General features: G+C 42.3%; 1 long non-coding RNA gene across 1 annotated transcript; it reads right to left on the reverse strand.

Annotated features, from left to right (window-relative positions):
• Window positions 1–35,503: 35,503 nt before the first annotated feature.
• On the reverse strand, window positions 35,504–46,316 carry LOC125428436. Its single transcript, XR_007243832.1, has 3 exons — window positions 46,226–46,316; window positions 45,392–45,636; window positions 35,504–35,632 (listed from the first exon to the last, which is right to left on the reverse strand). It is a non-coding gene; the product is annotated as an uncharacterized LOC125428436 (long non-coding RNA).
• Between the last annotated feature and the right edge of the window lie 25,773 nt (window positions 46,317–72,089).

The raw sequence follows: 72,089 nt of genomic DNA on the forward strand, positions 1-72,089 counted from the left end.
CAATAGGAGGAATCTAAAGATTACTTGTGCAGGACCTCAACTATTGGTTCACTGTCATGCAAATTTTCTGATGCACCCCCAAGTAGGTTTACAAAATGGGTTTGATTCACCTACATAAAATATTCTAATCCACATCCCCAACTCAAAAGTGTACACCACTAGGAGGAGGGGATCATTCTTATAGAATCAGACAGACAAAGCATCTGTTTATGATCCTGGTTTTACCAAGAAAGCTTCCTTCTCCTTCATCTTCCCAAACCTGGGCTTTCCAAGCTGAAGAAAACTTTTACTAAAAAAAGAAACAAATGAGGAGGCTCATTTTTCTGAGGAGGAGGGGGGGGCAAATGCAGCCACACACACATACACTGAAAAGGTAGGAAAGCAAAGGAGGAGGAGTGGTTTCTGGGATCAGTGAATCAGTTTTCCTGCACTGACCAAGCAGGAGAGCTGGGAGCTGTTCCTTTGGAGATAAATCACCCCATTCAGGGAAAGGAGGAGCCAGAGGAGATGAGGGAGTCCCGAATACTGAAGCATTTTATAAAGCAGAAATTGCACACAGGGGGAGGGTTTTCTCTGCTACACAGTCAGTGAATGCTTGCTCTGAAAAAAACTTGCCTTGGCAGTGCGGAGGAGGAACAGGCTGCTGCAGCTCCCCCTGCCAGCTCCTGACCCTACACTGGCACCCTCCACCCTCAGCAACACACACACACACGGGTCAACATGGGCCCTATACTCCTGCTGACTCTTCTTTTAAAACTCAGTACCCCGTGGCAAGGAACAAGCGCTGGGTACTACTAGGGAAAACAATGTGCAAGCAAATAGTCTTAAAATCTTCTCATCATAAAGGTGCACAGATACATGGTTCATAAGGGCCCCAGGTTCTGCAGGGCTTTAGCACAGACCTTACCAAAGTTGGTACAAGGCCTACACTGACTATGTAGCTCCATACACATAATTATTATTATTACATGAAGAAGAAGAAGAAGAAGAAGAAGAAGAAGAAGAAGAAGAAGAAGAAGAAGAAGAAGAAGAAGAAGAAGAAGAAGATCTGATTTTACCTAATTTTAATTTTACCTAATTTTAATGATGAAGACGACGCACACTTAATTGAAGACGAGTTTGAATTTATACCCTGCTTTTCTAAATGGTAAGGCATCTCAAAGCAACTTACAAACTCCTTTCCCTTCCTCTCCTCACAACAGACACCTTGTGAAATAGAGTACTGAGAGAGTACTGAGAGAATTAAGAGAGTACTGAGAGAACTGTGACTAGCCCAAGGTCTTCCAGCAGGCTACATGTGGAAGAATCTAATTTGGTTTTCCAGATCAGTCTGCCACTCATGTAGAGGAGAGAGAAATCAAATCCAGTTCTACAGATTCTTAACCGCTACCCCATGCTGACTCTTAAACCAGTAAGATACTTACCAAGTTTGTTTTTTTAATTTAATGAGAGGAATTGAAACTTAAGTAATAATAAAGCCACATATTCCTACAGATTTTGGGAAGAATCCAAAGAAATTGTAAAGAGCCTTATCCAAGGAATAATAACCCTTTAACAAGTGGAACAAAGAATGCACATTGTGCTATCTATCATTTTTGATGACTATTGATATAATATTCATTAATATTATTTGGCCCAGTTTTATGTATTTATTTATTAATGCATTTTGATAATAAATGGATCACTTTCTATGAAATATATGAGGAAAGATATAGAACCAATAAAAAATCTCAAAACAAAGGTGAATGTACAAAGAAATTGATAATAATGTCAGCAGTGGCAAAATTACACAGTATGCCCAACATGATCTTAAAATGCTTAAAAGAAGAAAAACATTTTCACAAGCCATTTAAAGATCTAGGGAGACATTACATGGGAAATGCATGATTAGGAGTGCTGTATTTTTTTTAAATAACTAACTGGGGCTTCTCCAACTTTCACAGGAAGTTTCATTCAGTGGTGGGATTCAAAAATTTTAGTAACAGGTTCCGATGGTGGTGGGATTCAAACAGTGGCGTAGTGCCAATGGGGCTGGGCGGGGCACGGCAGGGGCGTGGCCAGGCATTCCAGGGGTGGGGCATACCTGGGTGGGGCTGTGGCAAGGATGCAGGGCGCGCGCACCCCAGGTGCAGTTCCCCTTCGACCTGCCTCTAGATTCAAATAATGACTGTTTAAAGTATTTAAAAAGCAATATACCGAAAGGTAGTGTATTATTTTTTTATATATAATTATATTGATTGATTTTAAATAATAACATAAGTAAGGAGAGAAACCAAAAACTATTTACAATTGTTAACATATTACAAACATATCTAATTGTCTCTCTCTCTCAACCCCCCCAACTAAAACATCCTATATTGCCTCCCTCCTTCCCATATTTCCCTCCCTCCCTACTTTCTACTTCCCCTTCAGATTCCTATAACTACTTTATCTATTCCACTTGAAAGAAAACTAACAGAGGGAGAGATCCAAAATCCTTAATCTAAAAGAGTATTTTAAACTTCTCTCTTTCCAATATAAATTTCAAGGGGAAAAAAGAAAATGAAAAATCTTTACCTATAATACTTTCCCAACCTTTATACTAATGAACAAAAAAATAGAATTTCTATATATTGTATTATTTCATACAGTTCATACACATGTTCGGGTGGCCATGGGGGGCAGGGGGGCCACAGGGGGCCATGGGGGCAATTTTGCATTCCCCCCCTTGACGAGATTTGTTGTATTTAGGGACAGAGATTACCCCTTTGTCCCTAGTGGAGTTAATCATTAATAACTGGTTCTCAGAACTGAGAAAATTTTAGTAAACAGTTCTACCGAATAGGTGCGAATAGTCTGCATCCCACCTCTGGTTTCATTGTATCCACATGGCAGAGTGGGGCATGCCACAGATTACGATTCCTCTCAGCTGGCCATCAACTGACCACTCAGATGAGATGCTTGCCTGGTCATCAGGGGAGGCTGCTTGACCTTTTATTCCCACATCACCAAGTAAGCCATGCTGTAGCAAAAGAAGATGTAATTTGCCAATAGATCCAACTGTTGATACAGTAGGAGGGAGGGGGTTGTGAAATAACTATTTAATCTTTTGTATCCAAAATGCTGCTTTAAAAGTGTTTTCTACTGTCACTTCTCCGAAATCATAAAAATGTGGTGGGGGGGCTCTTAGTCTCCCAGAAGACTTCTACTGGCTTTCTCATTTCTATGGTGCTCATTTGACTATAGCAGAACAAAAGATAGCAATAAAACTTTTTTACTTTGCACTGGATTTCTGCCATATGCTCCCCTAGAAAAGAAAAAAGACTCAAATTCCAACATAAAATTCTGTAACAAAAAAGGTCATTCAAAATACAGAAGAGAAAATGTTGGAACATAAGTTACAAGTTTTTAAATATATATATATATAATGATGTCATGTTTTAATAATGCTATTTAAATTTTCTCCTGAGAGAAAAGCCAAAAGAGAAAAGCAAAAGAAAAGACCTTTTAAAGATGTTCCTTGTAGGGTTTTTTTCCAGCGAGGGAGCAATAAATGTTAACACTAAACCTTCAAGGTAAAATATATAAGGTGAATACCAGAGGTTCAAGCAAAAATAATCTGGATAATATATCTTCTTTGGGAAACAAGAAAAGTTGACAAATCCACCAACTTGATGGCCTTTATATCCTTTTCTACAACCTCTGTTGTGAGGTCGATTTTTGAAATGTGTTTTGAGAAGGTTATTAATAGAGAAAAACCTTAAGCCCCCACTTTCTATACAAATGACAAACATCTAATGAAAAAAATGATTCAAAATTATTTCATGTGTGGAAGCTGGCTTCTTCCCTAATCCCTAGCTACATGGAAAGTCACAGGGACAACAGAGTGCTATGGCATAGTTTTCTTCACATATCTAACAGCTGGGGCTGCACTCACAGACACCTTTTTTTTAAAAGAAGTTTAATATTCTGTCTATCAGTTGTTTATGATAGAGAGCAGGCTATTGGATTCATTCCCCCCCCCCCCCCAATCCTTTCTTTGCTGCCAAACAGCTAACTACTTTCTTTATTTGTTATATCATGCTTTCCCACAAATGTTGGGAATTAAATCAATTAGATTTTAGCTAATCAAAGCTAAATTCCAAATTGGTAGTCATGTTAGTCTATTGTAGCAAAATAAAATAAAATCGATTGCAGTGGTACCTTAAAAATTAACAACATTTATTGTTAAAACAAGTTTTAAAATTATTTATTTTGTTTCATGATGTTGCGTTTTATGGAAACTGGAATCTGATCTGAGTCTGGATGGGAAGAGTAGTATAAAAGTCTCATAATAAAATGTTTCCATACTGTGCTCTCATTTGAGTTTAGTGTATATCGCATATAATTTCAGTTACTTTTACAGGTGATGTACACATGATTACTATTTCATAAAGTATGTGCCAACATATATAGCTGATTGTATTTTGTAGTACACACGATTGCAAGGACTATAGAATTCTTTAATGCTATAGAACAAAGAAATATATAAACACAAGAAATCATGCCTTGACCTAGAGCATCAAATTCAATTGCACTAGCTAAGAAGCATGAAAGAAATTACAGGGGTAAACTTGATGAAACTATTACAAAATGATCATACATTGTAACACAGTGCCCCATGCTTTGTCATTTATATGCCAATGTAAAGGGAGGAAAGAACAGAAAGCTACTGATAGCCACACAAATAACTACTCTTTTTAGGAAAATTGCCATATAAAGGTAATATTCAATTTAAACAGTCATTGTTTAAAATTCTTGAAATTCAGTCTAATCTTTTTTTACAGCATGGGATCATTATCATAATAATGGAGTAATGAAATACTGAAAAAATAAATCCAAGACTGTAACCCTCTGAAAGGAGCTGGTGCTGGGAGATAGCTCGCATTTACCTTGACGTTGTTCTCATCAGTACAATCCTAAGCAGAGTTACCCTATTCTAAACCCATAAACTTCAGTGTATGATTACAATGGCATTTCCTGGTACAGACCACATAAGACTAGCTGAAGTCTTCAAAGAACTGCCATGTAATCTACTGAAAACTTCCACAATTGTCAGCATACCATATCAAAGAGGCCAAAGGACTCATCAAAAAACTACTAAGGAATTACAAACAGCAAATCTCTAAGGTGCTACTCCTTTAAAATCCCCCATATAGTAAAATCAGAGCTTGTACAACCAGTATAGCTAATACAGAGTATCAAGAAAACAGAAACTCATCTGAGCAGTTGCCTGCTATTGGGAGCTGTCCTTGGTTCTGATGATTTTGACCTTATATTTTTCAGTTTTCTGACATTACTGTGGTGTCCACCCTCTAATAAATTATCTCCATCCCCATGGATGGAGACGATGCTTAAGGAATGCACAAAGCCATTTGAAATAAAAACCTTTGCATGTCTTTTTTAAAAAAAAAACCAGCAAGTGATGGTGCCTTCGGTAGTTCAAACTTACTGGTCCAAAACAGTGGTCTTGCCACTGAAAATGCCCTTGCCTGAGATGATGCAGAGCATATCAGTTTTAGAGAAGGTGCTGCAAGGAAAAAACCAGCTAAAGAATGTAACTAGAAGATGCAGACTGTAAGGGTCTGATGTTATTAACATAATTCTATATCTAATGCCATCAACACCATTCAAAAGTTTGAACATTAATTTTGTCAGTACTTGTTATCACAGTATTGAGCCTGAAGTGAATTACCACTAATGGTTCATAGCACATTTAATGTGCAAACTGATTTGTCATTTTTTTTCTTCATCAGTCTGTAAAAATTATGAGTGAGTTCCAGAATAAAAATGCATATGATTCATGTTGAAAATGAGATTCATTGCAAAATCAAATCTTGTTGTGTTTAAATAAATATTAAATGTGAAATAGCATTTGACTCTTCACATAAAATGTAAAAAGAATATTCTGAACACCAGCAGTGAAGAAAAACAAAACTATTTTAAAATCAGTGGCACAAAAATAATGTAAATCATTGCTTTGAAGCAATCTGAATTCAGTGTTTATTATATAGTTTATTTGTTGTATGTGTGGCTTTAAATAGGAAAAACCATGTTGATCATTAAATTTATGTATTGTAGAAGAGTTTCATAGTTGGAATTAACTGGCTGTTTTTATTTTCTGGGCTGTCTGGCCATGGAATGGTAGTTTTTGCTTGTAATGGTTCACCCATATCTTTGGCTGGCATTTTCAGAGGCATCTCATGGTGAGATATGTTTCTCTCTGATGCCAGCAAAAGATGCAGGCGAAATGTTAGCAGCAAAGACTACCAGATCACGGCCACACAGCCCAAAAAAAACCCCACAATAGGCAGATCATTAAATCACTTTCCTAAATCTATTGCAATAAGAAGCATTTATAACATTACAGTCATCTAAGCAATCCCATCTTCATATTAAGTATGTGTTTTGAAATTCAGTTGTTTTGCAAGGACCTGCAAAGTGTGGTGTAATGGTTAAGAGCCAGTGCACTCTAATCTGGGGAACTGGGATTGATTCCCCATTCTGTCACTTGAGCTGTTGAACTAGATTAGCCTGTGCACTCCAACACATGCCAGCTGGGTGACCTTGGGCTAGTCGCAGTTCTTTGGAGCTCTCTCAGCCCCACCTATCTCACAGGGTGTTTGTTGTGAGGGCAGAAGGGAAAGGAGACTGTAAGCCTCTTTGAGTCTCCTTATAGGACAGAAAGGGGGGATGTAAATCCAAACTCTTCTTTTTCCTCTCCCACTATTTCTTCTTTCTCTTTTCTGAAAGCCCCTATAGCATCTCTCCTTTTCCTGCTTCCATCTCTCCTTTCCATTTGCTAACCATCCATCCTTTATCTGCCCCTTTGTCATCAGCTTTTCTTCTTTCTCTCCTCATGGCATCTTCTCCCTATGAAAACCATGTGGTTCAAGCCACCAGAATGAGCCATGCCCAGTTGTGTGGTGCCAGCTGCAAAGCTGGGTGCACTTGTGTAGTAGAGAACCTTGTGAGGAACACCTCACTTTCCCCTGTACCATTCCCACACTTTCCTGTTTTTCTCTTCCTAGCAGCTTCCATATCTTTACCTTTCCCTAATTCCCTTTCACCTTCGTACCACCCACCTACCTATATTAGTTAGTTGTTTGCTTAATTTATATTCTGACTTTTTCCACAATGGAGACCCAAAGCAGCTTATACCATTCTTCCATTTTATCCTGCAACAACTATATGAGGTAGATACGGCTATGAATGCATGGCTGCCAAAGCTCTACTTCTTGAAAATACACAGACCTGGATAGCCCAGGCAAGTCTCATCTCATCAGATCTCAGAAGCTAAAAAGGGTTCAGTTCTGACTAGTATTTGGATGGGAGACTCCCACGGAATACCAGGATCACTATGCAGAGGAAGGCACTGTCTAACCACCTCTGTTAGTCTCTTGCCTTGAAAACCCTACAGGATCATTATAGGTCAGCTGTGACTGATGGAATTTTATACACACAACATGGAGAGGTGGGGAAGGTGGCATGATACTGCCTGATCTCATTGGATTTAAGAAGCTAAGCAGGGTCAGTACTTGGATAAGAAACTGCCAAGGAAGACTCTGCAGATGAATTCACCTCTGCTTCTCACTTGGTTAGAAAGTTCTTTGCTGAGGTTGCCATAAGTCAGTTGCAACTTGACAGAGCTTGTGTACATAATATACAGAGGGGAAGCACATTTTCAAACAAACCTTTCTCAAAGACTTTTTAAATATATTTGGTAGTAAGTGTTCACTAGATATTTAATGTTCTATACCATTATATGCCATCTGCATTTGGCAGGACATTTACAGAATTTAGTACAGTTCATATCAGTTGCATTAATACATGAAATTTAGCAAAGGAGGCGGACTTTATACTTCAATGTCTAATTTTAATTCTGAAAGTCAAATTCCATACTTTGAAGTCAACCTCTAGAACCAAAATTTGAATGTCAGTTTTCAGTCATTAATCATTATAAGTGCAATCACAAGGCATATCAGGCTTAGGATGGTGACTCTCTACCAGAACATTTCAAAGATATGCTGTTTCCAATTTCAACAAAAATGAAACCAGTACAGGGATGAAACCAGTCCCTGTACAATTGTGTGATGAGTAAGGTTTAATTGGCATCCTCAGCCTCTACAGACATGCCTGCAAAGCTGGCATAGTATGCTGCCAAAAACCCTGATCTAGCATTAAAGTTCCCATTGAACACATAAATAGTGAAAATTAGATTTGTGCATTTATTTCTTTATAAATTATTATAATTATGAAAATGTGGTGTTTTATTAATATTGTAATTAAAATGAAAACAAAACTAACTTCCCATCTAAACAGCCTAAAATAAAAAAAATATTTCATTACATTTTGCTATTACAGTCTTGCAGAGAGACTCTGGGCTTTCTTGACTAACTGCAAGCTGTAGCACTAGGATTACATACATGGGAGATATTCTGTCCTGAAGGACGTCTTCTACTCTCCTCCCAATGCCCCCCTGCTTTGCCAAATTTCACCTTGCATTCTGCATTCCCCTGCTTGCATGCAGCTCTCTAAACCCTATTCTTTGTTTAAGCATATCTACCTCAAGGTTCTGCTGCTACTTGCCTGCCCAGATGCCTTGCCCTCATGATGCCGAATGCCTTTACCTTGCCATTCTGCATCTTCCTCTTGCTAATGTCCTTTAAGCTAAGTTGTTGAAATGCCTGGCTCCCTCACTGCATTCTGCTGTCTGTGTTACTGTGTGTTTGGAATCTTTTCTCTCAATTCTCCCGCAGTCTTTAATGCTAAGCAAGGTAGCCTTTCATTGCCTCAAAAAGGGGGACCATTTTATTCTATTTTTCTGAAAATTGGAAGTAGGTTCTAGGAAAGCACTACAACCCTCTTGACATTATCTACTTAAGATGGGGAAACATGACTTCTGGTCTAGCAATGGCATAGGATAGTTGAGCTCAGTCTTGTTCTGGGCTACAAAGCTCAAGGCCCTTTCCACACTGCAACAGTGCAAGGGTACGTTGGCATAAACAATGCTGATTCACCCCCCGGGACTGTTTGCACTGATGGGGAAGGCAGCGCAGTCTTCGCGCAGGCTGCGCTGTTGCTGAACGCTTACCTTCCAGCTCTTCGCTGAGGCCAGGGGACATGCCCCTGCAGGCTGGAGCAACGGCTCTGGAATCGCAGGCCAGGGGGGCATGTCCCCTGGCCTCTGTGACAAGCCGGAAGCCAGGAGACAAGGTAAGCATTCAGGGATGGTGCAGGGAAAATGGCACCTTCCAGCCACTGCTGTTCGCACGGCAGCGGTTGGAAGCTGCTGCTTCTGAAAAACCTTGCTTAGGGAGCGAGGTTTGGAAGCAGCATCTTCACGCCGCTCGGGGTTTGCGAGGCTGGTTTCTGCTGCGATGCAGCAGCGGCCGTGCGAACCCCTCCCCAGGGATGCTGTTTTTAGCATCCCTGTGGCGCTCTTTACCGCCCGTGCAGAAAGGGCCCAAGTTTGGGGTCCTAAAGGGAGTTGCATGCCTCTCCAGATGAAGGAAGAAACCAAAGGAAGCTGTCCATACTCCTGAAGCTATCTCCTCTGGTGGAAATCACATAGCAATTCTGACTGTAGTGATCCACTGGGGTCAAAAAGCTACAGTTAGTGGTGCCGCCATTATTTCCCAGCTTGAGCTACTGAACTTCCATGGGGGAAAACAGATGTGCACCTCTTGTTGATGGAATGAAGAAATAAAGAGATCTAGAAAAGAAACCCAGATCCTGCTGCTGATAAGCTTGACAAGAACCAAAATATCTTCCTAAAGATATGGAATGATGAATAAAATGTAGAATCCAGAAGAGTTAAAAAATAAATCTGTTTAAAAGAGAATCTCCAATGAGAAGACTCCAGAGTGGGATAGTTGTTCAAAGACTGTAAAAAAAATCCAGAGCTTATCAGTTCTTTAGTTGGTGGGTTGCCAGAATAACACTGGAAAAGACAGAAACACTACTTAGAAAACATTTCTAAACCAGACAGAGGGGAAAGAGCAGTTCCTGTTTAGAAATATTGGAGACTCCATTAAACAGTGAGAGCTCATGACAATTTGGCAATACAATGGCTGCAACCAGAAAGGTGTCAGTCTCAATGGAGATTGGAGAGATGTCTAGCAACGTGAAAATAATGTTTACCAGTGTAATGACTCTTAAGTCTGAATTAGACTCTTTCAAAGATAGTGTTAAAAAATCCCAAAAATGATGTCTGAGATTATGAAAGCATATAAAGAAGTAAAGACTGATCTTTAAAAGTTTGTTCAAATAGAAGACATGAAAAGAACAAAAAGGCAAAGGCAAAACTTTAACAAAAGGAGTGGACTCTCTTCAATGGGAGCTTAAAGCACATGATCAGGCCATTTTTTGAATACCAAATTGAGGTTGAGTAGGGTACCACAGGACCAAAATCCTTCAAAGGAGAATGTTAAAAAGAAAATTTCCTTGGCTTTGGTCAAATTTTTGAAAATGGAAGAAGAAGAAATGGAACTAAATTTAAAAATTTAGAGAGTCAACTCAAAAAAATATAAAATCAAAAGAACTGTCCAGAGACATTGTTATATTCTTTTATACAAAAGGAATGACAGATAAAATTTTGGAAGCTCACAGAAAATTAATGTTTAATATGGAAGACAAGGAACTCGGGATAACAGAAATACCATTAAAAGTCTCACAGAAAAGAAAGGACTATGCATTTCTGGTTGTCATTTGGAAGCAGATAAAGTTTACATGGCTCAAATGGGAAAGACTTTGCTTCACTTATAAAGGTCAACAGTAGAGGATAATTTTAATAACAAGTGCTAAGGAGTTTCTCAAGAAGAACAATAAGGATCTTATTTAAGAACATTTAGGTATATAACTGAGTGAGCTAATAAAAATGGTGAAGTGAATTAGATTTGTAGATACTAAAGTACTAACATACTAAGGAGAACAAAATGATACTAGATGGTAAGTTTGGATAAAATGATATCAGAGGAGGTGAGGGATGGATTGTGTAAAGTTAGATAAATTTTCAAAAATGATAAATTGAAATATGAGTTTTCTAAGTTAGGAAGTAAATGATCAAAGAAGCTATATTTTTGGGCTTGAAATTAATTTTCTTAAGTATAGATAGTATGGATAAGATCAACAGTCGGATCTGGGTGGGAAGTCAAATATGTATGTAGTATATACCATTGTTATGTACGTAGGTTAGAGACAATTGTTCACCTGTGTCTTTTCCCTTCCATGTTAGTTTTGTTGTAGTTAAATTATTTTTTTAAGGATGGAAAAACATGAAGGTACAGACCAAGAAGGGCAGTGGTCCAGTGGAAAATAATAACAAATAACTGAAAATGTAGTAACAATAATGAAGGAAACAATGACAAAACAAATGTATATGAAACAACCCAAAAATGAAACAGTCTCTTTTTCCCTTCAACCTACTAAATATGGACATGACATAGGATGTTGGGCTAAGTCTGAAGTCACAACCATCCTAAATACTATATAATTCCCACAAATATATGGTGTGCAGCATGATTCCGTATCTCTCTGACTTCCTGTTATGCTACTCAACACAGAGGATTTTACTGGTGAGAACGTCACAGGAGGAGCACATGCACAATTGAACATTTTGCACAACAAACAGGAAAGAAGTGAAACAAATACAATTCTAGCATATTGTTAAAACTGTTCTTCTCAGATCCATTGCCAGTTATCTAATTTTGCATTACCTTAACAATCCTCCCTCCCTTAATAGTTCCTAAGAGTAAGTATAAACAGTGCACTAACTGAAACTGTGCATCAGAATTGAGTTATGATGCCATAGTGGCATAACATCCTACTTTGCAAATAAAATATACAAGCAGAACTACAGTCCTGGATGACTCTCAGTCATTCTTCTCTAATCTATGTTATTGCTAACCTATTCATTGTGCCAGCATCAGCTCCAGCAGACAGTGCAGACACAGTTGTCTTAGGTGGGAGTGACCATGTTCTGGAGTTTGTTATACAGCGGAAAGGAGACTCTAAGTGTAGTCCGACACACATTCTAGACTTTAAGAAAGCAGACTTCAGTAAGCTTAGGAAACTACTGGGTGTGATCCCATGGTTAAAAATACTAAAAGAGAAGGGAGTGCATGATGGATGGGAATTTCTTGAAAATAAGATCTTGAAAGCACAATTTGAAATAGTTCCAATGAAAAGGAAAAATGGGAAGTGTCTAAGTAAACCAGGATGGATGTCTAAAGAACTTTCAACTAAGCTAAGATTTACACAGGACATGTATAACAAATGGAAAGGGGGGGGGGATCACCAAAGAGGAATTCAAACAAATATTGAGGACATAAAGGGAGAAAGTCAGAAAAGCTAAAGTTCACAATGAGCTCAAGCTTGCCAGAGATGTTAAAAACAAAAAAAGGCTTTTGGGGATATGTCCATAGAAAAAGGGGGGGGGGGGGATAGGATAGAGTCACTAAATGGAGAAAATGGCAAAATGCTAACAGGCGATGGAGAAAAAGTAGAACTACTTCTTTGTCTTGGCCTTTTCTCAAAAAAGAAAACAATGCTCATCCAGGCGAAAATGGAACAGAAGATACAGTAGGGGAAACTCAGCACAGTATAAATAAATATACATAGAGAGCACAATATAAATAGTGGTGTAGTGGTTAAGAACAGGTGCATTCTAATCTGAAGGAACCGGGTTTGATTCTTCACTCTGCCAGTTGAGCTGCAGAGGCTTGTCTGGGGAATTCAGATTAGCCTTTGCACTCCAACACACACCAGCTGAGTGACCTTGGGCTAGTCACATTTCTTCTGAGCTCTATCAGCCCTACCTACCTCACAGGGTGTTTGTTGTTGGGAGGGGGAAAGGAGATTGTCAGCCCCTTTGAGTCTCCTTACAGGAGAGCAGAGATGCCAAATGGCGCCCGGTGCACAGTCTATATTTTCCGCTCCCCATGGGCCCCCCTGCGGTGCCCCCTTTACCCCCCTTCCCACACTTACCTTAGTAAGGGGGTGACGCGGGGTGCTGCGGGGAAAAAGGGGAGGGGCCTGGGGAGGAGGAGGGGGAATTTTGTGCCCCCCACATGACCCAAAACCATGCGCCCAGTGCGTGGTGCACCCCCCTGCCCCTGGTAGCCCCGCCTCTGCAGGAGAGAAAGAGGGGATATAAAATACAACTCTTCTTCTTCTAAAGAGGTGCTACAGGAATATCTGGATACCTTAAATGAATTTGAATCTTCAGGTCCTGATGAGTTACATTCCAGGGTATTAAAAGAACTGACCGAAGTAATCTCAGAACCACTTGCTATAATCTTTGAGAAAAAGAGAGCAGGAGACCTCCCAGTGGACTGGAGGAAGGCTAATGTTATTCCCATCTTCAAAAAAGGGAAAAAAAGAGGATCCAGACAATTACCATCCAGTCAGTCTGACATCAATACCAGGAAAGATTCTGGAGAAGATCATTAGACAGACAGTGTGCAAGCACTTAGAAGGGAACAGTGTGATCACTAAAAGTCATCATGGGTTTCTCAACATGCCAGACTAATCTCATCTCTTTTTTTGATAAAGTGACTCGCTTGGTAGATGAAGGGAATGCTGTTGATGTAGTATACCTATATTTTAGTAAAACCTTTGATAAGGTGCCCTATGACATTCTTGCAAGTAAGCTAGTAAAATGTGGACTGGACAATGCTATTGTTAGATGGATGTGCAATTGGTTGACTGATTGAACCAAAAGAGTGCTCACCAATGGCTCATCTTCATCCTGGAGAGAAGTGACTAGTGGGGTGCCATAGAGTTCTGTCCTGGGTCCAGTGCTATTCAATATTTTTGTCAATGACTTGGATGATGAATTAGAGGACATGCTAATCAAATTTGCAGATGACACCAAATTAGGAGGAGTAGCTAATACCCATAAGACAGAATCAGGATTCAAAATGACCTGGACAGGTTAAAGAGATGGGTCAAAGCTAACAAATGAACTTCAACAGAGATAAATGGAAGATCCTCCACTTAGGCAGAAAAAAATGAAATGCACAGATATAGGATGGGTGACACTTGGCTTGACAACACTACATGTGAAAGGGATCTGGGAATCTTAGCAGATCAGAAGCTGAACATGAGTCAGCACTGTGATTTGGCAGCCAAGAAAGCCAATGTGATTCTGGGATACATCAATAAGAGTATGGTGTCTAGATCAGGGGTTTGCAACCTGCAGCTCTCCAGATGTTCATGAACTACAATTCACATCAGCCCCTGCCAGGATGGCAAATTGGCCATGGTGGCAGGGGCTGATGGGAATTGTAGTTCATGAACATCTAGAGAGCCGCAGGTTGCAGACCCCTGGTCTAGATCAAGGGATGTAATAGTACCTTTCTATTCTGCATTGGTCAGATCTCACCTGGAATACTGTGTTCAGTTCTGGGCACCGTAATTTAAGAAGGATATTGACAAGCTGGAACAGGTCCTGAGGAAGGCAACCAAAATGGTAAAAGGTCTGGAATCCATGCCCTATGATGAGAGACTTGGGGAGCTGGGTATGTTTAGTTTGGAGAAGAGAATGTTAAGGGGTAACATGATAGCCATGTTTAAATATTTGAAGGATGTCATGTTAAAGAGGGAGCAAGCTTGTTTTCTGCTGCTCCAGAGACTAGGACAAGGAATGATAAGTTCAAGGTGCAGGAAAAGAGATTCCATATAAACATTAGGAGGAACTTTCTGACAGTTAGGACTGTTTGACAGTGGAATATGCTTCCTCAGAGTGTAGTGCAGTCTCCTTCTTTGGAGGATTTTAAACAGAGGCTGGATGGCCATCTGTCAGGGGTGTTTTGATTTTCTGTTCCTGCAAGGCAGGGGGTTGGACTTGATGGCCCTTGTGGTCTCATTCAACTCTATGATTCCATGATTTTTTTTTCATCCTGTTGCCCAGGAGGTGAGTTTTATCATCTTACCTGCATCCCCAAATCCATGTTTGACACATAGTTGTCTTTCCCCTGTAAACTCTTGGAAAGTTGATAACACTTGTATCTGTGAATATGCAATGATTTGTTCTCTTGTTGCTACCCCACTGTTTGCATTCCCCTTGCACTGCAAAAGGCTGGTGCAATAATCTCCATCCACTCCAAAACCTAAACCCTTGTGCAGAAAAAGTCTTGAATGTTCTATTGGTATTTTCTTCATTAGGTGAGCTACAAAAGTATGTGGGTTCTGTGGATGTAGTGACTATATTTCTTCTCCTGTATGTTGGCCTGACAAAGGGGAACTTATCTGCAGTAGATTACTTAAGCCAGTGGTGGCAAACCTATGGCACTCCAGATGTTCATGGACTACAATTCCCATCAGCCACTGCCAGCATGGCCAATTGGCCATGCTGGCAGGGGATGATAGGAATTGTAGTCCATGAACATCTGGAGTGCCAAAGGTTCACCACCACAGACTTAAGCCCATGTCTTCCAGCTTTACCAAAGCATAATCTTTCCACAGCTTCTCTCATTCATGCCCTGGGCTCCTTCTAGTGGAAGGGGCTGTTTTCCTTTGATTCTTCCCTTGTCATTTTCTACATGTGGGCAGCAGCTGCCTGATATGGAATGGGGAGTACATTCTGCAACTGACTCTGGTTGGCAGATCCTCTGGCAGTTGCTGGCATGCCTCTCCATGATTTGATATGTTACATCAGGGTTGGCATGACTCTGATGCAATTGCTATGCTATCTGCTCCTTGACAAGTGGCTTTTTCACATATATCAATTGGACAGGTATATAACAACAAGCATCATTTCTGTAATTTGCCAAAGTTGGGGCCTTAGGACAGGGCTGTTTGAAATATTCCACAATTTTGGGTCAGCTCTATGGAGAGCTGGGAGGACATCTTAGTACCAGCAATATCTGTATGTCACCTGAACTGTAGAAGTAATTCAGTCATTCTCCTCCTACTTTGCTGCTCTCTGCTTTATGTGTGGACGAGAAGGAACATGTGGCTATGGGCTGTCTCCTCCCTAGATTAGCCTGTTAGGAATTGGACTGTGTTTCATATAGAGAGGTCATATTTACATGGGTAATTCTAAGCCTGGGAAATGAAGCCTGCTACTAAGCCTGCTAGTAACTGTTAATGAACAGCTTGTTTTATTGTTGTTTTTGTTTTTAGCTGAGAATAATATTATTGAAACTCAACCAAAGTACTACATTGTTTTGGTATATTAGCTTTATTAATCACACAGAAAAATTCCCACGTTCTGAAGTTTTTTTAAATCGCACTTTTAATATCAGCACCAATATTTATTTTTTGTGTATTTATCAAAAACATACCCCACTACTCCTTCAACAACCAAGGTTTGGGGTGGCTTACAACAAAGTAAAATACAAATCAATATACAATCTTAAAAGCAATAATAATAATATATATAACACAAGTTAAAATTGACTAAATAAATCTCCTGTGTATATATAACACAGTGCATTTAAATATTGAACAATTAGAGACTGTATCAAGAAAGAAATACTACATTTGTGTGAATGTAATTTACTTGTTTTGCAAATAAAATGTCCTACATATTCAGTAGAAACTGCATAGCTGAAACTCCTCACTGGTAAGTCATTTCTTCATAGGTTACTGCAAAAAGAACAGTTTCTTTAAAAGAAAAAAACCACCTGAATGTTTGCATATGCGTTAAAGGGTTTTCATTTATAAATGGGCCATTTATAAATGCTTTCATTAGAGGTGATGCAACAGCATAATTTAAAAATTATGTATAACTCTTACATCCCAAATATCTTCCAATAGACTCAAATCAGCCTTACATGAAACAGTGCTAATTTATCTGCATAACAACCCTGTGAGGTCAGTTATCAGAGAAAGAATGACACATGCAAGCTCACCTGCTTAATTTTGAACCAAGTACAATATGCTATCAACTCTACCATACTGGCAGCATTTCTTCAGTTTCATTGTGAAAATGAACTGCTTCATAATACACAGACAGTGGTTTGAGTCATCAGTAGTCACTTTTACATTCTTTGTTTATTGCATAGGACCATGCTATGAAATAAGGAACAGAACATTATGTTTCCACGACAAAGTTTTACTTTATTCTTGATCGAGCAAGCAAGAGATAGGACAAGTGTCCGAACATTATTCAGTTGGTTTTCTTATACTGGTTGAACAGCGGATGAGCTGAAAAGCTCTTTAAATATTTTTAAAGTATTTTATAAACTATTTTTCTCCAGAGTTCAAGGCTGTCTCTAAAAGGACATTATTTGCCACGCGCACCGTTTATTTTAACATAGCAACAGTCAAAAGGATGCTGGAGGCTGAAGTGGGGAGTATCACTATGTGGGATACTATGTGGGATACTGTCATGGAATCTTGCAGTCATCAAGGACACTTTGGTATTCATCTAATTCTTATACCATTAATGGCAGCCTTCAACTGGCTACAGTTACACATAAGCAAGCCACACTCACAAGAAGTTCATCCCTCAGAAAACCCAAGTACAAAAAGGACACAAGTTTCATTTCGCCATGGCCCTTAGCATTTCTGCTAGTGCAACATGTTCTGATGTTCTGGAACACACAATCTCTCTCTGTTTCACCCATACAGGCACAGGCACCCGGACTCTTTGGCGGCATGCGTTAAACTACACACCCTCAGCACCGGTCATCCATTTTTAGGCTTATCCGTTTATCCCGAAGCTGGCTGAACCAGTCAGCATGCACAGGATTGCAGCCAAGATCTCCCAGAGCTGCAGAGCTTGGGACGTGAGTCCTGGCTGATCCAAAGCTCCCTGCCCGCTTCCCCATCCTTCGATATTTTCCCCGCTCGACTCAGAAAGTCTCGACTTTTCTTGCCGGTGTCTTTTCCTGGAAGGCGCCAGCGCCGCCAGTCACGCCGCCCCGCAAAGGCCAATCCCAGCCCGAAATCCCCCGGAGCAGCTCAAGGTCACCTTATGACAAAAGCCAGCCACGGCGGCAGCACCTGCCAGGAGAAACCTGCGGCAAAAACCTCCCAAGCCAGAGCGACCCGCAACAGGAGACCAGAGGCTCGCTCTGCGCTGGGGAGAAAGCGCGCCACATCCTCGCCTCTGCAAAGAAAATCCCCCTTCGACAGGACGCCCGAGGGAGAGGACGGGAAGTTGCTTTCCTTACCTGAACCGGCGACTAAGGAAAGCGCGCCTCAGCAGAGACCTCGCTGCCTTGGCTGCTGCCGCGCGGACTGCCTGGAGGCGGGAGGGCACGCGGATGCTGCTGCTGCTGCCGCGGCCGCTGCAGCTGTTGCTAAGTCCCTTCAGCGGACAAAAGGAGCCGCTCTTCTCCTCATAGGCGGTGGCGGCGGCACCCGGGGATTCCACCAGCGCGCGAAGGACGCCTTTTGCAGCTGCTCCAAGCTCTCCCCCTGCTGCTGCACTCCTCTTCCTGCGCTCTGGCGTCCCCCCCACCCCCACCCCGCCCCGCCCCGCCAGTGCTGAGCGGTGGCAAAGCCGGCGCGAGGGTCGGAGGAAGAGGGAGCCCTGAGAAACGGACAGGAGCTCTCTGGCTGCTTAGAGAAATGCCAGCCCCTGCCACACTCGGAAAGGCTAGGAAAGTAGGCTTATAAGGAAGAGGGCTACAACGCTTGGCGCCCCTTGTAAACGCCAGGGTTTGTTTACCTGCGCCACCCGGCAGGGTTCAGTTTTGCGGTGTCTAAAGGAACCTAAGAACATGTACCGTGCAAGTGTGCAACATTTCTTGTGTGGCTTCTACATATTAAAACTTGTAGGAAGGGGGAAAGTCAAAATATGAAACTTTTAGGAAATTCTCATTTAGAAGTCGAGCACTGCCAACAGTGAATCCCCTTTGCCACAGAGCAGGATAGATTGTGAAGGGCAGGAGCATCATCTAACCATAATGTATGCTGGGGGAACTCTTGACAACTCCTTTAGGCCACCTGCAATAAACAGTACTCTTACCATTTCTTACCACTATGCACCACAGGCCACCTACATAGTCTGCTTAATCGAAAAAGCACTTTAGTTCCACTATTTGTTGTCAGTTACCTCTTCCAGGATTTATAACATCATTCCAAATTAGCTACTTCCTAAATCACTGACAATCTGTTTGAGATCAGTATTTTGACTACCAGAATGCTTAGACATCTCATACAAAGGGCAGGTGGAAAAAGGAACAACTGCTCCAAGTTTAATTGAAAAAGTCACACTGTGCAGGAATAAAAAGGACTGGATAATAGGCAAAAGTAGTAGACACAATATCATTATCATTAGGGGCAGACAGGCAGTGGTGGGATACAGCAGGTTCATACACTTCGATAGAACTGGTTGTTAAAATGGTGCTTGTATGCAACTAGTTGTTAAATTATTCGAATCCCACTACTGGAACCGGTTGTTAAATTATTTGAATCCCACCACTCCAGACAGGAGAGAAGAATGGCCAAGGCAGAGCAGGAGGTACCTGGTCAAAGTACCTGAGCAGTTGGGGCTGGGTGGGTTGGTGTATCCCTCACCAGGAAAGATGAAGCCGGGAAACTACCAGAGAAGGAGTCCAGACAGGGCATCCATATCCTATTCCTTTCTGTGACAAGGCCAAGCTAGGTGGCCTTATCTCATCCCTCACCAAGCATGGTGAAACCAGATAAGGAGGAACCATCCTGTCCCTCCATGGGTAAGAGGAAGCCAGTCAGGAAGGCCACATACTTAATTGCAGCACCTGCTCCTCTTCTGGAGCTGAGGTGGTGCTGGTGAGGTGGTGGCCCCCAAGGCTTGGTTGCCGCCAAAGGGTGGCAGGCCTCCAGACCATAGGCCTGCTGGGACTTTTCCTATTGGCCTTAATGGGCAATCTACTCTTGTAACAAGTCACAGAAAGTAAGTCTCAGCAGAGTCAGAACCCATTAAATTTGATCAGACATCAGTGCTTACATAATAATAAAATGAATATAATCTAGAACACACAGAGGACTTTATTGTCAACACTGAGTAACTGAGGGAAATCTCTGTTCTGTGGAGTTCAGGGCCATAGCTTCTAGGGCACTCAAAATGATATAAAGACAGCTTTAACTTCTTTCATTTTGGAAATTAAGCTATGAAAAGAAATGCTGTACTGGGGCGACTTTGTGCAGAATCTAATGATTCTGATGCATCTTGTCATGTTAGCTCTAGGTCTTCTGTCAGGAAAATAATGGAAAGGAAAGAATGTTGTTTGAGCATTTGAGTTCATCAGAGGTCCATGCCAAATGTCTAATTCTACCATTAGGTTAGATGGATACCTTTCAGTTAGATTGTGATACAAGCAAACAGTAAATTGGTGTGTTACTAAGTAGGGCCTGACATAAAATTTGTCTGTGATGGAATGCTTACCACAGGGCTCTTCACTACACAGAGGGCTTGTAGTGGGGTCTCCTCGCATGTCTCCATTTCCATGTGAGGAGACATACCACAGCCTGCAGCACAGTTTGTCAGCTGAACTCTACTGGGCCTCTGTCTCTCCTGGTTCTTTTAACTCCACCCATCAACCATCTCTTCACATTCAATAGCCCAAGACTACAGCTGATATTCTCTCCTCCTCCCTTCCCTTTCTCTCTCTACCTCTCTCTCACTGCCACTGCCACTGCCTCAAGAGAAAAAAGAGAGGCTTGTTTTAAAATGGAGTTTTGTTGAAAATAAAGTTTTTAAAAGCCCTCCCGATCATTGGGGAGGGCAGATGAAGAGTGGAGGAGGTGGGGTAGAGCCAAAAGAGCCCCTGCTTGTACTGTTCTTTCCAAAGGAAGGTCTGTTATTATCAGAGGCGTAGCACCAATGTGGCGAGGTGGGACGTGAGGCCCTGGCAGAGCGGTGGCAGAGGCGTGGCTAGGCCACAAAGGGGTGTTCCAAGGCATTCCAGGACAGGGTGGGTGGCACCATGGCAGGGACACAGCATGCGCATGTGCCCCAGGCGGAGTTTCCCCTCGCTCCGCCTCTGGTTATTTTTATATCGGTATACCAATATGAGCATTTAGGGAAGCAGGAAAGATCCAGTAACATGGGCAAGGGGTGAGGGGGAAGGTGTGGATGGCAGTGCGAAGTAATGGGAAACCTGGTCATGGGTAGAGGAAGATGTCTGTGATCACTAGCAAAACTGCCCTTTCTGGCAGCGAAGCAAATTAAAAGTCGCATTACAAGTGGCGTCACCTTCTGTGGAGAAAATAGGAAAGGAAAGTAGGACTCCAGAATATAGATCCATACAACAAACATTACCACTACAGACATTCATCCCCATCATGCACCAAACAACTTGTCCATAATTGGCCTGTTCAAACCATTTAAAAAATAAAATTATCTTAAGCTCATTCAAAAACACAAAATAAGGCAGTCTTTCTTTCTGGGTGACTTGTGGTGTTCTTGACTTGCTTGGCATGACTACTGTGATTTAATAGTGGCCAAACTATGTTTTGGGAGCCAGCAAAAAATACAGATCTTATCAGATATATTTTGCTTTTACGTTGTTCAATCCTGTCTAGATATGCATGTAATCTTACACTGATTTGTATGTTGCATGGTTCATATAAGTAGACCTCTTAGGAAATAAGTGCATATTTTGTCACGTTTTTCTGAAGTCTGTAAGATTATTAATTTAAATAGTAATTTATTATCACCTGACAGAGTATGTTTCATTCCAAAGTATAGAAACTGAGGTTTGAAATTCTGGAAAAGACAGAGAGAAACAGTCAGATGCTTGTGGGGTTTGCTCAAACAGCTTGGGAATGCAGGATCTCTCTTTCTGTAGTATCTGATGTCTCCATGCTCTCTCCTCCAAAAAGAATCAGCTCAGGTAAGTGCTGCCCCTGGAGCTTCTTATCTCTCAGAGAAATAGACCATACAATACTATCTTGAAATCTTTGAAATGACCTGAACAAAATTTATTTAATATGTGGATCTTAGTGAGCCCTGCTTGGTAATACTACATAGCCAATAGAAAATGAAAAGTGTCAATCTAAATAATTTAATTTATATTATAGATGTTGTATCTTCTACTTTTTCTAGATAATAAACGACATTGTTTCAGCAAAGACTTGTTTAATATACTGAAATTGCAACAATGTTTTACATAATAAACAAACTAAATGTTTGGTTATCTGCTTTTTAGGAGGGCCAGATTAGGACATTTGGTGGGACAGATTAAGAACATTTGGTGGGACAGACAAGGAAGTCACTAAAACATTCTTTCTCATAGAATTGGAAGGGACTATATAGGCCATCTGGTCCAACGCCCTGCTCAATGAAGGATCAGCCTGAAGCATCCCTGACAAATGTTTGTTCAGCCATTTCTTAAAGACTGAGATTGAGAGGGAGCCCACCACCTTCCTAGGTAGATGACTCCACTGTAGAACATCCCTTATCATTTTTTTAAAAAACCCTAATATCCATCCAGGACCTTTCCACCCATAATTTAAACCCATTATTGCAAGTTCTATCTTCCGCTGCCAACAGGAACAGCTTCCTGCCCACTTCTAAGTGACAGTTGTTACCTAGCTTAACAGTTGGAATATATATTTTTAAGTAGCAATGGGGAATAACTCGGCTTGGCAATGCAAGAAGCAGACTAGGTGGGATCTTTTAGACAGCTATACCAGAATTGGCTTTTGAAACATTCTACAGAGAATGCAAAAGAGGCCAAATTGTAGTTTAAATATTTTTATAAGTTTTTCTTGCAAAACAATCATAGAGTGAGACGTTAAGAAGCATACACACAGTTCCTAAGTGATATAAGCAGGGAGGAAAAGATAGGTTTGGATGATAGAGTAGGAGGGGGAGCAGGGGACTTATACATTACCTGAATTCAACTGAAGAAGTTCTCGAAGAAGACAAGGACTCCTATGCCAGCATAGAAATCCAGGCAAAGGAATATATCATGTCTCAAACAAACTATACCAAGAGAGGTTTCGCCAGTAAAGAGCGCTGAGTCTAGGGTGCACAGTACTTTTATACCCCTTTGCGCAGGTAGGGGCGGGAGCTAGTAAGTTTCAGTTTCGTTTTCCCGGATGTTTTGGGGTTTCCCATGCTGGGATCGCTAGGCTTGAGCTAATCAGTGGCTCATCTATTGTTTCTAAGGGTTGGGATAATAGAGCCAATTGTTCCTTGATTATATCAGGAAAGCCTTGAATGGCTTTGAGCAGATTATCTTAAAAGACTCTGCCCAGGTATCCAAATTTGGCTGAGGCTTTGAGTGAATCAGGAAGGGATCGTTTGTTAGGGAGATGGTATCTAAAGGCAGAGGAAATGCAATGTCTGGTATCAAGGAGTCCTCCAGGATCTATTGTGTTACAGTAGCTTGGCTGGGTGTGGTTTTCAATATGCATGTCCATGGTCCGTGAGGCTTCCAGATTCTATTGACTGGAGTAACTCATTCACTGGTCTAATCTTGCAAACAGACCTTTCGCCTTTGGCCTGTTTTTAGGTGGACACTCGACTACACACACACACACACAAATATGAGAACTGGCATTTGCCAGTACATATTGCAGTAAAATATAAAATCAATATTTTCAGTAAAGCGGGGTATGAAGGGTAGGGCAACAGTCCTTCAAATACTTAGAGAACAATCATGTCTTTCCTCAACCTCCTCTTCTCCAGAGTGAACATTCTCCTCAGCTTTTCCTCATAGGTCTTGGTTTCTGGGGTTGATATTTATTTGTTACATCCAAGTGATTCTGGCAAAAGATATTCTTTGCTCCTATTAGATGATTATATCTGCAGCAAGGCTTTCAGGCATTCAGAAACCACAGAATTTTCTTTGTAGACCTACATTTAAAACTCATATTTGGGGGTGATTTTTCTCCATGTTTCAAGATGAAATTCTCAGGGATTATAATTCTCTCTCAAGGAAACTTTACTGTCTAGCTTCAGAGAGATGAGGAAGGTCCCAGTTTCATATAGAATGCTGTGCCTTTCATGACAAACATGTATAGAGGCCAAATATATTGTTTTTGGCTGCTCAGAGGTGAGGTGATTCCCAGATCAGCTTGTAGGACTCAAGCAATTGCTAAACAGCTGCTGCCTCCCAAACTTGTTGCTGAATCCCAGTCCTACAGGGACACATCAAGTAGTTTGCAAGGGCTTCTGTTCTTCCTCTCAGAAAATCTTCCTCTGATCTCTATGTGTGGGATGCAATGACAAATTTCCTTTTCATACCAAACAGTCATGAACAGCCAAACAGTCCATTGATTACTAGTGATTATAATGTGAGCCAAACCTGCAGGTGTTCAGCCACCCCTAGTTTTATAGATAATTCAGTTTCATGCTAGCAGAGGCATTTAGCATCCTACGGAAGGCAGGGAGAACTACACAGCAGTCACACTAAGCACTTCTTGAAACTAAGCAATATAGCAAAAAGGCAGATATTCATACTTGGAATACCCAGGAAAGCCAACAGAGCACAGAGGCAGTCATTTTGGCGGCTCGATGAAGAGGAGCCCTCTTTGCATGTTCTTCAGATAACAATCCCTTTATGACCAAACAACTCAGTTTTCTCTGAGATACCAGATTGCCAAGGGAAACTACTTCTGTGGCAGGGAGATTTTTAAAGATGCCATATAACTGGCAGACACCGGCAGTTTGTACCCTTCAGCAACACAGGCAAAACAAAACAAAAACCCAGAGATCAAATATTTTAAATAAATACAAAGAGGGCACAGAATTAGATTTTTTTTCAGGAAGAAATACAGAAGTACAGCAGGCTGTGCAGAATCAGTATTTGGTATCCTCATAAGGACAGGCAGGAGATCAAAAGGGAGGACGTCACCTCTGCCTTGGGCTTGGCTTCTGGATCTTAAGGCAGGTGCAACTTCCTATTTCTTCATTGTGCATAAAATATACCATGCAAGTCCTTGGCAAAAGTACTGAAATAAATCTGTGTGCACAGCAAATAACATAGATACCCTTACAGACAAATGTAATGTCAAGCCCTAGTTAATAATGCACAATAGTGATTCCACACAGCAGAAATAAAACGTCTTAGGGGCATTTTAAAAAGCATTTTTGGAAAGAGGTTTGCACAGCTTTCTTCCACAAAACATCTTCAAAATGTTTTATTTCTCTCAATTCGCGTTTTTCAAAAATTGTTAAACTAGCAATCTTTTTTCCCCAACTCAGGTTGAAGACATTTCTTGGCTGCTGAGTGAACAAAAGCAGGCAGAAAATGCTTTATTTCTCCCACCCAAACCTCTTACTTTCATTTAAACTGCTCACACCTGCCATTTTGTGTGCTGCAGCAGTGGTTCTCTGAAGATTCCCCACAGAGATTTCCTCTGCAGCTCATCCACGCACAATTTCCATGTAAAAAGTAGATGTTAAAGTTTGTTTTGCCTAGCAATCCCGCACAAGCGTCATTTTTCCTTTTTTATTTTGTTTTGAAGGGGATGTCTGCAAAGCTATGGTGACACAATTAGAGAAGCTGCAATATATGTGTGTTTGTGTTGTTGTAGCTTTGCAGACATACCCCTCAATACAAAAAAAGGAAAAACGACATGTGCACAGGATTGTTAGGCAAAACAGACTTTATTCATCTACTTTTTTCATGGAAATTGTGCGCTGATGAGCTGCAAGCAGGGGAAACCTCCTTAGAAAACCTTCATCAAAAGCAGAGGCATAGAGAATCTCTTCAGCAGCCCACTAAATGGTGGGCACAACTGTGAAACTTACAAGAGTTCCATGCAACAGGCAGGGAAAAAGATCCGTTTTGGCTGGCTATTTTGGTGGGCTGCGTGTGAACTAAAAAAGCCAATAGATCTTTTAAAAACATCTGCAGGATGTTTTATTTCTGCTGTGCAGAAATCACCAGAGTTAAGCAAATTTACCCTTCATTTGTTTGTATTGCAATCACATGCAAGATCAGTCATGCATGATGTAGAGAGAAAAGTTAACTAATCACTAACACATGGAAAAGCTAATGTAAATATTCGTGCAATAGTTCAGTGATACTCAGTGACTTAGGACACATGTAACTCTTTCACATGCCACCAGAGGAGTAGCAAGGAGGAAAAGCGCCCTGGTGAGTCCTCCGCCCCATCCCATCCTGGAATGCCCCCTGGAACACCCCACCACGTCTCTGGAAGCCCTCGCCACACCCCCACAGGGGTATGCACCCAGTGTGTTGCATCCCCACCCCACCCCCTTGGAGCTATGCCTCTGCATGGCACCTATGGCTCTTCTGAGCACTATTCCTTATAGCATCTGCCCCATGCTCCAGGAAAGTGGGAAAACGCTGTAGAAGTTGGGATTATTTAATCATTACTACAGTCTCAAGATGAAACTCATTTTTATTTTAAAAAGATAACTTGTCCATGATGACTGTATCAAGATTGTGGAGATGAAGTGGTTCTATGTATGGGACAGGTCAATGTATGCAGCTGAACAAAGTGGAGCATACAATTGTTGAACACTAACTCATAAAACAAAATTCCTTTCAAACACAAAATTTACTATGGAGAGAGGCTCTAACCTCTCATTCTCTCCTTCAGAGAGGCTAAACTTTCAACATGGAAAAGTATGCATTTTTTAATATCCAGGGAAATGGAGTTTTGGAGAACTCAAATACTCGCACACTGTTTTGTGTCATAAGTCTGGCTTCCTAGCCCTTCTTTTCCAGTTATGCAATATCTGGCTAAGTTTCAACAACAGAGAGACAACTCAACATATTCAAAGGTTCTCTAGTAATGTAAAAGGCTATATTATAGTTGTATATGATTTAGTGTAATATGTTTGGAGTGCTGCAAAGATTATATGACAGTCATGTGGCACTTTTAGTTGATTGGAATTCTGAATGTGCTTTTCTACAATCCATGGAGTGAGTATCACTGTGCCAGTTATAGTACTGTATACAATCTGCAAACACTGTCTGTGAATGATCAAAATTCAGTCAGAGAGGAAATACTGTATAGTCAAGAAATCTGTCCCCAAACTTCTGAGCCAGTGATGTGATTACTGAATCACTGTTGAAAGAAAGACACATGTGCAAAAATATCTTAATTGGAAGGCCCCTTTGGACTCTCTTGACTGGAAAGGTCTTCTGTCTGTTTCACATCTTGGGACTCTTTACCCCCTTTCTTTGAGTCCAAATTATTTTTGAACATGATAATGGATTAATTTGTTCATTCTTTGGCTATTCCATCCATCCTTATAATCCAAGCAATAGAAACAAATAGTACATTTTCAGTAGTTTTAGAATGAACGCTTGTTACCATGAACCACATCTTCAACTAATAAAAATGTTTAGATTGGTGAATCATGCAATGTAATTAGCCATTAAAGTTTTTCTAGGATTATGGAATTAGTGACTTAAACTGTAATTCTTTTTCCTGGGAATAAGCCCCACTAAATAGACTTCAGTTGGATTCTGGGTAGACCTGTAGGGATCACACTGTAATTGTAATGCTTGGCAACTCTAACTCCACTTAGAACAAGTGACTACAGAGAATAAAGGAGGAAGGCAGTGGACAGTCTAAGGAAAGGGGATTGTCCATCCAACACATTTGTTTCCTTCACTCATGTATCCAAAAAAGATATTGGAATTCTATAAAATCAGGCAACTGTTGATGAGTAGTTTATACACATGTCTTATCACAGAGGTCAATGTAAGTTCAAAAAGGCACTGGCCATACCCAACTTAGTAGTTGTGAAATAAGTTAATATCACATTTAATGAATAACATGTTCAATAACAATACTGTGCAGTTGGGACCATCAGTCCCAGAGAAGAACCACCTTTAGGTGCATTTTATTTTGATTAGGCCTAGCCAAAAATTACCATACTTAACAAAGTATATATTTTTCAACCTGCTTTTGCCATGGAGGTCTTTCCTCATCAGTATCTCCCCAAACCAGGGGTTAAGAGAATCTTCACAGGCAAAATGGCAGGCAATAGCTGCAAAGAGAACGGACTGAAAGAAATCATGTTTCCCTCCCTCCAGTTCTGTTAGTGAAGAGCTTGCTCCTCTGAGCTTCTTTCACTGGAAAGGATGAGATCCCAGATTTTCCCTTCTTGCTACAGCCCTTCCATGCCATGTGGAATTTTATCCACATTAAAAAAATGATGGTCTGTCAAACCCCTGCATCAACTTTCCAAGAACTGCAGGGCTCTTGGAATAAGAAGATGCACCTTTTCCAACACATTACATTCACAGGTTGTAGTATCTAGTTCAATAATCAGTAGCTTCTGTATAATCTCAATTGAAAATTTTACATAGGAGTAATGTCATCTGTGAATGTTTATTTAGTAACATTAACATTTTACAGTAGTTGAGGTGCTGATGCAGAGGAACAAAAAAGTTCTAAACATTTGACTCCTACGAACAAAGAAAAAACATATCTGGCTGTTAGATTCTTTACTTGTGCTGGGATCTTCAGCTACTAATATTTCACAGAACTTCCTTTTCATTCTGCTTCACCTCTGATTCAGCATCAAGACGAGGCAAAATAGATACAGCTGGAGCCAGTTCTCACTGCCACCACGATTAATAATAATATAGAACTTTAATATCTGCTGCCTCTGAGATCTGCTGTGAAACAGCATCACTTCAACTTATTCCAACAGAGTTGACTTCACCGGCCATCTGGTGTAACCAAGACATCTCACAATCTGAACAGTAACCTAGCTGATGACCTTGTGAGTGCAATGATCCCCCGATACAGAGATGAGAGGGACTCAACATTACTGATTGATTTCTCTACAAAATATATCTGGCACCTCCTTGGCAAGCAGCTTTATGCTGCAAAACAATTTGTTAAACCTGACATAAAAGTTGATGATCTTGCACCAAAAATCACTTATTCAGGAACTGTGCAAAAAAAAGTTACATAGAAATGCCACACCAAGTGGAGAAATCCAGGGAAAAATCGTTCCCTAAAAATGATTTGCAAACAGAGAACTGGTACTAAATATTGCAGTGCCCAGGAAAGAGGCAATAATTTCTGTTTATTTTTAAAGATGTGTATTGAACAGTGACTCAGCATCCAGGTTTGCTGCTTTCTCTCTCTATACATCAAACTGACCAAAAGGGGGAAAGAACAAGATAGGGTTTTACTTTTTATGCTTTCTACTGATCATTCACAGATCCAGAAAAGGGAGGAGGAAGTTCCACGTACAATGCATTAGGCTCATGAAACAAAGTCTTTGTGGGGTTGTTGTTTGAAAACACAACTAAGGTTCAGCAAAAAAGTACTGGTATGCATGCACCTTTTGCAAAGCAGATCTACAAAAACTCTTAACATTACAAAGCCATAAGAATAAAATGTTTTTGCTTAAAAAAAGAGAAAAAAATAAAAGGCTTGCATGCTAAATTGCACAAGTGGAGTCAAATCACTCCTTTGCCTCCCCCCGTCCCTTCCATTGTAGCCTTCTGTGCTCCCTGAAATTGTGCTTATGTGGTACACTGGTCTCGAAGGACGTCACGTTGAGAGAGGCAAAATGGAAGTCTGCAGTGGTGGGGGGCGGGGCAGAATAAAAGGAATCAACTTGTTTTACTCTGCCAATTGAAATGCCATTTCAGTTGTGGAAGTGCTAAGACACTGGCAGAAGGGTAAATCAGGGATGCAATACCGATAAATTAACTTACACGTACGGAAGAAATATGTATGTCATTGTGAAGGAATGGAATAGGATATTTAGAATGTTTGGAAATCAGTTTAGAATAAAAAAAACTGTTGTGGGAAACCATACAAAGTCAAAGAAAATATTTACCTTACTACTAATACTGCTGGATATATTCTTGATCATCCCTTGCTATGAAATAGCCATTCCTCCTCTTCACATTTTATCCAATTTTTCCTCAAGGTGTTCAGGACCATTTGCCAGATCTATGTATTTCTAATATTGGGACTTGTGTCTCTGGCGGCTTCCACACAGCAAGAATACTTTATATTGCTTTCACTGTCCATTGCAAACGCAGATAAATGCTGATTGGCATTTGGAATTTTCTGCACACTTTCATCTGTCTTGCACTCATGCTCTACAGTGATTTAACATTGCCTTTTAGGCCCCTTCTGCACATGCAGAATAATGCACTTTCATGATTTTCTGCAAGTGGATTTTGCTATTCCACACAGTAAAATCCAGGTGCAAAGTGCATTGAAAGTGGATTGAAAGTGCATTAGTCTGCATGTGCGGAAGGGGCCTTGCTGCTGTGGCCACTCACAACCTTTTTTGTTTGCTGTTTTTTTTCTTTGTGCATACATGATAGTGGGTCTATCAAAATTTAAAATATGTAATTGTGAAAGCAGCCTATTTGTATGTGTGGAAATCATGGATAAAGGTGTTCATTTTTAAATTCCATCACTTATTTCAGACCTAAATTAAGGTACAAAAACTGGATTAAAAACTAGGTGAGATTACTAATTGTATTGCTAAAGGTAACCAGTGTGATGGGCATTCATGTGTTTTGTAAAATCAGCAGATCCACTAAAAAAGCTCCAAATTAAAACTGCCTAGTTATACCTTCCTTCAAAACCACTATTAACTAACCAGCCAGATTATACTGCAAGCATTATTTTCCTAGTGGGAGGATCAGAAAGTAGCCCATATGTGACAAATGTAGGCCATTGACTTAATGGACTATTGGAAGGAGCTCAATGGCTACACTGAGGCTGGTCATAAGGAAACCTGCATAAATCATCACATTCTAAATAAACTGTCAGTCATTTGTTTGCCTTTATTCTCTCTAGAAAGCACTAATTTAGGAGGCAGAAGCAATTGGCATGCTCTGCAAAGAGTCACAGCCCAAATATAATAACAATGAAAGGCAAAATATTTAGTTATTCCAGTACATGGGATACAGAAATAGCACTTACTGTGGCAATTCCAAAACCGTTTGCCAAAGCGTAAGTCTACAAGTTTGTAGACTTGCTGGTAAAAGGGCCAAGGCCACAATGCACGATGCATCCATTGTGCGAAGAAGATCAATGAGTGAAAGTCCCATACAGCTCTGTTTTCTCAATACAAGGAAAGCAACCATGTCACAAGAAAGGAAACAAGGACATACCAAGACTCCTTGAAGAACTGGATTTGTTCAAGCACAGGAGAATTTAAGCAGTGCCATTAATTGCCCAGAAACACAGTCCTCTTCTTGATCATCTTGGACACCAAGAAAAATAGGTTATTTTGGTGATCCTAGTTCAGAAAAGAGGTCTATTGTCCTGATCATTCTTTTAGAAGAAGATATGTCTACATGGGGGTTATATTTCAGCTTAGTATAACATTCAAATGTTTGTATCATGTTGTTCCTAGAATGGACTATTACAAGAAAACACAATACCAGATAACCCATTTGACCCAGTGTGGTATAGTGGTTAAGAGCCGTGGACTCTAACAGGGAGAACCAGGTTTGATTCTCTACTCCTCCACATAAGCGAGCAACACTTATCTGAAGAACTGGATTTGTTTCCCCATTCTTACACATGAAGTCTGCTGGGTGACTTTGGGTTACTCAACATTCTTTGGAACTCTCTCAGCACCACCTACTTCACTAAGTGCCTGTTGTGGAGAGAGGAAGGGATGGTGTTGGTAAGCTGGTTTGAAACTCCTTACGGAAAGGTGAAGTATAAATCCAAACTCTTCTTCTTCTACTTCTGCATACTTAACTTCATGAAGTCTCATAGAAAGTTGTACAAAATTATTAGACTCAGCAGGCACAGAATACATTTTACTCTATACAAACTGTAAATAAAAAACATTTCTTGGCAGAATTGTCGGGGTCAGGAGATTTAAAAGAAACTATTAGGTGCCTCCAGAAGAATCTCAATTATATTGAAGCAAAGTTGTTATTTCAAATATCTTCATAATGTTAAAATATTATCATTTTCTCAAACTCTGACCAAAAATATTCTCTTACATTATTGGAACTCAGAATCAGTATTTGTTTTAAAAATTAATATTATTACTAGCAAAACACAAGTTGCTTTTTTTTGCTGACTCAGATTTTAAAGCAGCTACTAATGAAGATGGTGGGAAAGTACAAAACAGATATTTTAATGCAGAATACAAGGAGGAGGCAGACAATGGCCTAAGAGAACTGAAAGTTATGTGAAAGAGGCATTGGTTTTCATGTTTCTTTTGCCTCCCAGTCACTATGGTGACAGGTTTTGTAGACTTTTTGAGACATTACAGACATGCAAACAAAAGTAGGATAGGTGGTGTATAACAGAAATTCCTCTTTCAAATAGTCCTCAGAAACAACGGGCCACTCCCCACTTACCTCGTCTGAGTGCAACCCCACAGCGACCCCTCGTAGAAAAGCCTCCGTGGCTTTTGACTTCAAGCAGAGCATTTGTTCCCCACTCATTCATTTTGCATTCAGAATAGTGTGGGGTTCCACATCAAGTCAAAGTGTGAAGACAGTTGACGTTCTGATTGGCTGGCACACGTGTCACATCATTTACGTGGGAGTTACACTGCCAGCCAACCCGAAGGCGAGGGCTCCATTACAGTGATTAGCTGACCAGAAAAGTTCGTTTTGGATAAGCTGAATGCATTGTTTAGAGGCGATCTGCACATGCACTGGCGTCACTACCTCATTACCAAATTGCTTGGGCAGAGAAAATGAAAGTAAATACTCGGTTTTGGTTTACCGCCCGACAACCCTGTGCTCAGCAGCACTTTGCCAAGCTGCAAAACAATTGGAGCTCGAGAGCAAAAAAAGAGGCAAAAAAGGCAATGTTGGCACGTCCTGTTGTGCACACGTCTCAACTTCCAAGCACTTTCCACCGGGAACACCCTCCCTAAACAAAATGGCGGTTCCTGTTTCCTGATGTGGCGGAAGCTGCACGTCAGAAGCGAATCAGCAGCAGTACAGAACAGCTGAGAGGTTCCCCACCCTCCTGCGGCACCTGCGGGGTTTTTGAAAATGTTGCTCTTTTCAGAGGAGCTAATTTGCCGCTCGACAAGGAGGTGGGAGAGCAGCAAATTAAGGGCAGCTGCGCAGTGGGCGCTGGTGACGTGGGGAACGTCCATCCTCCTCGTGTCTTTTAAAGAGGTGACCCCGCGGCTTATGGTGAGTGGGGAGTGGCCCAACTATTGCCAATCTCAGCCCAGGCTGTAGTTAATGGGCAGCCTAATCCTGACGGCTGCCAAAACAGTGGTTATCAGCTATCACTATCACAGTGCTGGCCTACAAATGTGGCTCTTGACTCTCAATGCTACTCCTCCCCATGGACAGCAACCCCAACAGAGATGTCCCACCCATAGCCTACAGGTACCATATGGCAGACATAATGCATCCCTATCCATCTGGCAAAGCTCTAATTGGCAGCAAGACTGCTGCCAACATAAAACCATCCTTGCTTCAAGCCACACCCACCCTGAAAAAGAAATAAAGTAGGCAAAACACTTTAAGGTCCCTTCTGCACATGCAGAATAATGCACTTTCAATTCTCTTTCACAATTGTTTGCAAGTGGATTTTGCTATTCCACATGGTAAAATCCAGCTGCAAATTGGATTGAAAGTAAGAACATAAGAACATAAGAACAAGCCAGCTGGATCAGACCAAAGTCCATCTAGTCCAGCGTTCTGCTACTCGCAGTGGCCCACCAGGTGCCTTTGGGAGCTCACATGTAGGATGTGAACGCAATGGCCTTCTGTGGCTGTTGCTCCCGATCACCTGGTCTGTTAAGGCCAGTGTATTATTGTAAAGTGTATTATTTTGCATGTGCGGAAGGGGCCTAGCTCACAGAACTCACACAGACCAGCCACTTAACCAATAGGTCAAGAAAGCAGATGTGAAGAAGGCATGCTATTAAGTATTGGGCATCGCTTGACAGCCCCAATATCACTGCCAGCCCAATACAGATGGGGATGGGTACAGAACATGGCAAGGAGAAACCTGGTTTAGTGGACAGACACTGGGGTAGTATGGCCCAGATTCCTGGTTTGATCACCACATGGGGAGAAGCAAAAATTCCAGAGTCCACATTTTGCTCCTGCGAACAACCAAAAGGGGCCAGCTGATGGGCATCTTAGATATCCATCATTTTGACTGAAATTCCCCTTCTCAATTCCCCTATGTGGCACCCACATGCCCCATGCCTCATCCACCCTGCACCTGTGCCACCAACTTGGATGGCTTATCAGTTGCCAGCAGTGCTTTGAGGATGAGACCTTGTTGAATCATTGCCTACACAGATATCAAACAGAGATGTATGCAGTGATGGCAAACACCACAGTGGTTATTGCCACAACAGCAGTGCTAGTCAGGTCCAATTAGTGTCTGTGATCTCCCCATAAAGGGGACCTGTCTTTGTCAGGATACCATCATCAATAAAATGATGCTTGACCAGCAGTTTTACTGAGCATGGTGGGGTAGCTGCCAGTCACCTTCTGAATTCCAGTTGTTCCTCTGGAAACTGGAGATCTATAAGGATTCTTAAATGGGACATGATAGTTCTCAGGAAAGTTAGTACTTACATTCTTGGTATGCAGTTCCCACCACCAACAAGTATCCTAGCTCAGGTTTATGTAGTGCAGGGGTAGGGAACCTGCGGCTCTCCAGATGTTCAAGAACTACAATTCCCATCAGCCCCTACCAGCATGGCCAATTGGCCATGCTGACAGAGGCTGATGGGAATTGTAGTTCCTGAACATCTGGAGAGCCACAGGTTCCCTACCCCTGATGTAGTGCTAGAGAAGGGGGGAATTATTTGGTTCAAGAGAGGAGGCTTGGTTCCTGCTGGGTAGACTTGAGATTGGATGCAGCTGCAGTTGGCACCCTGTGCTATGCCAGGGCTGGTGGGCAGGACCATGCCTGTGAAGGGGTTGCCCTTTCCATTGCATGGACACCTATGGGATTCGTCACAGTTTTTGGATTGTAACTTCATGCCAGTTCTAGGGAAGACTCCAAACTGGGGCAGCTTTGATGACATCTGGCTGCTCACTGGAAAAGATACTCTTGGCTTAGAAATATTTTTTATTCTGGTCCAGTACAGTAGAGTGTATTCTCCTAAACCTCTGGACAGCCAGACACAGGCAGTCAAAGAAATATCAATGAATAATAGCTTCTACAACCCAAAGTATGTCAACCCAACACATTTATTAGGTAATAAATGGAGTAATACTCTCAACAACTGTGCAGTGTTGAGCTGTGTCTTACAAACATACATAACCAGCACATAGGTTTAAAATATGCAGAGTTCTCCTAGGAGATAATTAGATGTTGGAAAATTAGAAATATTACACAAAAGGAAAAGCTATAGTGTGTTGACTAAAAGAGACTTTGTAAATATGAGGTAAGTAAAATATAAATATCTTCGGAGTATCCCTGATAGTCATGATTGATTATTTATTTATTTGTTTGTTTGTTTGTTTGTTTGTTTGTTTGTTTGTTTGTTTATTATTGGGTTTTTTATACCGCCCTACCCCCGAAGGGCTCTGGGCGGTGAACAACATAAAACACGTAGATACAATAACCCTTAAATACATTAAAACAATTTAAAACGCAGCAATTACAGTTAATTCTGGCTTTATTTTTAAATACAAATGAACTGATTAATCAGTTAAAGCACCACAGTTAAGGGCAGATACTCCTGTCCCAGTAACAATATTATATGCTGTTTTGCCTTTGTTCAGGGAGATTACCATGCATATGGTTGTTGATTGTGCAGACTTTCAGGTTCACAAGGAAGCTTAGCCTTAAGTTGTAAAAAAAAGAAGAAAGATATATTAGAAATACCTATCCTCAATCCATTTCAGAAACAAAGAGCAAATCAATTACTAAGAATTCCATCCTTGTTCATGTTTTGAGATCAAATTTTGGTTGATTAGAACCTGCCTACAGGTTTCACTAATAGTAGCTTTTCTATCTTTCCATGGGATGCTTCTACAGTTATCTATATATATAACTGAGTAAGAGCCTGGCCAGGTGGCAACAATGAACTTCTAGCCAATCACTGTGCACCTATAAGGTGCACAATGGCTCCAACACATGCAATTTTGGGGTGAGGCACACAAAGGCAATGGAGCCAACAGCTGAGGCATGGATGGCTCTGATGATTCACTCACTACGAGTCAATCACTGTGATGCAATCCCAGTGCCTCATAACTGAAAGGTGGCTGCTTTTTCATTCCCACCCACCCTCCTTTCCTCCACTCATTCCATTGCTGTTTCCTGGCTGCCTTCCCCCCTCTCCATGGGGGCCGCTTTTTCATTCCCTCTGTAAAGGATTCAGTGGTGTTGATGGTGAAGTAACCTTGAGTGCATTCCACAGCCCGGGCGATGGGCCAGATGCATCGGCGGAGACTTTATCTTTGCGCGGGAGATGAAGACTCCGTTCCCATGGGAAGCAGGAAGGGGGGATGGGGTGAATGGTGTTATAACCTGTGCTTCTGGCGGGAAGTGCATTACCACTAAGTACTTGAGCTTTCAGATGTGTCTTAATAAATGGGCCTTTACTCCCCCAGCCTTTTATTCCTTCTTCTCTGGCATTCCTTACCTTCTGTCAGGAATCCTAATTCATCTATATTCCTGGCCAGTGGACCTCTTGTGCTTACTGATGGAGAGGTTGAATGTTACTACGGAGAGGTCTGAGCCCCAAGGCTCCGACGCTGCTACGAAGATCTGGAGGAACCGGCGGAGAGCAGACCCACCATGGTGGCTCTTCGATCCGTCATTATCCAACACGAGTCTTCCCTTTACTCCGTTGGAGCGAGGGGCGTGGCAGCGACCATAGGGACTTCATGAGTGCGTTTGGGGAAGTACGTGTCTATGGATCGGCGCCTGTGGATCGGATCTCTACCACGTTTTAAGTGTGGATTACAAACCTCAGATGCAACCTGTCGCTTGGAGACGGGCTTGACCACCTTTCATCTGAGCCGAAACCCAGGAATCCATTGAGCGATTCCTGGACTCGATATTTAGTGATGCTCCCCAAGGAACCACCATTGGCACAGCACTGGGAGCCCGATCCAAAGGACACGGGACTAAACCTGGAGTGCAGGAGGGGTGTCCGTGCCGCTTCCCCAATGGGACCCCCTAATCCCGGGCCAGCTGACCGCTGCAAGGAACCTTTCGGGGAACCACCGGTGGCTCTGGCTGACTTCTGGTGTCCTCGATGTCACCAGCTTCCAGAACTGACCTTGAAGAGTCGAGAAAGCCTGCATTCCCAGCAGGACGGTTTCCTCTCCCATCGAGGAAGGACTGGGATGAAATTAGGCGACAAGGATGCCAAAGCGGCATGGAACCGTGAGCGCCAGCTATGGGAGGAGGAGAGCGGGCACAGTTGCAGCAAGAGCCTTGGCCTGCAGAGGGACCCGGGAACAGCTTAGCGGTAAAGAAGTCCAGCCGAGTTGGACCGTGCCAAAGGCAGCTCCAGCGACAATATGCCAGAATCTGTCAGTCCATGATAAAGTCCTGGAACATTCCAGACTGGATTTCGCGGCAAGCGTTCAGGCTCTCACGCCGCATAAAGCGAGCTCACTGGAGCCAGCAAAGCGGGGCGAACTGGCTAAATTAGGGCCTTGAGAAAAAAGCTGCTTTGCATGCGCACCAGGATGTTATGACTACGCGGGAGGGAGCTGGCTGCGTTGGAGAGGAACTAAGGAGGCAGCAGACCAGGAAGCCCCAAAGTTGGAGTCTATGCTGTTACTGATGGGCGGTGCCAGGGGCAGCATTACCTGGAGTCCTGCCACTAGCGCCAGTACATCACCGCCAGCGCCCGATTCGAGCCCCGGTACAACAGCTGCCTGCCCAACCTGCTCAACCAGCGCCACCTCCCAGCGAAGCAAGGCATTCGAGGCAGGGCTACTACGACCCCGATACCAGCCCGTTTTGATGGGACCGGCTTCCAAAACTTCCCTACTTCATCTTGCAGCTCAATGCCCACTTGGAGACTATGATGATTTATACCCGGTCCTGGCGAAAAAAAATGCGGGACATCGGTTCCGGTCCTGGATGGGGCAGCAACCCGACTGGTTAAATGACTCTTTGGATTTGCAGGATAGGGACTCACCGCACAGTGCCCGCGCATTCCTCCAAGCCTTAAAGGCGCTTTTCAAGATCCAGGCAGAATGAAGCTATCCGCACCATCAAAACCATCCAGCAAGGCAACCGCCCGTTTGCAGGGTACGTGAATTTCGTCGCGGCTGACCGACTTCCTCCTGAGTGGCACTGAGCGGCTTCAATCACGAATACTTCGGATGCTGTGGGCGGCAAACTCGATGAAAGCGGTGTTTTTTAATTGGGTTCCCTGGTACTGGCAGATTGGATCAGTTAGGGTCCCCAAATTGGCGTCTCGTTTGCAGATCCTTTCGTCAAGGAGGCCTTACGCCCGAAAACCACTACTGTGTCCCGCAAGTCAAGCCGGCCTTCGAAACCACCTGCAAGGCGCCGTCGCCCGACTGGGATTGTCTTTACTGCGAGGGCCAGGTCATCTAGCCGCCAACTGTCCCAAAACAAAACCAACCCGCTCCAGCTCCAGCGCCTCCGTCCTGCCGGCCCACCCGCGCAGGTCAGGGCCGCCTCCCACAGGCTCGTCTAAAGCGGTTACGAGGCGACCCAGAGGGAAGCATCTGTTTGCCTTTCTTCAGCCCCCCCCATGGACATGGGTGGCCCGACTCCCTAGCCTTGTTAGTGAAACAGCTCCCATTACTGTTCAAGCATTTCTGGCCAACCCGCTAAACACACTCGCGTATAGCGCAGAAGCCCCTTGTGGATTCCGGCTGCTCCACTGCTTAATGCGACTGGTGGCGAAGGGGAGCTAGGTCTGGACCGAATTCCCTGGCTAAACCCGCTACCATTCACCAAATGGGCGGCAGCCCTCGGGAGCGGACCCAAAGGCTGGTACAAAACACAGCCGGTTCTCCTCCTGCGCCGACCATTGGGAGAAAATTAGCGTTTTATTTTGGCGCCAGTGGCCAGGCACTCCATATGTTTTGGGCATTACGGATTTATTGTTACATGAACCAAAGTTCATTTGGAAAGAAACGGATCCTAGAATTCACTGACCCTCCCTCGCGGTGAACACATGAATTGGGGAGAAAATAGCGTCTCCTGACACACACACCCCTCCCTGGCTTCCTCAGTGATTTATGCAGTTCTAATGGCATCCCACCTGCATATCCATGATCTAGCCAGAGTTTTTCAAGAACAGGAATGCGATCAGTTGCCACCCACGAGACACTGACTGTAAATTGTCATACAACCAGGGCACAACTACCCAAAGGTAGAATCTACGCATGAGTCCCAATGAGGAGAAGAGGAACCCGTTGCCTTCTTGGACAAAGAACCTTGCTCAGCGGGTTCATGCAGTGAACTACCAAACACACCTGCGCTGCTCCCGTTTTGTTTGTCAAAAGAAAGATTGAGTCTTCACGGCTTTGCACAGATTATCGAGGTCTGTCACGGTCTCCTGTCCAATAAATATCCTTTGCCTTTGATCAGGACCTTTTAGATGCACTTTCGGCAAAGGACGCATTTTACTAAATTGGACTTGAGAGAAGCACTACAGAGTCAGAATTGCTGAAGGCTATGAACACCTGACTACGTTTAACACAAGTTTGGACAGTTTGAATATTTAATAATGCCATTAGGGTTAAGTGGGGCCCCGGAGCTTTTCATGGCCCTTATCAGCGAAGTTCTCCATGATTTACTGTACAAGGGAGTTGTTGTATACTTAGATGGCGTTTTAATTTACTCACAAACCATAGAAGAGCATGAAATATTGGTTGAGAGGTATTGAAGCGCTTGCTTGACAACTCTCTCTTGCCAAACTCTCCAAATGCTGTTTTCATCAGACCTCCATTTGACTATTTGGGTTACGGATCTCGCCCGAGAGGCTTAAAGATGGATCCTGCTAAGGTAGCGCAGTCCTCAATGGCCTGCCCCCACCAACCATAAAAGAACTCCAGTCGTTTCTTGGTTTTGCTAATTTTTATCCTGACTTTATACCCCCAATTAGCTGAACGGCTCTCCCTCTCACAGACCTCTCTGCAGCACTAAGGTAGATCCACTGTCCATGAAGCCCGGAGGCCCCCACCTGGTCTGAGGAATGTCAAACAGCCTTTCAACTATTAAAATCTCGTTTACCTCGAACCCTATCCTAAAGCACCCTGACCCACAGATCTCCCGTTTGTGGTTCACGTGGATGCCTCGGACAAAGCACTTGGGGCAGCCCTGTTGCAGAAAATAAAGATGGTAGGCTGGTTCCGTGTGCTTATTTGTCTAAAAATTCTCTGGTGCCGAACTCAACTGGACTGTAGGGGACAAAGAGACTGCGGCCATCAAAGTAGCACTCTCCACTTGGCCGCCACTGGCTGGAGGGCTAAGCACTTTCAAGTTTGTTGGATCATAAAAACCTGGCAGCTCTTTCCACCCCCCTCAAGATGTCCATGAGGAAACAACCCAGTTGGGCGATTTCTTTCTCGTTTCTCTTTTACAGTCCATTTTCCCTGGGAAAACCAACAAACTGGCTGGCAGCTCAGCCCTACCGAGGAGGGTGGAGCTGCCTTCTGAGACATTCCACGCTGTTCTTTCCCCCCTCCCAGTTGGGGTTGGCTGTCACCGATCTCAAGCGTCCACTTCTCCTCCACCCCATTTCCCAGTCTCGTCTCTCCTTTCCTGCAGGGGAACCTTTGGAGGCCCGAGGAGCTGCCTGAAACCCTCAAGCCCGGCCCGAAGGAGACTCCCAGTGCGTTTGGAGAATGGAGTTTGGCGGAGGGAATGTTGAGCCTCCCCCTCCCCTCCCGCAAACAGGTTCTTGAACTTACCACGATGCCCGTTGACTGGACATTTTTGGCTTTTGAAAACTCTGCATTTAGCCATGGCAGTTCTGGTGGCCTGTCTGCTAAAGACATTGAGGCATACATTAAAGGCTGCTTTCGGTTTGTGCAGAAGCCAAAACCATCAGGGAAAGCCCCATGGACTATTGAAACCTCTCGGTAGCCTCCACGCCCTTGAAGTCATCTCCATGGATTTTATTACAGATTTGCCCGAAAGTCAGCAACCTGGTTTTATGGGTGGTGGTAGACTTATTCTCTAAACAAGCCCATTTTATTCCATGTGCTTCCATCCCTCAGCTCCCCAAGTTGCTTGCGGCTGTTTATTCCAACATGTTGCAGTCTGTTCCGCCCCGTTAAAGATTGGTCTCCACCTTTGACCCCAATTCATCTCAAGAAGTTCTGGAAAGCGTTTTGCGGGGTTGTTGAGGGCCACGCCCATTGATCGGCCCTACCACGTTCAAAGTGGCGGTGAGGCGGAAGGCAGACAGAACCCTAGAGCAGTATTATTCACGTTTGTTACACCAACTACCACCAAGACAATTGGTGGAAACATTCTGTTGCAGATGCGCCCTACAACAATGCACGGTTCATAGTGGTACAAAGAAAACCCTTGAAATTGTGTCTGGTGAAACTCCCTTCCATGGAACGACACCGCAGCAGCTTTGGACCCCAGAATTTCCAACAATGGATTTCATCCTAGCCGAGGGATGGAAGTCGGTCAGAACCGCTTTACAACAAACAAAGGACTCCCAAAACTGCAAGCGGATAAACACCGCTCGGATTTCCCTCTCTGCGTGTGGGCTCCCTGGGTGTACTTATCTACAAAAAAAAAATCTCAGAGGCGATGCATAAATATTCCAAACTTGGCAAGAGATTTGTGGGACCTTTTCCAGATTACTAAAAGAGTGATTAATGATGTCACTGCCAGCTTAGATTTGCCTAACTCTCTTAGTAACATCATCCTGTAACATTTCCAGCTTGCTCAAAGGGCTCCAGCACGATACCTGGCTGACTTCCGCCGGAGGGCCCCCACCGACTATTGTGCCAGTATTACAAGCACTCTGAAATTAGCTATCCTGGACTCTAAGCTTTAATGTAAGCGCTTACCGTAATATTTAGTCTGATGGGTGGGATATTCCTCTGGAATTATAATCAATGGGTTTATTCGAAAATATTGAAGCCCACCCTTATTTCTGCTTTCCACCGTGCCTTTCCGCGCCAAAACCTGGGGAAGGGGGGGTCTTCTTTAGGGAGGCAGAGTGTAAAGGATTCAGTGGTGTTGATGGTGAAGTAACCTTGAGTGCATTCCACAGCCCGGGCGATGGGCCAGATGCATCGGCGGAGACTTTATCTTTCTTGGAGATGAGCTCGTTCCCATGGGAAGCAAGGAAGGGGGATGGGGTGAATGGTGTTATAACCTGTGCTTCTGGCGGGAAGTGCCATTCCTGCCACTGCGTGTACTTGAGCTTTCTAAGATGTCTTAATAAATGGACTTTTACTCCCAAAAGCCTTTTATTTCTGCTTCTATGGAATTCCTTACACCCTCCTGCATTTCCTTCCTCTACCCATTTGACCAAGATATGGGCCTGAGGCAATGTTTTGAGCACAGGAGACAAACCAAGCACAGAGGCTGCATACATTGGGGAAAAAATAAGAACATAACATAGAGCAGCAAAAGAGTAAAGGGGTGGGAAGAAGAATCCATGGTTGGGAACAGAGCAACCCTCCTGGAGATGGGAGGGAGGGAGGGAGAGAGGGAGGGAGGGGAGAGACAGAGAGACAGAGAGACAGAGAGACAGAGAGGGAGGGAGGGAGGGAGGGAGGGGGAGCGAAATTTCAAACATTGGCCAAGGGGGGAAGAAAAACAGGAGGGCTTGCCCGCCTCAGTGGGCATGCTTAACCAACCGACAGTTGTCTAGAGCCCATTTTCTTTGTTCATAAAATGAGTTTTACTGCTAGTCTATATATATATAAAGCTAACAGTGTTTTTGTTGATGATAGTATAACTCAGTAACTGCTGGGCCAATTCCTCTGAAAATTCCCAGCCACTATAGTCAGCCAGGTGAGAGTGTTTTTAGATGTTCACATACCTGAAATTTCACACCTGGCCCAGGCAAAATGCCTTTTTCCTGGCGCTCCATGGTGAAGGACATGCAGCTGCCTGTGTGTAACTGTCACCCTTAGAATGTTCATGCTGCTTAGAATGTTCACTCAGATGGCCAGATATGAGCAGTGGAAACAGTACATAGGCAGTAAATCGAGTGGAAGTGAAACACATACACACGAGGGAGACGGAAGGGAGGGAGAGGAAGGGGTGGCATGCAAGGGAAGAGGGGGAGGGAGAGGAAAGGGACGGAGCGGGAGGCATGCAAGGGAAGAGAAGTGAGAGAGGGGAGACAGTGAGGGGTGGCATGCAAGGGAGGGGAGGCAGGGTCCCCAGCATCTTGATATGACCCACCCACCCTACTGGAGGGAAAGGGAAGGGAGGGAGGGGGAGGGGTGGGATGCAAGGGAAGAGAAGTGAGGGAGGGAAGAGATTCCCTGAATACTGCGGTTAGAGTTAAGAAAATCAGGTATGCTTTACTCAGGAGTAAGCTCGGTACAGCAACTGTGACATACTTTGAATGGCTGCATTGTGCCCTTCAGAGGGTTTCCTCAAAAGCGACACCCATTGCCACCAACCAAACTTACTCCCAGGTAAAGGATCATGACCAGCCAGCCTAGATGTGTGGGAGGGGTGCCTTTCCATTCCCCCCCCCCAAGGAATGCGGGTACGCACATCAATGACATCGCACAGTATCAGGCTGCGTGTTTGCATGAGAACGTACTGCTGGCCTCTGCGATTAATTTGCTGCTACTGTTCCTTTCCCATTTCACCACAATAAGCCACAGCAACGCGTGGCCGGGCCCTGCTAGTCTATATATATAAAAATTTCACACCTGGCCCAGGTAAAACGCCTTTTTCCTGGCGCTCCATGGTGAAGGACATGCAGCTGCCTGTGTGTAACTGTCACCCTTAGAATGTTCGTGCTGCTTAGAATGTTCGCTCAGATGGCCAGATACGAGCAGTGAAAACAGTACATAGGCAGTAACTCGAGTGGAAGTGAAACACACACATACACATGAGGGAAGGGAGGGAGAGGGACACACGTCAATGACATCGCACAGTATCAGGCTATATGTTTGCATGAGCACGTACTGCTGGCCTCTGCAATTGATTTGCTGCTACTGTTCCTTTCCCATTTCACCACAATAAGCCACAGCAACGCTAGTAGTATATAAAACATTATCTCACAGGACTTCACTGTGTTTCTTCTTCTACCAAATATCTTCAAAACTGAAGCACCATCCGTTCTACTTTTCATAGGTGCTTCAGAAAACACTACCATTGTAATTAATTTGTTTCTTGCATATATAAGTGTTATTGAAGACAAACTCACTGAAGACAAACCCCTTAACATTTAAAAAGAGGCTCTCTATATTGTATGAGAGTTTGGTGGCTCTATTATGGGCCTATAGAGTTGATAAATACATCTAGGAACAGGATATGGTCAAAAACAAATAGAAGGATTAACTTGATAGCATATTCAGTTATGCAAGACAAAACAGAGAAGGAACAAAACTGCAGCTGAGTTATATTCTTGCCAGATACCATATTAGGAAAAAGGTTGATTTATTGCACAGGGCAGCATTGTACTGATAAGGTAAAGCAGCTTCATTCTTCAGCAGAGCAAAGTAACTGACATAAACTGTTCTATAAAACTTTTTTTAAGACTGAATCTACACCAACACATATTACCATTCAGCCTCTTATTAAAGTAACTCCATAATTATAACAAAGTTCTGTAGACAAAGGGTGCTACTTTATACAAATAAATATTATTTTTAAATTATAATGGCAGTGGCATTTGAATGTTAAATAAAATCAATGAAAACTAAATTTCACATTTTAAACTGGAGTAGTTCAGTTCTCAGCGGGGAGCACTTATGACAAATTTTTGCTTATCATTTTCCTCCTTAAAGATGGCTGTGACATTGTGTTGAATTTAAACAAGAGACACTAGGGTCTTCTTTAAAAAAATGTTTTTAGTGTATAGTTTGAATTTTCCATTGTATATATATCGTCTTACATTTTCAAACAATACATTTCTCCCCTTTTACTCCCTCCCCTCTGTGATCTCTTCTTCTCAATTTTGTTTTAAACAAATAGCAGTAAGTTCATACTTTGTAACCTCTTCTCCCATATTTCTTCATTAACTCCAGCTTCTTTCATCCAGTACAAGTATAGTGTCCATATCTTCAAAATTTTGCTGTTTATCTTGCCACAGCTTATTTTTGATATTATATTGAAATTATCCAGTGTCACTTGTTCCCAAATATATTCCATCCATTTCTGAATTTTCCATTTTTCTTTTCTTTCCAGCCCAACGCTATTGTTGCGTGTGCTGCTTTAATCATTATTTTATACATATGACTATATTTTTATCCACCCTTCCATCCTCCATTACACCCATAAACATTGAATCATTGTTTAAAACAATATTAATCTTCACCAGTTTCTCAGCAGTAGGGTCTTCTTACCTTACATGAAAGACATCGGAAAGCCTTGGGTCAGCCACTGTTTTGCAATCTGAAATAACTCATAATCATAAATGGGATTGTCCTATGTATCTTACCCAGAGGTCTTTAGGTGAAAGGGCAGGTACAGATTCCCATCTATCAGAAATTTTTGCCACGGTCTGTGATTTGATCAAACTGTATCCTTCTTGTTACATTTCTCTGCTTGTCAATTCCAAATAAATTCCTTATAAAACATTTAACATTTTTCGCCCTTTGTTTTAAATTCTTTGTTGCAGGTATCTTGTTGAAAATTCCTATTTGCCCTTCCATCTTCCAAATAAGGGTGTTGTATGGGAGATGTCTGCGTACAAAAACATTCAAAGAAGTTTCCATTAGTTCTCAGGACTAATGCAGCACAGGAGCTGCAACTGCGGACTATCAAGGTTACATTTTAGGTTTGTTTGGTTTTAAATTCTAAAACCCAATGAAAGCATGCCATGGGAGAGCCTAATGAACTGAGACTGTGGACAAAATATTTATTTCATGTTTATTGAGAAATGGCCATACTGTCAGCCGCACAGATCACAAATTAGTCCATTCCTCGCTATAAATTTTGAATATTGCAATTGTACTGCCAGCAAAACTGTATTTTTCACACACCCCAAAAAATGTAAACAACAAGTTTCAAGAATCTTGTCAATTGTTTACTCCATCTGGATACTCCAGCATCTCTCTGAATGCCTCATTTTTTCTCCTTCTGTTGTCAGCTGGTATGTCAAAAATAGCAACAACTGGACCCCTTCTGCCACCACTATCGCTGCCACTACTACTCACAGCCATGATGCTCTGCCAAGGATCAGCTAGAATGAAGCTGTTAGGCAGCTGACATGCAATAATTAAAGACAAATCTGCTATTTTATATGTTAGGACAAGATATGAGATTACCTTACATCAAGTCAGTATTGTCTATTCTCGTTGGTGGCACAGAACTTCTAGGACCTCAAGCACAGAAAGCTTTCTTAGGCATGTAACTTAAGAATCTCTAGAAATGCATGGGATTTGAATGTCTGCAAAGCATTTGCTTTAACTGCAAGGCACAGCCCCTTTTCCTACCCTCCTACAGTGGAATGAGCTGCTTACCAAGGGCAATGAAGCAAAAATCTTGCTATCATGCTACTGAATAGGTTTCAGCTATATATTTAGGAGACAGCTCAGTAACAAAGCACAGCATGGAAGAAGTCTCACATTGTATCCCAAGATTCTCAAATCCAAATTACAATGAACTTCAAAGTAGCCATGAGTGCGGAAGGATGAGGGGAGGGATGAGAGGGAAGAGAATCAGTCCATTAGTCCACAGAACTAGTGCAGGGAGAAGAAGCTGTTTAATCCTTGCTCCCATTTCACTTTCTAATAATTTCCACCCACACACACAAAGCAATCGTTTGTCCCTTAAGGAAAATCTTTTCTTTTTCTTGAAATGACCTTTGTTAGTCATATCATCTCTGTATCCCTTTTTTTCCATGAAGAACAAGGCCTTACACCTACATCACAGAGTATTTTCAGGGGCTGGAGGGAAGCCTGCCCCTTGAGAATCAAATTTCAAAGGAACAGGAGTTAAGTAGGTTGAAGGGCTTTACAGTCCAATTTACCAGAGTTCCAGTACATGAAAATATTTGCCACATTCAGGCACCCTCATCAAGACCTTCCTCGTGGCAACACTCAGACAAGATCTTTTGACACACTTCTCTCTTGCCTTCTTATGAACTGAAACCTATTGCAGTCCGAGTGAAAGAATTGAGCATCCATAAGAGAATCACATAAAGACAAGCACGCTTTCATTGCGGTAAAAACATATTGGCCACAGCCTTTTATTAAAACACATTGACTGAAGGAAACCAGAAGCATAAGGCACAGCATGGGGGTCTGATCTGTGTGCTGGGCAGCATATTTGCTGTTCCCCAGCCCACAAAATTTTCCTCGAGCTCGCCTGCTGAGGAAAATGTACTACATGCTGGAGCAGCAATGGGAAGACCAGCTGGGCGGTTGCCACTGCCTGGAGATTCCCTTTTTGCTGCTAGGGGCGCAAGCCATAGTAGCCCTTGATTGGGCACCACCACAATTGGCTTGCTCCACCCCAAACCTCTTACGGAGGTTCCACCAAAAGCGGGTATATAAACCACTCACCACACTAACAGATCAGTCCCCCATGCACGCCACCGAGAGCAGGAGGAGCGGTGCCAGGCCAGGTCTGGCTGGCTCCTACCTGGCTGATGTCAGGAGATCCCCTGCCGTCAGTCCCTCAGACTTCTGTACATTCATGCAGGGTCCCACCTGGTCCCGCGGGCTTGGGAACAAGCCACAAGACCAGGAAGGGGAGTGGGGAAACTGCATGCTCCTCTTTCCCAGGACTGCAATGGTGGCCATGGTAAGTTGCAGCCGCATATTTGCTGCGCAATCACAGTGTCAAAAAATAGAGAAATGTTGTCAAATAAAAAGTCTTCCTTGTGTCTCATCTGTGCAGCACCCTTCCTCTTCATAGAACTGTGTCAATGCAGCATTGATTTAAAGGCTATGGCTATGGCTATGACAGACAGCAATTACAATAGATAGGCTGAAAAAATGGGAAGGAGACAAGTAACATGCTAACTAAAATAAGCTATATCATGTAAGCTTCACTTAGACAAGCTATCATGAATACAAGCTACTTCAGTTTGATCTCCTGACTCCATCAATGGGAACAAAATATTACTGTTGTATTTATAATTTAAATACGATTGAGCCTTATAGCAGGTTTCTTCCATTTAAATCTGACAGGATACTGTATTTTATTATTTTATTTATTTCCTTTGTACCCCATCTTTCTCCTCAATGGGAACCCAAAGTAGCTCATATTATTCTCCTGTATTTTCTTTTATCCCCACACCATGCAAGAAAGGTTACATGGAGTGTGCCACTGATCAAAGGTCACACAGCAAGTTTTTATGGCAGAGTGGGAATGTGAACCTGGATCTCTCAGTTCCTATTCTGACACTAACTACTACACCACAGTGTCACTTTAGTATCTGTCTTACAGAACCTGATGAAGACTATGTCACTCTGTTATTAGTGCATGGGCCCTGCACTTTTCTTTATTTTCTTTCATTTCAGTAGCTAACTAGGAACTATTTATCTACAAAAACTATCTGGAAGACCCAAGGCAAAACTTGGATTAACTCAAATAGCAAACCACTTATCAAATTCCTTCTTGTCTTTGGGGGTCAGCTTTTCTATGCTGTTAACATCAAATAGTAGCAAGTTGTAATCTCAATAGATTTATGTACATCCTACTAACTGAAAATCCTGCAAAATGGCTGTAAAACAGCATTTTTTAAAAAAAAAAAGCAATGTGCAAATGCAAATAAAAGTGCTACAAGAGATGATAAAGTGAACTTAACAAAATCTTTTAAGAGAACTTTATGTAACTTACTGTGAAAAAATAGGAAAAATGTGTAGGACTTGGCAAAATGGGTCAAAAAATGACCCAGTTGTTAAAAAGTATAGAAGCCACAATCGAAAGATTCAAGTTCATAGTGCATTGCTGTGCATTTTCATCACTTATATAAGTGGCAAAGAATGAAAGTTTACTTTTCAGACATTATGAAAGTATGTGTTAGGATTTTACAAGTGCCTGCTTCATTCAGCCAAGCAAGAAGTCGCATGACTAGAATCACAGGAACTTCTGGAAAGATCTCTCTGCTTCTTCTAGCAAAAGAGGAGAGAGAGAGAAGACACACGGGCACATATAGACTGTGCAGACACCCAGACAGAACACTTGCATAGATAGTTTGCTGTGTAAATTCATTTGTTATTTAGTAAATTTCTACAAAACAATTCACTCGCATCTCTGCCCTATTATTTGTTCTGCAAATTCATCGCAATACAACAGTATGTCAAATCACCTCAAAAGAATATGAACAAAAGCAGACAAATAACTGTGGGGGAAGGTTCAAGGCCCAGGCATTCCTGGGCGGCAAAGGAAGAGCCCCACCTCAACTGATCTATGATTGGCAGCAGCAGCACCATTAAGTGACCACTGCACTTGCTGCCCCATGCAGGCTGGGGGCTATCGCCTGTGGAAGCGACAGTCGTTGGGCCAGGCCAGTAGCCATGAAGGGTGGGGGGAGAGGCAGTGCCCCATCAATCATTTGTTATGCCTGTTCCATCAGAACTAGGGGTTGGTGTGAAATCTGTCACAAGTCTTTCATGTGTAAATTTTCTATGTAAGGGGGAAAGGAAGCAGTTGAGGCAAAAAATTGTGAATCCTGTCATAAATCCAAGTGTGAATTCTCTGTGCAATTGGCTAAAACAGAATGAATAGTTAGCAAGGATGAAGGGTTCTGATTTTAAAAGCCTGCAAGCAGTGGAGTAAAATTATGTTGGAGTAAAGAGCAAGAGAAATTAAGTAATGGAGGGGTAAAAAAATCATGTACCAAACTCTAAACAAAATAAAGAAAAAGACAGAGAAAGCAGACAGTGTTCCACAATAGTCTTGAAGAACTCTTATGGCTGGGGAAATTATTTTTTACAGAACTGCAGACAAATAATGAAGTATTTAGGCCCAGAGGTAAGTGAGTATAATTGGCAGAGTCGGGGGGGGGGGGTGGTTAGAGAAACCCCAGAGTTTGCTCTGTCCCAGCCCAGTGTGAAACCCTGAGGAGTAAAGGGTGGGTGGTTTAGGATCTTTTACAGGACCGTGCAGGAAAGTTTACCGAGAAGGAATTAAAAGAGTGTATGAAAGTATATTTTAAACTGAAACAGCCTTTTATGTGAAATAGCTAAATAAAAGTACTAAGATCTGAATGTAACATCTAAGTATTTTCTTCCTAAGTAAAATAAATGCTTAAAACCTCTCTGTATCATCAAATTGAGAAAAAGCCTGTAAACAAATTCTTGTTGGTTTTTACTGTTAAGAAGCCTCTCAGAGATCCCTTTTTTCTCAAAAAGGTGGCAGTGTACATTTTCCTGACAGGATCTGCCTGAAGAATTTGTGTGTGTGTGCGAGTGGGGTGTGCCTGAGCTATCAGCAGCTATCAGCTGTGCCCTCAGCCCTCCCTCCTGTAGTGTTGGACTGGGTGCATGTGTTACACTATGTAACCCTCCCTCTAGAGTTAGTAAACTCATATATAAAAAGCAACTGAGAATCCAACTCTTCTGTTCTACTCTGTTTATTTATATATGCACCCAACAGGTCACTCCTGGAGGAACAGGGTTTGATTCTCCTCTCTGGCACCTGAACTGTGGAGGCTTATCTGGGGAATTCAGATTAGCCTGTACACTCTCACACGCGCCAGCTGGGTGACCTTGGGCTAGTCACAGATCTTCGGAGCTCTCTCAGCCCCATCACCTCACAGGGTGTTTGTTGTGAGGGGGGAAGGGCAAAGAGATTGTAAGCCCCTTTGAGTCTCCTACAGGAGAGAAAGGGGGGATATAAATCCAAACTCTTCTTCTTCTTCTTCCTCTGAAGCAGTCTGGGTGGCACGTTGATTGACTTCCTCCTTGCTCTTCTGCATGCTGAGTAGGGGGAGGTATCATTCTGCACAGGTTTCCTAGGTGGGCTGACTCTTCATTTAGAGAAAAAGGTTTCTCTCCCTGAGCCCTCCTGCCAATTCCCCAGGCCCTCCACTTTTCACTATCACAGCTGAAGCCACAAAAAGCAACAGTGATAAGGTGACTGCAAGGAATAGAGTTATCAAATATCTGTGATAAAGAAACGGACTTGACTATTGAGGCGTGAGAGATCATTTTGTTATCTTGAGTTTTCATTAACATGGTGGTAAAATAAGACCTTTTTGAACCTGTTGATGCCACAGTCATATATATCTTTATCCAAATGAGATTGCTGTAATATGAGGTATATGGGTTACCTTCAAATGGTCTTTGGAAACATCCCCTGATCTGAAATACAGTAACCAGATTGTTAAGCTGACTTGAGCCATGGCAAGGTGGGTAAAACTGCCTTAAGAAATAAAATTAAGATAAAATTAAGACACTCCACAATTAATATTTTTATCGAATGTGCAAATTTCTTCATGGGTGCCATTCGTTTCAGAGCATAGTTTTGATGTGAATCTTTAAGGCTCTGGAATACTTTCCCCACATGAACATCTTAAGATCGCTATCAAAGGGTCTTCTTCTTTGGTTTCACTGGGGCTCAAATAGCAACTGTTATATCTATATTCATATCTGCATTGGCCAGATGCACAGATATTTACATATCAAACTCTCTTGGCCCTTTCTGCATGGGCCTCATGAGCAGGGGGGCACCGGCATACTAGCAGCCAGTGCACTCCCCAGGGCCGTTTGCACGTTGTCTTGCTAATGGCCTCAGTGCCCCAGCAGCCTGCAAGGTCGCCTTTGCACAGGGCCTGCCACTCCCCCCCACTTTACCTCCACTCAGCTGCCATAGTTCAGTAGAGGCCAGGAGACACACCCCCATGGCCATGGTGACGCCTCCGTGGACAGAGGCCAGGAGGCATGTCCCCTGGCCTCTGTAGAGCTTCGGCAGCTGAGAAGAGGTAAAAGGCAAAAAAAAGTGGCGCAGGGAAAACTTTCCCTTCCACCCTGTGCCATTCGCTCAGCACTGGGTGGAAGGCGGTGTTTTCTAAAAGAAGGTGGTTTTCCAAAAGGAGGTTTCCAAGAAAACACCGGTGTGGGGGGTATTTGCCACTGCAGCTGTGCTCCAGAAGCAGTAGAGGTGCGAGCACCTCCCCCACACCAGTGTTTTTACCTGCCCCTCCCCGCTCTAAATGGCCCATGTGGAAGGGGCCTCTTGTTAGATCAGAGCTATTGACTTTAAGTTTCCTGTGAATATATCAGTCTAAGAATTAAGGAACTCTAACCTGCATCGCCCAGGTTAGCCCAATCTCATCAGACCTCAGAAGCTAAACAGAATTGGCCCTGGTTAGGTATCTGCATCATGAAGTGGAGGTCAGCAATAGGAAACCACCTCTCTCTTTCCTTGAAAACCCCATGAAGTAACCAGAGGTCAAATGTGATTTTATGGCCAAAAAAACCCACAAACGAATGAAGATCATCAACAGCAGCCAGTGAAGAAATTTATTAATGCCAAAGCAAGACAACTGAGAAGTAAAATGCCTGCCCTTGTTAATAGCTATAACTGTAGAAACAGAGTACCTCTGTGATCAACTGCCTTGAGCCTATTAGAGAAAGGTGGATTATAAATATTTAAAATAAATAAAACAATGAATAAAAAAGCATTCCCAAAAGCATATGGCTGCTGATTAGTTAGAAGGTCCTGGCACATGCAGGCTGCTAATGTCAGGGAACGTGGCTACACAGGAATTATGTTTGTATTTCTTGCCTCATTCCCTGAATGTTATTTGTAACAAGGGGATTTTACTCCTCTGTCTCTGACAAATTCCCTGCTATGGTGATTGACAGTTACCACTAAAATGTGCTACCACTGAAGAATATTGTAAGAAAAAATGAGCATATTGATCAATAAGCTTGTAACTTCTGACAGGCAATGTAGGATACACCAGATGCGATCCTTTAAAAGCCGCCAAGATTTGTGTCTTATTAATAGCTCTGTCAGAACATTTGATAAGATAAAGAGTGCTGTACTGGTAAACTGCAATAGGAAAATGCAAATGAGAAGTGGCAGGTAATCTTTAATCTCCCTTTTGCATAGTTATACAAAAATACAGTACACAATAGAAACAATTTACAGCAAGAGCATCAGCTTCCTTCCACACATTCATCCCCTCCCCCACCCCCCACCCCACCCCCACACACCCACATACACACAAAAAGTCTATACTCAAATAATGATCCTTGCTTTTACGGCATTTCTTGTTTTTATCAAATTCTTTTGTAATATGACTCACAGAAAATTAATGCATTTATAATCTGAACCAATGTATTTTTCAGATATTAACATTTTTATTTGTTTGGGTGCGATTGTACTTCTATCCCATCTTTCTGCAAGACTGCAATGAGAGATATTTTCAAGCATAAAATATACAGGAATCTAAAACAGCAGCAGTAATAAAAGTAGCATAAAACTATTTTGAATCTAATATAAAAAGTAGTATTAATGAGTCCACAGATTTTAAAAATTTTGACAACCAGATATCAACAGTAGTAAGCCAATAATACCTGATGGAGCCATTAATAAAAGATCAGTATTGCTGTCTGTTGTACCCAGAGAACCATGAATGGGGCTGTAGGATGTACCTTTGCTGTTTCTCCTTCTTGTTCCCATCCCCTCTATAACTCTGAAAAGCTGCTCCCAATGGAATTCAGCCCAACCATGCAAGACAGGCAAAAGGGAGTTGTGCCAGATCTTCGTTCCACTTGTGGATCCTCTCTAGTCCCATCAGCAAAACTTCTCACTCGTAACTCCTTTTAGCAAGAATGGGAAGGTGGCTAACATCCATGGCCACTCTGATTTTCTAAAACCAAGCTTGTGTCAGCTATCCAAATGAGATTTCCTCCTTTCTGGCTTCCATTCTTGTTTGTTTCTTCCAGTGTGTGTCACTGTACCCTCAAAGGTCTGTGTAGATAATGTTGTAGTCTACACAATTACATCCAGTTCTAGGCCATTTCTGCATGGGACAATTATACCAGATTACAACCGGTATCTTACAATCCGGGTCTATTGTATCCTGGTATCTTACAACCGGTATCTTACAATCCGGGTCTATTGTATCCTTCGCGTGGCTGCCTGTTTCTGTGAAGGAACTGAGTGAAGACTGGGAGGAAATACTCCAGTTTGTTTTGCACAGGCCTGAGTCTTTTGTATTTACACCCCAAGTGTATCTGTGCATGCGCAAACATCCCAGTGTCCCGCATTTTGATTGGCTGTTGTTTTTGGTCAGCAGTTTGAACGAACGTGGCAAGTGGCAGCAAAAAATAATGGGGGTCTAACATCACATCACATTCCCACTCACGTTCTCAAATTTTTGCGGAAAACGAGAGACTCTGCCCCCCCGCCCCGATATGCCTGCTAACATTCAGCCCAAAGTGCACATCTTCCTAGTAATGTGCCCCAAGCAACCAGTAGATGTACACAGTGGCAAACCTGGGGGAGGAAAATCACCCCCGGCCCCTCCCCCTTTCCCTGTGTCCACCACATCCCCCCCCACGGCACACACACTTCCCCGCTCCCCTTCCCACACTTATCTACGTTCCTTTTCTTTTTTTAGTACTTTTTGAGGCTGAAAAAAGTGCCCTATTTACAGTTCAGGCTAAAAACTGCCTGAGGAACTACAGTTCCCAGGAGACCTTGGGGCTCACAAGCATGAACATGAACAAGTTTTTCCTAATCTTAATTTTAAAGGGTAGTAGTAGTAGTAGTAGTAGTAGTAGTAGTAGTAGTAGTAGTAGTTGTAGTTGTAGTTGTAGTTGTAGTTGTAGTTGTAGTTGTAGTTGTAGTTGTAGTTGTAGTTGTAGTAGTAGTAGTAGTAGAAGAAGAAGAAGAAGAAGAAGAAGAAGAAGAAGAAGAAGAAGAAGAAGAAGAAGAGTTTGATTTATATCCCCCCTTTCTGTCCTGCAAGGAGACTCAAAGGGTCTCCTTTCTCCTTTCCTTTCCTCCCTCACAACAAACACCCTGTGAGGTAGGTGGGGCTGAGAGAGCTCAGAAGAACTGTGACTAGCCCAAGGTCACCCAGCTGGTGTGTGTTGGAGTGCACAGGCTAATCTGAATTCCCCAGATAAGCCTCCGCAGTTCAAGCGGCAGAGCAGGGAATCAAACCCGGTTCCTCCAGATAAGGGTATACCTGCTCTTAACCACTACTCCACTGCTGCTGATAATTATATTGTTTTGATAACAGAATCTTTCATATGACTGTGGGGAGGGTTCCTGCAATTTTTTAAAATTAAAATGGATGTTTTCAGGTTGCTAAGTATTAAGAACCACTGTTATCACATGGTCTGTGTGGGGCTGCTCATGATGATGGTTTGGAATCTTCAGTTATTCCTAATTGGAATCCATCATGAAGATAATGGTTATGGTTCCAATTTATTTCTGCGCCCTATTCAAGGTGCTGTTGTTGCCCTTTACAACCCCAAATAACTTAGTTCCTGAGTATATACTTACCTGAGCATTGAGATCAATAAATAATGCTCTCCAGCAGGAAACAGTGTTCACTGAGGTTAATTTGTTTGAAACTAGTGGGAAGGCTTCTCCATCCCAGTTTATGGAACTACCTTACCTTGGAGGTAAAGATGGTGTACCATCCCTTTCAGTCTTCTGAAGGGATACTGAACATGTTCCGATTTCATAAGGTATTCAGTCTACTTTAGGAACAATGCATAATTCCACCTTACCTCATACCTTTCTTATATGTTTTTATAGGTTAGTATATTTCTGTCCATCATATTGTCATCTGATCAAAACAGAAAAATGATTTTTAAAATATTCATAAATAAATGAATAAATTTGATACAAGGTTTACAAAATCCTGTGAATGTTCACCCAGAAACACGTCCTCATTCAGTGGGGCTTATTCCCAGGTGTTTGGGCATAAGATTATATTCTTGAAATGCTACAGATTCTAATGTCTGCAGGTTTACAGTTCATAGCATTATTTTACTCTACAATCTAGTTTTGGCTTTTACTATCAACCTCTTTTAAAAAAAACTATACAGCTGGACATAGGCAAGGCAACTGTCCAAGAATGATGGAATTTGTTCTCCACCACTTTAAACTTGTTTTCTCACTCAGGGTTTATATGATTGGCCTATTATACATGGAATGCTTACCTTGGAGCTCTTAACTGCGCAGTAATGCGTCGTAGTGTGGTCTCCTCATGTTATATTGTAGACCCTTTCCAAAAATAACCCTTCCAAAAGAAAGAGGCAAAGCAGTTCCCTGGACCACACTGCTGAAGAACGGAACCATGTCCTCCATCTCTCCCCACCCCCCTACACATACACACACACTTCCTGTTTGCAAATGCACTAATACTCTTTTAAATCAATATAACAATATAATAAATAACAAAAGTCGAAGTAATAACAAATCTGAAAAGGGGAAGGGAAGAGGTGTGCATGGGAGTGGGAGGGACTGGTGGTGGGAAGAAGGATTATGTTTGGGGCAAAGCTGTGCTCACTGGCAAATCTCCCCCACTCTGGCAACAAATATAAAGTTATGCTTAAAGTAGTGTTGTTTGGCGCAGGGAGAATGGAAATTGAAAGCAGGGCTCGGGGAAATACATCTGTACAAGAAATCTTGCTGTGATAGACATTTGTCCCTTCCATGCAGCAGATTCCTGGCACATAATAGGCCACCATCTTCTTTAAGAAATGACTTGTGATGAAAAAGAAAATAACAGCAGCAAAATCATTTGAAAGTTCTGCTTAATGGAAGAATTGTACTGGGTTGAAAATAAGGTTAGGTATTTAAGCTGTAAATATACAAGTTAAATGTTTTTAAATGACAACTTGAGAAGTAATGCAAGTTACTCCTTGGCCTCAGAAATAAAGGCCAATATAATTGGCTTATTATTCTGGTATCTCCATCATTCACATCCTAAATAGTCACAGACATCAGAAAAAATTGGAAAGTTACCAGTCTGGACACTAACCAAAGTAAAATCACACTAATCACTTTGTAATAATTATATACATCCTAGGTTGTAATTTACAACATTACTGCTGTCTTAATGCCAGGGTGAAATAGTAAGTCCTCATTAAAATGATAATTTTTTAAAATGTTCAAAAGTTTCAAATGGAATCTACGCAATTTATCCTGGACTGGAAAGGCGGGGAGAAGAGACAAAGATTAAATGTAATAGTATTTATCTCTTGACTTATCCATGGACAGAGGAAGAGTTTGTACCCTACTTTTCTCAACTATAAGAAGTCTCAAAGTGGCTTACAAACTCCTTCCCTTCCCTTTCCCACCCTACAACAGACACTTTGTGGGATAGGTGGGGCTGAGAGAGTTCTGTGAAAACTATGACTGACCCAAGATTACCCAGCAGGCTTTGTGTGAAGAAGTGGAAAATAAACCTGGTCCGCCATATTAGAGTCTGCTGCTCATGTGGAGGAGTGGGGAATCAACCCGGTTCTCCAGATTAGAGTCTACTTAACCACTACACCACGCTGGCGGATAAGTGAACATGTACTTCATTAGTACTGAAAACCAACTATGTTTTCTAAGTTATGTTTTCTCAATGAGAATACAGTGTTGTGTCTGCCCTGGGACAAGTAATACATTTCCTACATCCAAATAGTATTAAAACACAAGTTCAGCACTTATATGAGCAGGTTCCCTTTGGAGGAGAGAGCACTAGAGAATCATAGCTTTTTAAAAATATAGTTCTAGTATTTCCTATACTTATTATGTATTTACTTGGCATAGAGGTTAAAGTGTCAGAGTTGGATCTGGGATACTACTCTTCGAATCCCTACTCATGCCATGGAAGCTTACTGGGTAACCTTGAGGCAGACATACACTCTCAGCCTAACCTATTTCCCAGGGTTCTTGTAATGAAAAAAACGGAGGAGAGGAGAATGATGTAAGCCTCTTTGTATCCCTATTGGGAGAGAAGGGTGGGATATAAATAAATATGTAAATTATGAATGTACAAGAAGGCAAGGGGTAGAGACACACCAGCACACCTACAGATCAACACAACTGACACACATATACTCCTCCACATAATCTAGGAAGGAAGGTCAGGGCTTCTGAACACTTAAAATCCATTCAGGAGATTAAGACAAATCATCATTCCTTTTGTCTTGTAGGGTACTCTGGTCCACAGTAATCAAAACCCAAGCCAATCCCTGCCAACAGACAAGAAGCGTCTCTCTCTCCTCCCCGTTTCTTCCCAATCTTCGAATCTTTTACCTCATACTTCTCAGTCACCTCAGATACCTCTTCAACATGCTTCAAAATACTCTGTATTCCTGATACTGGATTGGAAAAAGAAGGGAGAGGGGAGGACAGGAGGGAGAGAATAAGTCACGGGCACACTGCTGGTTAAGAGAAGACAAGGTTTAGAAGAAAGCAGAAGAGGGAGGGGATGAGGCTTCCCTTATCCTGAGTTCAGAACTAAGCTGAGAAAAAGACATCCTATTTGCTAATTTTGGGGGAAAGATAAGCCTGGTGAAGGAAGAGTGAATATGTGAACCAACTGTAATTTATAATCTTTTTTTTTCTATTTGTGCTCAATCATTTATTAGAAATCAATGTAAAAATCATGCCTGAAACTCATATTAATAAACTATGAGCCTGTGGGGTGAGAGGTCCATTAGCCACATTTCAAAAGGTCTTGGACAAAAACATGCAACTTACCACTAAAATGTACTTCCAAACATAAGAATAAATTCTCAAAAGAGATCCAGGGGAAATCAAAAAATGTAAAGACTCATTAGCCTACATTAATGACCTTTATGTGCTTGCCAAGGTGTTTCCTCATGCTCTAGTGACTGCTGTGCACAGAAGAGTGGGCTTTACCATTATGTCACAATTTTCTCAATCTGAAATAGGAAACATGGACATCTCTGTTGGTATGCCATTCCTACTGCTGCTTGCCAGGAAGACCTTTTCACCAAGGAAGGAGTCTTCCAGCTGCTCAGGCCTGAAAAGGAACTGCTACCTAGTGCTCTATATGGGCATAACTATACATGTAGGGTTATGGGTGCATGACTGAACTCCCAGTCAGATGTACATTGAGGGATCTCAGCTTAAAAAGTGCTCATTCACTCAGTGATTTCTCTCCCTCCCATTTTCACCAGTGGCATTGGGAACCTTTTTGCCCCTCTTCCCAGGCTCTATGTACCCTCAGAAGAACATATGGAATCAGAGAAAGGGGACAAAATACCACCTGCTGCCCTTCTGAGGGAGAGAGTGGAGTTGGCGGGAAAGTAAAAGTTACTCCTTCCTTCCTTAGCACCTATCTACTGCAACATTCTACTAAGGACTAGTGTCTCAAGGACTAATTCTACTTTCTCTTACAGGTAAATGTCAAAATATGGATATTTGCAACATCACCAAGAGAGGAGGGGAATCAGAAAGAGAAAATGGAGGAGCAATTAGATGGTATCACTCTTAGTCAGAGGTGGGATCGAACCGGTTCTCACCACTTCTCTAGAAGTGGTTACTAATTTTTTTCTGAGTGCCGAGAAGGGGTTACTAAAGCAACCTCCCTGCCCAATAGGGACTGGAGGTGCGTGTGTGCGGCGGTGCCACTGTTTGAATCCCACCACCATCGGAACCTGTTATTAAAATTTTTGGATCCCACCACTGCTCTTAGTCGTTCATGAACTAGTACATATCAAGTGCATGAGCTTACAATCTGTTGCAGCTGCCACCTACTATTATCCCTGGCTCTCCCTCTTGGGTTTTTGTAAGCTGACTCCCAAATATGCTAAGAAAAGGATATATCCCACTTCAAATCCAACGAAGACCATCGGTGATGGCTACAGCGTCACCAATAGTAGCAGTAATTCCATGTGTATCCACTGGTTCCTCTGTAGGAAGATCCCTAGTAGACTACAAAGGTCTGTGAGCAATAATATTATTTGGTAGAGTGGGAGATGTGGGCAAGTCTGTCTTCTTTTCCACATTAAAATAGTGCTGCCAGTTGGACCCTATCCTCTAAAAGATAGGCTTCAAACTACACAATGTACCTTTCCATCTCCTTAGGGTGGGGTTTGAATCTCCTCTCATGAACCCCTGTCTCATCCTTGCAGGGTCCCTCTCAACTAGACCACCAAGGATCTTACAGTGTTGCTTCCATAGTAGCTTCCTTGCTTATCCATGTGAGTTCTGTTTGCTCTTGACAAAAAAGGATAGCTCCTTTTGCCATGCATTCTTCTTATAATGAGACCATAGCTATTATAATGGGGGCTTCTTCTCCCAGAGATGGCTAGCTGACTATTATAATTTGATCAACCCTCGTATTTTTCATGGCAAAAAGCTTCTCTGCCACTTGTTTTCTTGAAAGTTTCCTGATAAATGTGAAGGAAACAATTTTCTCATAATCACACCTGAGGCAGTGAGCTCTGACTCTCAAAAGCTTGTGCTGGAATAAATGTTGTCAGTCTTTAAGGCAGCGGTTGCGGGTAGGTGTGTGGCCCTTCCTGCTCGGTGACCTGATATACAGAATAATACGCCAGACAATATATATGTAGTGTGGGTAAGAAAAATGGCCATAGCCAAAGCAAATTGGCGCAGCATGGGAGGTGATCCAAGCATCTGGGCAGCCTGAGTGCTGTCCCCCAGAGGATGACTAGTTCCTCCAGCCCGCCTGCTGGAGGAATGTAACCAAGCAGAAGATTGGAGTGAGACATTCCAGACCGGCGAAATGCCCATTCTCCATCCTTCGCTAGGGGCGCAAGCTCCTTAGCTCCCGCGGGGCATTCCAATGGTGGGCCTGTTCCACCCCTACCTCTTAAGGAGGTGTAATAAACAGGGGAGCTCTCCCAGCTCCCCTTGCCAGCGGATCACCCCCCATGCGCAACCCGCAAACGGCTATGACAAATTATAAAAACATTTAAACATTTCCAAAAACAGGGATCGGGTGGGTGGGAAAATCCCTCGACGTTCTGATCCGGAGTGGGGCCATTGACCACGAGGCAGGGCCCTTTATAGGCCCTACCTCCTGCCCACTCCGATGACGTGCTCCCGCGCATCGCGAAAGCACGCAACCAATCGGCTTGGGCCCTCCACGCTTGCGCAGAACGGGCCCGAGCCGCCTGGCCCTCTGTGCATGCGTGAATCAGCTGCGCATGCGCAGAATGGGCCTAGAGCCTTTGCCGGGCCCCTCTTCCCTCCCGCAACAGCGGCTGCGTTTTAGGCGCGGCCGCACTTTCTCAACCTGTGGGTCACGACCCCTTTGGGGGTCGAACGTCCCTTTGACAGGGGTCGCCTAAGACTCTCTGCATCAGTGTTCTCTATCTGTAAAATGGATAAATGTTAGGGTTGGGGGTCACCACAGCATGAGGAACTGTATTAAAGGGCTATGGCATTAGGAAGGTTGAGAACCACTTTAAGGTGTCACTGGACTTAGAATCACAGGCTATTTCAGCACAGCCCAATAACAGAATCCCAAACACTCTCCCTGGGGCACTGTTCACACAGCAGGCGCTGCTGCATCGTGCCGGGCAAGTGATAGTAGTACTAGGGATTTTGTAGTACTAGCAATTGTTAATGATGTTAGCTGTTTTAATGTTAAACGGCAGTCAAGAGTGAATGTCTACCAAGAATAAACAAAAATGGATCCCCTTGTGTTTGGTGGGGTGGGGGAATCAGATTGGTTTGTGCAAGTTAATGGAGAATGGGTTGCTTCTGGTCTTCATGGTCCAAATTGGCTTTGGCAGAGAAATAGAACTCCAGCCCAGCCTGCTGTACATTTTGAACATAAAAATCAGAGCATCTATTGATTCCAGTGAATTGCTGATATGATGCAACTACCTGCCATAGCAATTGCAACCTGAGCCTCAGCATTATGCAGTTGGTGAAAGAAAAACTAGCTCTGAACAATAGAAAGATTTCTTCCCATGATAATTATCTTCTGCAGTGCTGGTCATCAACCGCAACCTGAGAGGAGGAGAAATACTGACACAGTAACATTATCTATATGGGGAAATAAAATCAGACTGCAAAGAAGAAAATGGAAGCAGTATCCCAAATTCCTTTCCTTTGTGCTTTCCTAAAGCGAAATTTTAAAATGCCTGTGTCAAGCAGTAAACAGTACAGATATCCACTCCATAGATCTTAAATGCAATTCACACATAATCTTCTGATAGTAACTAGAACTGTGACTTGCCTCAGAATCAGAATCATTACACAAAATGTCCAGCTTCATTTTTTAAAATCATTTTAGAGTATAGCTTCATAAAACCTCATGATCTTTCCAGATACCATATACAGTTCTTAATTAAATTATTATTGTCTTCCAGAAAAGTCTACCTCCGTTCCAACCACTTAAAAATTCATAAACCACAGCAAAATACATTATTTGCATAGGGCAGAGGCTCACAGCTGACTACACACAAAAAATTAACACCTGTCCCCCAATTAACAAAACAGATGTCAAAAAATGACAAAGTGCAAAATGAGCATTAATTGGAATAATTATGGTAGAGAAACAAAGAGGAAGGAAAACAAGTACTTATCACTGCTGTAAAGAGCACTAAGGGTGTACATTTTCTTTGCCTACATATGCACAGCTATTTATTTCTACAGGTATCAACAAATGACTTCACCAACAGCAAGAATAAACTGATTCATTATGATCTATAGGTACATTAAGTAATTCTGTCAACTCATGTAAATTATTATGGCTTCCCTAATGTTGTTTGCGAGACAGGGCCTTTCTTTCCAAAGTGCAGACACCAAACATAAGCCATCTATCCCCAATGAAGAAAAGCTGCAAAGCTAATGTACACTGTGGCATTCATTTAACAGGCCTTTATTTACTGGTAATATTATGAATCAAAGCTGCATCAATAGCAAAATGGTTGTTTGATTGGTCCCTGACCAGCTTGCTGAGAGATGCTGAGATTTCTGCTAGGTGCAGGGAACAAGCATGAACAGAGGAGCTGTCATTCTTTGAAAACCCACTTACCATGTTCTTATCACTAATATCAAATCCTCTTGGGAAATGGTCGCGGGAAAACGGCTCTGCTCTGTTGTATCGTGTGGGTGCTCCCAATCACTATTTCAAACATGATTGTTATTTTTGAATCCCTATTTAAAACATTGAAACATTAAAATGAATCCCTATTTTAAAACATAATAATTATTTTTTTCATGCAGCACTTTGAAAAATTAAAAAAACTAGAGACACTTGGAACATGGTTGAGGGAATAAGACTAGAGCGGTTCCTCAGTGGAACAGGCTTCCTCGGGAGGTGATAGACTCTCCTTTTGATGATAAACTCTTTGAAGGTTTTTAAGCAGAGACTAGATGGTCGTTTGGGGATACCTGCAAAAAATGCCAGGTTTGTGATGCAGAGGCTGACAATGGCAAACTACCTCGTCGTGAAAATCCAAAGGTGTCACCTAAGTCAGTTGTGACTGGACAGCCACATTATTTCTTAATACGGGTTCTCATGGTTTTTGATATGAAAACTGCATATATAGAAAACCATGAATATATTTGTACCAAATGTTTAGTGGTCATAGCCCATCAAATGTAGCAAGTACCAACACAGCGATTAATATGTAAATACCGACAAAGCAATTAATCTGCAAGATTTCTATTACTATCATTTGGAATCAGTGAGAAAACTGGGAATAGAGTAGAAAACTAGGGCAATTTCCTCATAATTCCCTTATCTCTAAACATAAGCATAATAGAATGTGTGTTTAGAGAAGGTTTTATTTGAACATTAATTGCACCTACAAGGGATTTCAATTCTTAGCTTCTGTAGACACCCATGACCACTAATTAGGATCCTGGGTAGAGAAGGATGGAGATTAATTGTGACCATAATGCACAGAACGAAGACTTTTTTCCTCACTTATATAAACACTGTAATTATATTGGTTATGCAAACATTTTTAATGGAGGAGAAACCATAAGATAACTGGAGGCGCATCTTCTCTAGTCACACAACAGCTGAAGAACAAAATTAGCACCAAAGATAGCCTGCTATGTTGAAATTGCTTCCTTATTTATTGAGTAGGCCTTTCTCTATTTTGAAAAAGTGATGATTTTATAAACTAAGGCTCCAGGGAAGCTGGTTAAAAGTTAGTCCGTTATTACAAAGCAGCAAACAGTCCTTTAAAAGCCTTTTTGTCAATGTTACATGTTGATCTCATGCCAACCCATATAAATATAACATAAAAAGAGACACTGAGATGATTAATTAGTTGGTTTCCTTCCTCCTCTGCCAATATGACAATGCTATATATATCTAATGTCTACTGTAGACTCAATAACTCCAAAGTGACTTAACTATCAACAGAATTTATACCAGTGGCAAACAAAACTCAGCAGCCATAACCTAATGGAATTTCTATACTTTGTCAAGAGGCCCTTTTCCTTCAGCATGGAATGGCAGACTGAGTCAACTTTTTTTGTCATGAGTTCTCACTAAGGTTAGTTCACTATCGAAACAATTATTTAAATTACTTACAAGGTCACTAGAGATAACCCAATTGTTCTAAAATTGGGCCTGATCAGAACTGTCATCCCACAAGATTCTGCAGGAGAGGCTTCCAGGCATTTGGAAGTGAGCAGATCCTACTCCTTATTTTATTATTTATTTTATTCAACTTGATATCCCGTCCTCCCCAGCCAAAGCCAGGCTCCTTTGTCTGGAACATGGCTCTACAGCAATTGAAGCAATTCCTTTTCTCCTGGGTTTAGTCTGTCTACCTTCGGCACACTTATATTATGAACAGATGGAAACATACAATGGAGTATATGAAAACAAAGAGCAAGTTGTATTATATGCCACAATTTGTTGATAGGATATTGCAATTTAGCAATTTCTTAAGAAAATACATGCATTTCCATCTGTACTTGCAGTACAGGTAGAAGAGTAGGAAACCATACGTTGTTTCACTGCAATTTAGAAGAGATTCATAATTAGAAATTCTGCAAGAGGAAAAGGCAGCCTTTAATGTTTTGCTGCATTAAGCTCATTTCCCCATAATGGTTGGGCATATTGCAAATATCTGTATTCTTGTCAGAGACAATTATCGTCGAGGTATTCCTTCACTTGCCCCAGCCTTCCAAGATTAAGTGGAATATCGCCTTCTCAGAAGTGGCACCAAGACTCTGGGATATTCTCCCCGTGAGATTTGTCTGTCCTCTTTTGTTGTCACCTCCTGTTAGTAAGTGAAGACTTTGGCTCCTTCCACACATGCAGATTAATGCACTTTTAAACTGCTTTCAGTGCTCTTTGAAGCTGTGCGGAATAGCAAATTCCACTTGCAAACAGTTGTGAAAGTGGTTTGAAAACACATTATTTTGCTTGTGCGGAAGGGGCCTTTGTTTTGTACATTTGTTTCATTTTGGCATCCAACACTAATTCCTCCTTTCTGCCCAATTACTTAATTGTTGTTTTTATTTTTTATATATTTTAGCTCTGGTTTAAATTGTTTTAAGGAGTGGGTTTGGGGTAGCTTTCATGGTTCAAAGTGTGATTTGTATTGCTTGTGCTTTAATTTGTTAGCTGCCTTTGGTTAAATTGAAATAAATTTCTTAGGAAGACAACAAACAGTTCAGGCAAATTTGACTTGCCACTTATGATGAGCCTAAGAGTGGGGTGATCAGACAGGCTATGTATGACACTAAGAGACTTGCCAGCACACCAGCACCCTCAGAAGGATTTTATCTGGAATTCAGCATCTATTTTTTTTTCTTTCAGTTGAGGTAATATGTACTTGAAGTATGGACAATTTTGTAAAGTCAGGATTACAGAAGTTTGACTGTCCATGCAGGAACTATATTCCTATGGCAACAAATATCAAGCCATTTAAAACCAACCTTAAATATTGAGTTGCCCTGAACTGGGGTAGGGAGGGCAGACTTTGGTGGCAATTCTATATACACTTACTTGGATCCTATTGGAATCTCTCTGGTACTTCTGAGTACCGGTAAACAAGCATATGATTGCATTGCACATGTGCTACTCCAGTTGCAGCAGCCACTTCCTTTCCTCAAAGTCATAATCTGCCCTTCTTCCTCAGCACCAGTCATACTTCCATCTACTTTCATAATTCACACAGGACCAAACAGAAATTTTGCTTTGTTACCCCTTGTCCTTTCCCAATGTCTAAGGTTCTTTATCAAGCAGCAATGAACTGTGCTAAACTCCTAGATACAGTTAACATTTCAATAAGATGTGAAGGATAGGATGCTGTATTCTTGTATCAGTTAAAAAGTAAAAAGGAAAAGTCACAGGCTTGATGCCAGAACTGAAAGCTAAAACTGCTTATTGCAACAAGGACATGCTTACCAATACTCAAGTCTGTTTTCCTCGACTATCTCACTGAGTGAGGAGGCAACAGAATAATGTCCAAATGAAAAGTGGTGGCAATGGCACAAGGAATGCCATTAACATACCAAACAATTTTGGAGTGGGAAACTTTTTGAAGCTCATAATTCCAAACAAATCCCTCAGCATCTCAGCAGCTACTTCTAGTCCAGGGGTAGGGAACCTGCGGCTCGAGAGCCGCATGCGGCTCTTCTGCCCTTGCACTGCGGCTCCACGAGCCGAGCCGCTGGCCCCATCCTTGCCCGCCCTGCAGGCAGCAGGCCGGCGCACCAACTGCCCGCAGCCGGCTGGGCCGTGCCGCAGGCTTCCCCTTTCGCCTGCCCCGTTGGGGTGGGTGTTTTCCCAGCGGCCGGCGAGGCCGAGCCACTGGCCCCATCCTTGCCTGCCCTGCAGGCAGCAGGGCGGACGCATCCATGCGCTTCTCAGAATGAGCAGAGTAAAAGGTAAAAAAACCCCAATATATACAGTGTTATCTTTATTTTAAATGTCAAAAATTATTTGCGGCTCCAAGTGTTTTCTTTTCCCATGGAAAACGGGTCCAAATGGCTCTTTGAGTGTAAAAGGTTCCCTACCCCTGTTCTAGTCCCTCTGCAGGTGAATGCAAAAATTAGTAGACTAAAATAAGGTAGGGAGAAGCTTTCGAAATTTTAAGAAAGTCCATGAGACAAGATCACTTATAAAATCATTACATTCTGTTCTGTGGGAAGAAAACCCCAAAATGGAAAAGAATTGAAAACTGTGTAACACAGAAGAGGCACTGGTGGTTGCTAATAATGTCACAGTCCTGAGGGTGTGTTTTTGCAGAATATCTGTCCAAAGAAGGACTGGCCTTTGGAAAGCTGAAACATGGATTCGTTTGTAATCTGTTTGAGCCTTTTCTAAAGGTCCCCCTCCCCAATGCAATTTGTGTTAAAAAAAATGAGTCTGGGGAGAGAAGTTTACCTCAGCTGCATATGTATATATCCATTGGAACTGCAAATATTCTATGTAGGAATGCTCATAATCCTAAATAAGCTTACTTCAAGAATATGTACCCGAAACCAATATTTCTTGGTAAACATACATAGAATCACAGTGACAATTTATATACAGGCCTTCCATGTATATATTTAAAAAAGGAGTCAGAGAAGGCTTAGATTTAGATTTCTTCATAATGTCCAAATGGGATGTCTTCTGAATGCTTCCTTCCTTAACAATAAACTGCATAAATATGCATGCAATTCAGTCCAGCACTTTTCTTGCAGATCTTTTGGTGATCACTATTAGGATGATTTATCTAGAAGAAGAGGAGGAGGAGGAGGAGGAGGGGGAGGAGGAGGAGGAGTTTGGATTTATATCCCCCCTTTCTCTCCTGTAGGAGACTCAAAGGGGCTTACAATCTCCTTGCCCTTCCCCCCTCACAACAAACACCCTGTGAGGTGGGTGGGGCTGAGAATGCTCCGAGAAGCTGTGACTAGCCCAAGGGTTACTAATTTTACGGCCACTGAAGCCAGGATAGTCCTGATAAGTTAACTGGGATAGTGCAAGATTCTCACCAATGGGCAAGAATAATAACTGCCCCTTTGGGGTTTTTCCAAAATCTTTTACTGTGCTTTCTTCCATACACTTTATGTAAAAACCTAGAATTCGAATACCTTAGTCCTGGACTCTTTTCTGACTTAAAAGAAATAGGCATACTTTGGCCAATTTGGGGTTTATTAAGCAAGTATCAGCTCATGAAGGTTTATCATGTGCTGTTATACACCTTGTTTTGGGGCCATGGAACAATTAGTGTTCAGTATTCTTCTAATAAAAAAGTTATAAGAGCTGTCCTTGCTCAGCATCCCAACAAATAATTGGAGCAGTTTTAAATAAGGAACAATTACTGGCTCTTGGAAAATTATCTCTGGCAACTGAGCTGACAGGCTGAGCAATTATTAAAGCCAAGTCTTCTAGGGTTGCCAGATCTGAGTTGGGAAATACCTGGAGATTTTGAGGATGGAGCATGAGCAGAGTGGAGTTTGGAGAGGGAGGGACCTCAGCAAGGTACAATGCCATAGAGTCCACCCTCCAAAGCAGCCATTTTCTCCTGGGGAATTGATCTTAGTCACCTGGAGGTCAATTGTAATGGAGGAGACCTCCAGGAGCCTCCTGGAAGTTGGCAAGCCTAAGTCCTTCAAGGTTAGTAGAAGTATACAATTCTTGTGATCAACTCCAAACACTGGGAAATCTAGAAAACAATGAAGAATAAGCTAGATGACTATAGAAGGACTATGACCAGTCCATCCCTGATGCTTCTGACTGCCACTGGTCACAAAAACTTGTCCTTCATATAGAATTGATCATACTTTCTGGGTATCCGAACAGCCTGGAATACTAATCCTGCTCAAGATCCAGAGGACTTGCTCACGTTAACATTTGTAAATCATCCAGCTCAAATTGTCTATCTGCTCAGTACTCATCAATTACCACTGTGCAGAAAATGGCTCATGTAAAGAGTCTTACTGCTCTTGTATCAGATTTTTCTTCCCAGTTTTTCACCAATTCACAATTTAACATGCTAACATCATTTATTAGCTACTACAAAAATGCTTCATAGCCACATTTACAAAAGAAAATTCTCTAGGCAGTATATTTACACATGTCTGCTTTTGCTCACTAATGAACAGATGCTGACAAAATTATGATAGACAACAAAACATTGCCTAATGAGTCCTGATTAAATGGCCATACAATATCTTCTTAATTCAAAGTCCCAGTCCCAACAGGGACCAGTTATATTCACGTTTCACCATAAGGGGCTTAATCTAGGGACCATCTTAACAAATATAATTCATGATTAGAACAACGTCCAAAGACCAATAATACCGTTAACTTCTACTGTATCCAACTTTTAATTCAGTATTCCTTATATAGCGTCCCCAGACTCACCAGGGGCCGCCGTTGCGGAGGCGGGGAGGCTCAAGGGGCATTCCATCGGCTGGGAGGATTTGCCGGGCTTGGGTGCGAGCCCTCACATGTTCTGGGCCAGTGAAGCCCAGTCACGTGTGGGGGGAAGGGGCGTGCAAGCCTTATAAGGTGGTGCGCGGGCTCGCCTCAGTCTCTCATAATGGCCAAGGCAGCAGCAACTCCCACCCTCCCCGCCCTACTGTTGAAAGGGTTATGTTTTATTACAGTTGTTACTGTTTTGGAGTTTGTTGATGTTGATGTTAACCTTATTGTTGCAGCCTGGCGGGTTTTGGGCAGGGGATCACATCTTTTGGGGAGAAACCGAGCCTGCGAGCCGGACTTCTCTGTGGTTGGGGGCCTCTGTAAGAGGCTTGGGGTGGGGCAGGTCTCATGGCGCAAACCGTGGAGGCTATGCAATCAAGCCAGCTACCCCCAGCAGGGAGGGGTGTCACGAATAGGGCTTGCACCCAGGTGGCACCCACTAACTCCCTGTCCCATGCCCCAATAGGGATTGGGGACAGTTTTGGGGGCCCAGCAAAGATGCCGGCCCACTGCTCTGATGTGATCCCTCTGCTCACCCTAGCTTCTCACTTGCAATAAAACGGGCTGCGGCCCAATTTATTCCACAATTGGTTTGTATGTTATCTTTGGCCCAGGGGTAAGCTCTCCCCATCCGCCTGCAAATACTTTTCAACATATATATGAGTAATCTGGTAACAAAAAGATCATTTGTGACTATTACAAAAATTAAGACATACTTTCAACAACCCTCAAATTATCCCCTATAGTTCTGTCCCTAAATACCTTATTGAGGAACAAGCTGACATGAAACAGGCCACCCCATCCATTACCTGGGCACCTGGCTGCTGCCCTCAAAGCAAATTCCTATCGGCATGGGGAGCCTTCCTGCTGCCAAGCAGCCTCAGTGGACAATACTGCTCTTATGCCAGTTGAAAGGCTGGTGTAAGTGCAGACTTTGGCCTGCCAGTGTATTGCTTGCAAAGGCTGGGAGGAAGTCAACTAATGTCAGCTCCAGCCCCGCTCTACCCTCACTACACTGGAGGCAGTGGGGTGCTGGTGTAGCATTCAGTACTGTGTTCCAGTACTGGGGGGTGCCAGCGCCACACACCGATAAAATCACCCCTCCACCAGGGTAAGTGCCCCAGGAAGGGCGAATCCGCCAGCATGGCTGACCGCCACTCCCCAAACAGGATTCAGCCCTCTCCCCTTGGATGGGGCTCACAGTCTTCTTCTGCTTTACATTCCTTATAAGGTAGGAAAGGCCCACATTCTTAAACCTACATGCAACAAACTCCAGCTGTGGATAATTTACACAAAGTCAAACCAAATATTTAACCCTTTTGGAGCTGCTGGCCTTAATTTATGAACATAGTAAGCTATCTGTAGGAGCCTATGTTGTAATGTATAGGGATGAGCCTCCATTTTTTAATATCAAAAAACCTAAGATCTTCTGCGGTGTGACTACAAGAAATAAAATGTTCTATGATGGTGTTTTTCTGACTAAATTTCTGATGTGGGATCTGTGCTCCAATATCTAAATTTTTAATTGTCTGTATGTGGTCCCAACATATGTTATCTTTCTTGAGTTGCAATTAGCAAAGTAGCTGAATGTATGGTAATATTGTTATTTGGTACACTGAATGAATTTAATTCAATTGCAAGAGGGCATGCCAGACATAATCCACATTTGAAATGACCTATGCATTTCTTCTTTGTAGAACAGTCACTTAGAGCATTACTGTGCACTAACCAATTTCTGATGTTCTTGGTACATCTGTATCCTATAGTGGGTGTTAAGGAACAGCATGGGATATCAGAAACAATTTTGATGTCAGTTGAACATCTGGAGTACTCAAATCTACAGATCAGAATATCTTGTGATTTATGCTCTTTAATCTCCATTAAGGAATTTCTATTTGATGTATCAGCTCTACTTTTAGCATCTTTAATTTTATGTGGCTAACCCTGCGGTATAAGTTAACATTCAAGTTCTCTCCTTGTCCAAAATCAGAGATCAGATTGTGCAGTAGTCAACTTACTAAGTTGAAAAAATATGACGTGCAGGGTGGATTTTTGTTTACCAAAAAAAGTGAGGAGGGGGAGAGAAAGAAATAAAGATTTTACTTCCTACACCTTCTCTCACTGTGCTGTTCTAAACCTCGGTTTTCCCCAAGCAAGCCCGCTGACTGCTACTTGAGTGATAATGTTCAGTACATTGTTAGGCATGAGCTGAAATTAATTAATCTGGTGCAGAGTGTTAGACAGATGTGCTACCCAAATCAGGATCCTAGTAGGAAGAAAAGACAAGCACACTTCTGTGTACCCTGACTGCAAGGTAAACTCCAACGGACTGCAAAACTGAGCAGGGTCTTATCTCTCTGAAATATTGGATGGAAGACATGGAGAGAAACACATTTTACTGTGATATGCCTCTGAAGATGCCAGTCATAGATGAAGGCAAAACATTAGCAGTAAAAACTACCAGAGCATGACCACTCAGCCAGGAAAACCCACAACGCCCAATCCCTTAAACCCTTTAGAATTTCATCTCAACTGGGCAACAGGAAAAATAACAAGTTGGGAGTTGTTTCCCATTAAAACGAATGTAAATTCCATCCAAATATACTGAGTATGAACTCATGACATAACATTAAAATCTCTAACATTTTAAATCAGTTAGTTGCACCCCAATCCAATTTTGGGGCCAATTTATACTAATGTGTAACTGATGAGCCTATGGTAGCTATTTACAAAGATGATGGAAAATACAATAGTTTCAAAATACTTCATACCCTGGAACATATACCCACGTATCACAAGAATGTATAAATACAGTGTAAGTTTGAGAACTCCTTCCCTCCTGCAGAGTGAGACTTCAGAAAACAAAAACAAAGATTGA

The sequence above is a fragment of the Sphaerodactylus townsendi genome, linkage group LG03 (genome assembly GCF_021028975.2).
Source record: "Sphaerodactylus townsendi isolate TG3544 linkage group LG03, MPM_Stown_v2.3, whole genome shotgun sequence".
NCBI classification, from domain to species: domain Eukaryota; kingdom Metazoa; phylum Chordata; class Lepidosauria; order Squamata; family Sphaerodactylidae; genus Sphaerodactylus; species Sphaerodactylus townsendi.